General features: G+C 64.7%; 1 long non-coding RNA gene across 2 annotated transcripts; it reads left to right on the forward strand.

The window, feature by feature from the left end:
- Window positions 1-20,577: 20,577 nt before the first annotated feature.
- LOC136304750 (uncharacterized) lies at window positions 20,578-22,756 on the forward strand. 2 transcript variants are annotated; one of them, XR_010724785.1, is made up of 4 exons: window positions 20,578-20,879; window positions 21,014-21,165; window positions 21,280-21,872; window positions 22,688-22,756. It is a non-coding gene; the product is annotated as an uncharacterized lncRNA (long non-coding RNA). The 2 variants fall into 2 exon arrangements; XR_010724786.1 differs by having other exon boundaries at window positions 21,737-21,872.
- Window positions 22,757-66,646: the final 43,890 nt, after the last annotated feature.

The raw sequence follows: 66,646 nt of genomic DNA on the forward strand, positions 1-66,646 counted from the left end.
AGGTGTCCCTGGGGTGCCGTGGCTGTCCCCTTGGTGTCCCTAGGGGTGACCTGCCTGTCCCCTAGGTCTCCCTGGAGGTGCCCTGCCTGTCCCCTTGGTGTCCCTGGGGGTGCCCTGGCTGTCCCATAGGTGTCCCTGGAGGTGCCCTGGCTGTCCCCTTGGTGTCCCTGGGGGTGCCCTGGGTGTCCCTGGGGTGCCCTGGCTGTCCCCGAGGTGTCCCTGGGGATGCCCTGAGTGTCCCTGTGGGTGCCCTGGCTGTCCCCTAGGTGTCCCTGGGCTGCCCTGGCTGTCCTTTAGGTGTCCCTGGGGGTGCCCTGGCTGTCCCCTAGGTGTCCCTGCCTCGCTCGTATCCTCGACTCCGCCTCCGGCGCCATGGTGACACCCCTCCCAGTCTGGACCAGTGTGGCCACACCCCCTCCCCTGGGGCCATTAGACCCATCCCAGTACAGACCAGTAAGGCACCGTGTGCCCACCATCGACCCCCACACGCCTGCCAGTTCGTCCCAGTCCACTCCCCGTCCATCCCAGTTCTCTCTGATCACCCTCCCAGTGCTCCCAGTCCATCCCAGTCCCGCAGGTGCTGGTGCTTGTGGCTTGATCAGCTGGTGCCTGTCCGCAACGTGGAGCGGGTCAAATGAGGCCTCAGGGGGAGGGGGGGGCGGATTTTGGGGGGTCCTGGGGGTCCCGAGTTGTCCTGGAGGGGTTTGGGGGGTCTGCGGGGAGTCCTGGGGGCTGCTGTGGGTGTTTTTCGGGGATCTTCGGGAGGTTTGGGCGGCCCATTTGAGGCATCAAAGGAACCTGAGGAGGGTTTTGCGGGCTCCTGGAGGTCGGGGGGGCCCTGGGGGTGGTTTGGGGGGCACTGGGGGGTTCCAGCCCGTGACCCCCCCCCGTTTTTAACCCCCCCCCCCCCGAGGTTTTTCGGTCTCATCGACGCCCTCCTGAAGCCCAAGGGGGGGTGGGCGCTGGGCCCCCCCCGCTGCCCCCTCCCCCTGCCACCCCCGCGACGCCCTGCAGGTGAGGGACCCCCAAAAACCCCTCCCCAGACCCCAAATTCACCCCTGGGACCCCAAAAAACCCCCAAAACCTCTCCCCGGACCCCAAATTCACCCCTGAGGCCCCAAAAAACCCCCAAACCCCTCCTCATGAACCCCAAATCCACCCCTGGGACCCCCCAAAACCTCCCCAGGACCCCAGATCCACCCCGGGACCCCCAAATCCATCCCTTGGACCCCCAAAAACCCCCAAATCCATCCCTGGGACCCCCCAAAACCTCCCTTCAAACCCCAAATTCACCCCTCGGACCTCCAGAATCCTTCCACAGGACCCCTCAGGGGTCGTTCCCCACGAAAAAGTGCGGGAAACGTGAGGGGAGAAAAAGGGCGGGAAACGTGAGGGGAGAAAAAGGGCGGGATCAAGTGGAGGGGATCAATGGAATTTTGGGGGGGGTCAGCGACGCTGAGGAAGGATCAATGGAATATTGGGGGGGCATCAATGACATTGGGGGGGTCAGTGACACTCGGGTGGGGATCAATGATGCTGTGGGGGGGTCGATATCAGCTCGGGGGGCGGCCATGGGTTTTTGGGGGGCCGCAACGCAGGCATCCGTGCTGGGTTTGGAGCGGGGGGCCCCTTCAACCTCTGGGGGGGCCCTGGCTGTCCCCTGGCTGTACCTGGGGGTGCCCTGCCTGTCCCCTAGGTGTCCCTGGGGTGCCCTGGCTTTCCCTGGGGTGCCCTGCCTGTCCCCTAGGTGTCCCTGGGGTGCCCTGGCTGTCCCCTTTGTGTCCCTGGATGTGCCCTGGCTATCCCCTTGGTGTCCCTGGGGGTGCCCTGGCTTTCCCCTAGGTGTCCCTAGGGTGCCCAGGCTGTCCCCTAGCTGTCCCTGGGGGTGCCCTGGGTGTCCCTGGGGTGCCCTGGCTGTTCCCTAGGTGTCCCTGGGGGTGCCCTGGCTGTCCCTGGTGCGCCCTGGCTGTCCCCTAGGTGTCCCTGGGGGTACCCTGGCTGTCCCCTATGTGTCCCTGGAGGCGCCCTGGCTGTCCCTGGGGTGCCCTGGCTGTCCCTTAGGTGTCCCTGGGGTGCCGTGGCTGTCCCCTTGGTGTCCGTGGGGGTGCCCTGGCTGTCCCCTAGGTGTCCTTGGGGGTGCCCTGGGTGTCCCCGGGATTCCCAGGCTGTCCCCTAGGTGTCCCTGGGGGTGCCCTGGCTGTCCCCTTGGTGTCCCTGGAGTACCCTGGCTGTCTCTTATGTGTCCCTGGCTTTCCCCTAGGTGTTCCTGGGGGTGTCCTGGCTGTCCCTGGGGTGCTCTGGCTGTCCCTGGGGGTGCCCTGGCTGTCCCCTTCGTGTCCCTGGGGGTGCCCTGGGTGTCCCTGGGGTGCCCTAGGGGTGCCCCGGCTGTCCCTGGGGCTGCCCAGGCTGTCCCCTAGGTGTCCCTGGGGGTACCCTGGCTGTCCCCTATGTGTCCCTGGGGTGCCCTGGCTGTCCCTGGGGTGCCCTGCCTGTACCCTAGGTGTCCCTGGGGGTGCCCTGGCTGTCCCCTAGGTGTCCCTGGAGGTGCCCTGGCTGTCCCCTTGGTGCCCCTGGGGGTGCCCTGGCATTCCCTGGGGTGCCCTGGCTGTCCCCTAGGTGTCCCTGGGGGTGCCCTGGCTGTCCCCTTGGTGTCCCTGTGGGTACCCTGGGTGGCCCTGGGCATGGCCTGTCTGTCCCCTAGGTGTCCCTACCTGTCCCCTAGGTGTCCCTGGGGTGCCGTGGCTGTCCCGGAGGTGTCCCTGGGGTTGCCTTGGCTGTCCCCTAGGTGTCCCTGGGGGTGCCCTGGCTGTCCCCTAGGTGTCCCTGGGGGTGCCTTGCCTGTCCCCGAGGTGTCCCTGGGGGTGCCCTGGCTGTCCTTGGGGTGCTCTGGCTGTCCCCTAGGTGTCCCTGGAGTGCCCTGACTGTCCCCTAGGTGTCCCTGGGGGTGCCCTGGCTGTCCCCAAGGCGTCCCTGGGGTGCCCTGGCTGTCCCTGGGGGTCCCTGGCTGTCCCATAGGTGTCCCTAGGGGTGCCTTGTCTGTCCCTGGGGGGGCCCTGGGTGTACCCTGGTGTCCCTGGGAGGGCCCTGGCTGTCCCCTAAGTGTCCCTGGGGGTGCTCTGGTGTCCCTGGGGATGCCCTGGCTGTCCCCTAGCTGTCCCTGGGGGTGCCCTGGGTGTCCCTGGGGTGCCCTGGCTGTCCCCTAGGTGTCCCTGGGGGTGCCCTGGCTGTCCCTGGTGTGCCCTAGCTGTCCCCTACATGTCCCTGGGGGTGCCCTGGGTGTCCCTGAGGTGCTCTAGGAGTGCCCTGGCTGTCCCTGGGGGTGCCCAGGCTGTCCCCTAGGGGTCCCTGGGGGTACCCTGGCTGTCCCTGGGGTGCCCTGGCTGTCCCCTAGGTGTCCCTGGGGTGCCGTGGCTGTCCCCTTGGTGTCCCTAGGGGTGACCTGCCTTTCCCCTAGGTGTCCCTGGAGGTGCCCTGCCTGTCCCCTTGGTGTCCCTGGGGGTGCCCTGGCTGTCCCATAGGTGTCCCTGGAGGTGCCCTGGCTGTCCCCTTGGTGTCCCTGGGCGTGCCCTGGGTGTCCCTGGGGTGCCCTGGCTGTCCCCGAGGTGTCCCTGGGGATGCCCTGAGTGTCCCTGTGGGTGCCCTGGCTGTCCCCTAGGTGTCCCTGGGCTGCCCTGGCTGTCCTTTAGGTGTCCCTGGGGGTGCCCTGGCTGTCCCCTAGGTGTCCCTGCCTCGCTGGTATCCTCGACTCCGCCTCCGGCGCCATGGTGACACCCCTCCCAGTCTGGACCAGTGTGGCCACACCCCCTCCCCTGGGGCCATTAGACCCATCCCAGTACAGACCAGTAAGGCACCGTGTGCCCACCATCGACCCCCACACGCCTGCCAGTTCGTCCCAGTCCACTCCCCGTCCATCCCAGTTCTCTCTGATCACCCTCCCAGTGCTCCCAGTCCATCCCAGTCCCGCAGGTGCTGGTGCTTGTGGCTTGATCAGCTGGTGCCTGTCCGCAACGTGGAGCGGGTCAAATGAGGCCTCAGGGGGAGGGGGGGGGCGGATTTTGGGGGGTCCTGGGGGTCCCGAGTTGTCCTGGAGGGGTTTGGGGGGTCTGCGGGGAGTCCTGGGGGCTGCTGTGGGTGTTTTTCGGGGATCTTCGGGAGGTTTGGGCGGCCCATTTGAGGCATCAAAGGAACCTGAGGAGGGTTTTGCGGGCTCCTGGAGGTCGGGGGGGCCCTGGGGGTGGTTTGGGGGGCACTGGGGGGTTCCAGCCCGTGACCCCCCCCCGTTTTTGACCCCCCCCCCGAGCTGTTTCGGTCTCATCGACGCCCTCCTGAAGCCCAAGGGGGGGTGGGCGCTGGGCCCCCCCCGCTGCCCCCTCCCCCTGCCACCCCCCGCGACGCCCTGCAGGTGAGGGACCCCCAAAAACCCCTCCCCGGACCCCAAATTCACCCCTGGGACCCCAAAAAACCCCCAAAACCTCTCCCCGGACCCCAAATTCACCCCTGAGGCCCCAAAAAACCCCCAAACCCCTCCTCATGAACCCCAAATCCACCCCTGGGACCCCCCAAAACCTCCCCAGGACCCCAGATCCACCCCGGGACCCCCAAATCCATCCCTTGGACCCCCAAAAACCCCCAAATCCATCCCTGGGACCCCCCAAAACCTCCCTTCAAACCCCAAATTCACCCCTCGGACCTCCAGAATCCTTCCACAGGACCCCTCAGGGGTCGTTCCCCACGAAAAAGTGCGGGAAACGTGAGGGGAGAAAAAGGGCGGGAAACGTGAGGGGAGAAAAAGGGCGGGATCAAGTGGAGGGGATCAATGGAATTTTGGGGGGGGTCAGCGACGCTGAGGAAGGATCAATGGAATATTGGGGGGGCATCAATGACATTGGGGGGGTCAGTGACACTCGGGTGGGGATCAATGATGCTGTGGGGGGGTCGATATCAGCTCGAGGGGCGGCCATGGGTTTTTGGGGGGCCGCAACGCAGGCATCCGTGCTGGGTTTGGAGCGGGGGGCCCCTTCAACCTCTGGGGGGGCCCTGGCTGTCCCCTGGCTGTACCTGGGGGTGCCCTGCCTGTCCCCTAGGTGTCCCTGGGGTGCCCTGGCTTTCCCTGGGGTGCCCTGCCTGTCCCCTAGGTGTCCCTGGGGTGCCCTGGCTGTCCCCTTTGTGTCCCTGGATGTGCCCTGGCTATCCCCTTGGTGTCCCTGGGGGTGCCCTGGCTTTCCCCTAGGTGTCCCTAGGGTGCCCAGGCTGTCCCCTAGCTGTCCCTGGGGGTGCCCTGGGTGTCCCTGGGGTGCCCTGGCTGTTCCCTAGGTGTCCCTGGGGGTGCCCTGGCTGTCCCTGGTGCGCCCTGGCTGTCCCCTAGGTGTCCCTGGGGGTACCCTGGCTGTCCCCTATGTGTCCCTGGAGGCGCCCTGGCTGTCCCTGGGGTGCCCTGGCTGTCCCTTAGGTGTCCCTGGGGTGCCGTGGCTGTCCCCTTGGTGTCCGTGGGGGTGCCCTGGCTGTCCCCTAGGTGTCCTTGGGGGTGCCCTGGGTGTCCCCGGGATTCCCAGGCTGTCCCCTAGGTGTCCCTGGGGGTGCCCTGGCTGTCCCCTTGGTGTCCCTGGAGTACCCTGGCTGTCTCTTATGTGTCCCTGGCTTTCCCCTAGGTGTGCCTGGGGGTGCCCTGGCTTTCCCTGGGGTGCTCTGGCTGTCCCTGGGGGTGCCCTGGCTGTCCCCTTCGTGTCCCTGGGGGTGCCCTGGGTGTCCCTGGGGTGCCCTAGGGGTGCCCCGGCTGTCCCTGGGGCTGCCCAGGCTGTCCCCTAGGTGTCCCTGGGGGTACCCTGGCTGTCCCCTATGTGTCCCTGGGGTGCCCTGGCTGTCCCTGGGGTGCCCTGCCTGTACCCTAGGTGTCCCTGGGGGTGCCCTGGCTGTCCCCTAGGTGTCCCTGGAGGTGCCCTGGCTGTCCCCTTGGTGCCCCTGGGGGTGCCCTGGCATTCCCTGGGGTGCCCTGGCTGTCCCCTAGGTGTCCCTGGGGGTGCCCTGGCTGTCCTTGGGGTGCTCTGGCTGTCCCGTTGGTGTCCCTGGGGGGTGCCATGGCTGTCCCCTAGGTGTCCCTGGGGGTGCCCTGGGTGTCCCTGTGGGTGCCCTGGCTGTCCCTGGGGGTGCCCTGGCTATCGCCTAGGTGTCCCTGGGGGTGCCCTGGCTGTCCCCTAGGTGTCCCTGTCTCGCTCGTATCCTCGACTCCGCCTCCGGCGCCATGGTGACACCCCTCCCAGTCTGGACCAGTGTGGCCACACCCCCTCCCCTGGGGCCATTGGACCCATCCCAGTATAGACCAGTAAGGCACCGTGTGCCCACCATGGACCCCCACACGCCTGCCAGTTCATCCCAGTCCACTCACCGTCCATCCCAATTCTCTCTGATCACCCTCCCAGTGCTCCCAGTCCATCCCAGTCCCGCAGGTGCTGGTGCTTGTGGCTTGATCAGCTGGTGCCTGTCCGCAACGTGGAGCGGGTCAAACGAGGCCTCAGGGGGAGGGGGGGGGGCGGATTTTGGGGGGTCCTGGGGGTCCCGAGTTGTCCTGGAGGGGTTTGGGGGGTCTGGGGGGAGTCCTGGGGGCTGCTTTGGGTGTTTTTGGGGGATCTTCGGGAGGTTTGGGCGGCCCATTTGAGGCATCAAAGGAACCTGAGGAGGGTTTTGCGGGCTCCTGGAGGTCGGGGGGGCCCTGGGGGTGGTTTGGGGGGCACTGGGGGGTTCCAGCCCGTGACCCCCCCCGTTTTTGACCCCCCCCCCCCGAGCTGTTTCGGTCTCATCGACGCCCTCCTGAAGCCCAAGGGGGGGTGGGCGCTGGGCCCCCCCCGCTGCCCCCTCCCCCTGCCACCCCCGCGACGCCCTGCAGGTGAGGGACCCCCAAAAACCCCTCCCCAGACCCCAAATTCACCCCTGGGACCCCAAAAAACCCCCAAAACCTCTCCCCGGACCCCAAATTCACCCCTGAGGCCCCAAAAAACCCCCAATCCCCTCCCCATGAAACCCAAATCCACCCTTGGGACCCCCCAAAACCTCCCCAGGACCCCAGATCCACCCCGGGACCCCCAAATCCATCCCTTGGACCCCCAAAAACCCCCAAATCCATCCCTGGGACCCCCCAAAACCTCCCTCCAAACCCCAAATTCACCCCTCGGACCTCCAGAATCCCTCCACAGGACCCCTCAGGGGTCGTTCCCCACGAAAAAGTGCGGGAAACGTGAGGGGAGAAAAAGGGCGGGAAACGTGAGGGGAGAAAAAGGGCGGGATCAAGTGGGGAGATCAGTGGAATATTGGGGGGGCATCAATGACATTGGGGGGGTCAGTGACACTCGGGTGGGGATCAATGATGCTGTGGGGGGGTCGATATCAGAGGTTATCAGAGGAAATCGCCGCCGCCGTCCTCCCGTGCCCAGAGCCCCGGCAGGACCCCAGCGCAGCTCCGGCTGCTGGCGGAGCAGGAGCGGCTCCTGCCGCCCGCAGCGATCCCGGTCCCGATCCCGACCGCAACGCCAGCTTGGGCCTCAGGCCCCGAGACCCACAGCCCGCCCGCCGGGGGGGGCCGCACCGCTCGGGAGCCGCAGCCGACACTGACAGGACCCGAACCAGAACGCCCGCTCCCATTCCCGGCCCCGCCTGGCTCCGCGCAGGGCCGCGAGCAACCTCGGCTCGGCTCGGCTCGGCTCAGCTGCGAGGGGCGGGGCGCGGCCGCGGGCGATGGTCCCGCCCCCAAGCCGGGGCGTGCTCGGGGCGGAGCCGGGGCGGGCTTTGGGCGGATCCGGGGCGGGCTCGGGGCGGATCCGGGGCGGGCTCGGGGCGGAGCCGGGGCGGGCTCTGGGCGGAGCCGGGGCGGGCTCGGGGCGGAGCCGGGGCGGGCTCTGGGCGGAGCCGGGGCGGAGCCGGGGCGGAGCCGGGGCGGAGCCGGGGCGGAGCCGGGGCAGGCTCGGGGTGGGCTCGGGGCGGAGCAGGGGCAGAGCCGGGGCGGGCTCGGGGCGGGGCCGGGGCGGAGCCGGGGCTCTGTGAGGCGGGGCCGGAGGCAGCCGGGGCCGGGCAGTACCGGGGGCGCGGCTTCAGGGGCGCGGGGCGGGTCCCAAGTGCACGGCGCCGGGACCCCACCGGGGCGTTCCTCACCGAGCCCATAGAGCAGCAGCTACTTCCGCCACCCTTTTGAATCCCCGCGATTGGCGGGCTCGCTGAGGCATCGGCAGTGCTGATTGGACAGCGGGCCCCGGGAACCGCCCCCGCCCCCCGGCCCGCGCTGAGGGCCCGGGGCCTCCGCCCTCAGACCGGCTCCGGCTCCAACCCGGCCCGGGCTCTGCTCCGGTCCCCCCGGCCCGCCCTGAGGGCCCGGGGGCTCTGCCCCGTGACCGGCCTTGCCCCTCCCCGCCTCGCCCTGTAGTAGATTTCTGTTTGGTTTGTGGGAAGAAACAGGTGTGAGAAGTGAGATTTGTGCTGGAGAGGTGCTGCTGGGAAGAAAGGATGGAGTAAATCTGCTCCAAGGATGTGCGATGAAGAATTCAGGGTCAGAGGTGGGCAGTATTTATAAACTGTCTCCATATTTCCCTGTATCTCTGGGTGTTTGGATTGAGCCTGGGATTGTCAGCTATGTTATAAACAAGCCAACCCGGCTACTGAACTCCCAATGAACGTTTGGAAACCCTTGCACAGAAAGACAAGGTAGTAATGATTCCAAAGGAGAAAATGTAAATGAAGGGTAACGATTGCTGGGAAATTTCCTTAGGAATTGTGAACCTCACACAAACGGAATTTAGGAGGTGGAATCCCAGTTTCAGCCTTGGGCACGTGCAGGAGAAGAGGGATCCTTATTCACAGCAAGGAAAGCCCGGTGCCCCAGCGTGTCAGTGCACACAGTGCAATGTCCAGGAAATGAGCAGCAGGGACTGGCAGCAGCTGCAGGTGAGAGCTGTCACAGGCTGATTGAGGGGACAGAGCAGCCCCAGCTGAGAGCTGTCACACTGATGAGGGGACAGAGCAGCCCCAGGTGAGAGCTGTCACACTGATGAGGGGACAGGTGGAAGCTGTAAAGGATAACGAGGGGGCGGGTCCTGCCAGCACTGCTTTAAGAGGGGAGCCCGAGCTCAGTTTGGCACGGAGCTGCGGGAGGAGAGGGGTTTATGCTGGGCTCCCAGGTGAGGCTCATGGAAGGATGGTGAGTTCATCTCACAGGGGCTGGGGGAGGCCTTGGGCGTGGAACATTACTTCAGGAGGTGCTGAGGGACAAACCTTTGTGCCGAGCAGCAGCAGCACAAAAGGTTGAAATAAGTTTTGGTTTGGCATGTAGTGATGGGATTGGCGTCTATGGTGTGCTAGTGTTATCTAAAGGTTTAAACTTTAATGTTTATTTTTAAAGCTTTAAGTTATTGAATTAATATAGGTTGCAAGACATGGGCTTTTTCCTTTTTATTTGGCTAGCGGGAGGTCTTTAACTTTGGGGGCGCTCTGGGTATATGTTCTGGAGTATTATTGAGGGGATTGGACGTGGGGTTGTTTTTATTATATTCAGTAGTTTGACTGGGGGTGATAAGAGTTGGCTTTTTTTGCTGGAATTTTTTTGGGGTTGTCTGTTTGAAAATTTATGTATTTATGCAGTTAAGTGTAGTGGTGTTTCCGGTGTAACTCTTCAGCTTATGTTATTGTTTGTGTGTTTGAGGTGGTCCACTTGTCTTACGCCCTGACCGATTGGCCAACAGATCTGCTGAGATCATACATCGATGTTTGTTTTATTTCTTGTAGCCGAATAAGAGACAGCAGCCCGGTGACAGCAGGAAATTCCCAGAGGGCGAGGCGGCCTTCTGTGGCACCCGACATGGATTCTCATCCCCAGACGTCCAAGAGATAAGTGGAGGGTTCAGAGCCACAGAGGGGATGAAAGTGGAGTGCTGGGTCAGGACTTGTCAGGAGGGGTTTTTGAGTCAGGTTTGGAGATAGGGATGTCCAAGATGTGCCAATTGAGAGTACAGGTGTACCAGCCCGACCCAAACCCGAAGGAGTAGCCCTAAAGACATGCCCGTTTCCCTGAGTGCGGGTACAGGCAGGAGCCCTTATGCAGGACAATGCCAGAAGGCCTGGCTGCGAGGTGTAGGGCTCTAAAGAAGTTGGGTTTAGAAGGGGGGAGGTGTAGCCACACACACAGAGGCTGAGGTAAAGGACTCAAGGACTAGAGGACACACGGTGAAAACCAGGGGAACAGGCTAGGATACAAGTCAGAGTACAGGTGTAGCGGCCCTCACAGCACTGCTACCAGCACACTTCCCCTGAGAGCAGGTGCAGGCAGCAGCCCTAGTGCAGGAACACACCAGAAGCTCTGACCTGTGCAGACACTGTCAGGCTAGGGCCAGGCAGGAAGCGATAGTGGGGAGCAGGATCCAACAGGGCTGGGGATAACGGGGGTTTCCCGCCCCACCCACCCTGGGATTCCCTGTCTCTCCGCAGCCGGTGGAAGTGCTCCTGATTTCCCTCTCGAGGCGGCGGTTGGTAAGGCTTCGTGCCTTTTGCCACCGCAAAGAGTTCAGCTCTGTCAGCCTCTGCCCTGTCTCAGGGCCACGTTTCTTAGGGTAGGCAGGGAGCAACTGTGGATGTACCTGTCCTGCGTGCGGGACAGCTCTTGGGACCCTAACGGTGCAGAGCGTCCCCGGCTGCAAGGTCTAGGGCTCAAAAGAAGCAGGGTTCAGAAGGGGGGAGGTTACAGTGATACACACAGAGGCTGAGGTAAAGGACTGAAGGACTAGAGAACACACAGTGAAAATCAGGGGTACAGCCTAGGATACAAGTCAGAGTACAGGCATCCCGGTCCTCACAGTGCTGCTTCCAACACTGTTTCCCTGAGAGCAGGTGCAGGCAGCAATCCTAATGGCAAGGCAATGCCAGAAGTCCTGAGAGGTGCAGGCAGTAACCCTAAGCTAGGGCCAGGCAGGAAGTGACAGTGGTGGGGCAGAGTCCACAGGGTTGAGGTTCACCGGGGATGTCCACCCTGCGTTCCTGTCCTGCTCTGACCGGGGATGCTCACAGCCCTAATGGAGGCCATGGTGGGTGGGCTCAGTGCCAGTAATGCCTCTAAGGCTTTGGCGCTGCGAGCGTCGGCCTCCGAGCTCAGCTGAAGCACGCACGGGGCCCGAGGACCCGGTCCTGCTTAAGAGACGGTGAGTAGCAGAGCTGCTGGTTTTTGGCTGATGTGCAGCTAAGATTATGCTTTGATGTTTGGTTTTCTTTATTGTAGCTGACTAGGAGACAGCAGGCAAGTGACAGGAGGAATTTCCCAGAGGCATAGGCGGCCTTCTTTGGGACCCAGCGTGGATTCACCTCCCCAGACATCTGAGAGATAAGTGGAGGGCTCGGAACTAGGGAGAGGATGAAAGCGGGGTGCCAGGGCAGGGGTCAGCGGGAGGGATTTTTTGAGTCGGGTTTGGAGATGGGGATGTCCCAGATGTGACCCCTTAGGCTACAATAAGGGAGAGTCTCATTCTGGATCACAGTGCTGAGGTGTGCAGGGCAGAGCAGTCCCAGGGTGTGTTGTGTCTGTTGTGCACTCTGTGTCTTTTCGGTGTCTTGTGTTTTCCTTTAGTCTTTTCAGGCGCCTGTCAAAACCTCTGGCATCAGTCTTAGCATTTCTGATCTCTGTGCTCCTCAGCCAGGTGCCTTTGTCTCAGCTGCTCGGACACTCATCAGAATCCATCTCTCTTCACAAGCATCCAGTCCGATGCCTTTTCAGGTCTTGTTCTGAGCTGTACTGACAGCCGTGCACCGCCCCGATCCATTCCGGCAGGTTAGGTCTTGTGAGAATGCAAAGACAGGTCGAGGATTCTGACCGTAGGGTTCTCGGGCATCCATCTCTGCATTTCTTGGGATAAGTCATCCCGATGGCATCTTGTTCCTGCAGGGTTCTCTGAGCCTGGCCAGCTCACCTTCCTTCTCACCTCGGTCATCTCATTCCGAGTTCTCTGGACCCTCAGGGTCATTCTTCTTGCCCAGAGTTTTCTGTCCCTGTTGCGTCCCCTCGTTTGTCCTGTGCTGTGTCACGGGTGTTGGTGTGTGTTTGGCCGGGAGCTGCTCTGCCTTGATGCTCAGTCTGGGTGTAGGGGTACGAGGGTAATAGTGCCGGGGACTTGAAATTTGTGATGTGGGGTGTAGTTAGACTGTCGAGGGTATTCCTAGATTTCCACAAGATGTGTGGAGCTGTCAAGGTATCCTGCAGCACTCTGACTTTTGTCCGAACTTTCTTTCAGATGCAGAGGGATGAAATCTGTGGCAGAGCCCCCCATCCTGGGTGAGGGGCTCCCCTGAGAAGGTCAGTCACTGTTTGTGTTTGCAGGGGAGGTGTAAATGATGGCTGTGTTACATCTCTGTTCTTTGTCTTTATTTTTAGGTGGTAAAGCCAGATCTCAGCAGTCAAGCTGACGTGGGCGAGGTGAGCAGCGATGGGTGGACAGAAGCAGTTGCTATTGTTCAAGCCTCACTCGCTGGTGCAACTCTAAGCCTCCGTTATTGTGTGTTTTAGGGAGTCCACTCGCAGGAGGCCGAGCTCCCCTCTCACCAACCGGACGACAGACCCGGGTCACCTCACCCGTGAGCCCTCCGGGAGCATTCCAGGAGTCTGTGATGGAGCCTTGATCTTCTCCTTGTGAAGGCCCCCATCCAGGTAGTCTTGGATAACGGGCGAGGAGTTGAGGTGAGTCAGGGAGGAGAAGGAGGGATGGTCCCCTCAAGTTCCAGCGCTGCCACGTCACCTTGTCTGCTCTTTACCCAGGCAGACCCTGCGACGCCGGCGTTGGCCTCTGAGCGCAGCTGAAGCACGGGGCCGAGGACACGGGCAAGCTTAGGAGACAGTGAGTAGCAGAATTGTCGGGTTTTGGGTGATGGGCTGCCAAGATTATGCTTTGATGTTTGGTTTTCTTTATTGTAGCTGTGTAGGAGACAACAGCCCAGCAACAGCAGGAATTTCCCTGAGGGAGAGGCGGCCTTCTTTGCCACCCAGCGTGGATTCACCTCCCTAGACGTCCGAGAGATAAGTGGAGGGCTCGGAGCCAGGGAGGGCTTGAAAGTGGGGTGTGGGATCAGGGGCCACCGGGAGGGATTTTTTGAGTCATTTTTGGTGACAGGGATGTCCAAGAAGTGACCGCTTAGGCTACAGAAAGTCTCATTCTGGATCAGAGTGCCGAGGTGTGCCGGGCAGAGCAGTGCTGGTGTGTGTTGTGTCACTTGTCTGTTGTGCACTCTGTCTGTTTGGTGTCTTGTCTTTTCCTTTTGTCCTTTGAGGGGCCTATCAAAACCCCTGGCATCAGTCTTAGCATTTCTGATCTCTGTGCTCCTCAGCCAGGTGCCTTTGTCTCAGCTGCTCGGACACTCATCAGAATCCATCTCTCTTCACAAGCATCCAGTCCGATGCCTTTTCAGGTCTTGTTCTGAGCTGTACTGACAGCCGTGCACCGCCCCGATCCATTCCGGCGGGTTAGGTCTTGTGAGAATGCAAAGGCAGGTAGAGGATTCTGACCGTAGGATTCTCGGGCATCCATCTCTGCATTTCTTGGGATAAGTCATCCCGATGGCATCTTGTTCCTGCAGGGTTCTCTGAGCCTGGCCAGCTCACCTTCAGTCTCACCTCGGTCATCTCATTCCGAGTTCTCTGGACCCTCAGGGTCATTCTTCTTGCCCAGAGTTTTCTGTCCCTGTTGTGTCCCCTCGTTTGTCCTGTGCTGTGTCACGGGTGTTGGTGTGTGTTTGGCCCGGAGCTGCTCTGCCTTGATGCTCAGTCTGGGTGTAGGGGTAATAGGATAATAGTGCTGGGGGCTTGAAATTTGTGATGTGGAGTGTAGCAGGGCTGTCGAGGGTATTCCTAGATTTCCACAAGATGTGTGGAGCTGTCAAGGTATCCTGCAGCACTCTGACTGTTGTTCTGACTTTCTTTCAGATGCAGGTGGATGAAATCTGTGGCAGAGCCCCCCATCCTGGGTGAGGGGGCTCCCCTGAGAAGGTCGGTCACTGTTTTGATTTGCAGGGGAGGTGTAAATGGTGGCCGTGTTACAGCTCTGTTCTTTGTCTTTATTTTTAGACCAGACCCTGCGACGCCGGCGTTGGCCTCTGAGCGCAGCTGAAGCACAGGGCCGAGGACACAGGCAAGCTTAGGAGACTGTGAGTAGCAGAATTGCTGGTTTCTGGCTGATGTGCTGCTAAGAGCACAGGGTCACGTTTAGTTCTCTTTATTGTAGCTGACGAGGAGACACCAGCCTGGTCACAGCAGGAATTTCCCCGAGGGAGAGGCAGCCTTCTTTGGGACCCGGCGTGGATGCACCTCCCCAGACATCTGAGAGATAAGTGGAGAGCTCAGAGCCGTAGAGGGCATGAAAGAAGAGTGTGGGGTCACTAGCAAGGTTTTTTGAGTCAGGTTTGAAGACAGGGATGTCTAAGCTGTGACCCCTTAAGTTTCATCCAGGGAGAGTCTCATTCTGGATCACAGTGCCGAGGTGTGCAGGGCAGAGCAGTCCTGGTGTGTGTTGTGTCTGTTGTGCACTCTGTGTCTTGGGTGTCTTGTGTGTGCTGTCTTTTCCCTTAGCGCTTCAGGGGCCTGTCAAAACCTCTGGCATCAGTCTTAGCATTTCTGATCTCTGTGCTCCTCAGCCAGGTGCCTTTGTCTCAGCTGCTCGGACACTCATCAGAATCCATCTCTCTTCACAAGCATCCAGTCCGATGCCTTTTCAGGTCTTGTTCTGAGCTGTACTGACAGCCGTGCACCGCCCTGATCCATTCCGGCGGGTTAGGTCTTGTGAGAATGCAAAGACAGGTCGAGGATTCTGACCGTAGGGTTCTCGGGCATCCATCTCTGCATTTCTTGGGATAAGTCATCCCGATGGCATCTTGTTCCTGCAGGGTTCTCTGAGCCTGGCCAGCTCACCTTCAGTCTCACCTCGGTCATCTCATTCCGAGTTCTCTGGACCCTCAGGGTCATTCTTCTTGCCCAGAGTTTTCTGTCCCTGTTGTGTCCCCTCGTTTGTCCTGTGCTGTGTCACGGGTGTTGGTGTGTGTTTGGCTGGGAGCTGCTCTGCCTTGCTGCTCAGTCTGGGTGTGGGGGTAATAGGATAATAGTGCTGGGGGCTTGAAATTTGTGATGTGGAGTGTAGCAGGGCTGTCGAGGGTATTCCTAGATTTCCACAAGATATGTGGAGCTGTCAAGGTATCCTGCAGCACTCTGACTTTTGTCCCAACTTTCTTTCAGATGCAGAGGGATGAAATCCGTGGCAGAGCCCCCCATCCTGGGTGAGGGGCTCCCCTGAGAAGATCGATCGCTATTCAAGGTGAGAGTCACATATTTCACATTTTTTGGCACTCCAGTGCAGGCCACCTGCATTTACAGCTTGAAACAGGTGAGTCCCTTGGTAACCCCCCTGGGCAGCAGCTGGAGCCTGCTCCGGGCTGGGCTGAGGGAGCAAACACTTGTGGCTGACACAGCTCCACACTGGGGGTACTTGGGAAAACACCTGCCTTGTCCTGGATTGGTTTTTTTTTTGAGCTTTTGACAAGGTTTTAGTCATCACCTTGGTAAAAATAAATGGTAAGGACTGAAAACATGAGAGGCTGGCAGGTTATATGCACGAAAGACAACTTTTTTTTCCTTAAATATTTGTGCAACCTGTATCTTAATTTTGAGACTCTTTTTTGGTCAACTTTATTGTAAAACCCCCTTATTTTCAAGTTAGCTGCTTCAATAATGAATTTGTTTTACAAATACCCGCTAATGTCCGAAGGTTAAAGCACTAACACCAACATCCCACCTCTTTTATTTTTGCAGCAAAATTTTATCTTTACTAAACTTGAAACTTGATGTTTTTGCAGGTAGTAAGTTAAAGAAGGTGTTTATCTGCCCATCACTGATAGTCAGGGTCATGAAGAAATTGCTCTAGTGTTCTAAAATAAATGCAGATTTTTAGGCCTCTCCCATTCTCTCTGACTAGCAGCATGTGAATTGATTTTTGATCTCCTTTCTGTTGGTGTCTGTGGGTTTTAAGCTGCATGGAGAAGGTGTCTGTGGACATGGCACCCAGGGAATGGTGCTGGGAAGGGCAGGATGGAAAGGAGCTGCTCAGGAATCCAGAGCAGCAGTGGAGTGGGAGCTGGTGCTGCTGCCTCAGTCACACCCTCCTGGACAGTCTGTGCAGTGATAATATTCCTACTTTCCCTCCTGAACCTGGGGTTGGAGGAGAACATGAGTCTTGGCATTGTTGGAAAGGGGAACTCCAGGGAAAAACTGCTGTTTGTGTCCTCAGAGAGCAGTGGGAAGAGCCTGGGAGAAATCCTGGCTGGCTGAGGGATCCTTGTGTCCCCTCAGGAATAAATCCCTGCGTCTCCTCAGACCTGCTGGTTTGCAGTAGAGTTTGGGCACCTTTCGCTGCAGCTGTGGTTCTTAATAACTGGAAGTCCATGGATTGCTGGGCGATTCCCATAAGTTCTCCTATTTTGTAGGAGCTGCACGGTGAGGTCAGCATTCTGAGGGAGGCCCTGGCACAGCTGCCAAGGGCAAGGAACGTGGAGCATCCCGGGGCTTCTCCCACCCGAGTTTCTCCCGGAGCGTGCTGCGTGTCGTGCCGGATGTTTAACCCGGGTTTGGGGTGTTCTCCTGCAGTCCCAGCTCTGACTGCTGCCCCCGAGCCCTGGCCTTGCTCTGTCCCAGCACTGAACCTGGCAGGTGGGTGTGCTTTTCCAGCCCTTTAATCCCACGGGCAATCCCAGATTCCCGGAGCTCCCCGAGGCACAGCCTGGCCTCCCTCCCTGGGAGCTGCATTTCAGTCTGCCTGGACCAAGGCCATCCTGTTTGAGACTTTATTCCTGTTGCTTTTCCTCTTCCAGGTTGTGGGCAAAAAGGAGAGAGCCAGTAGGAAGTGAAGCCACTGGAAGGCCTTATCCCAGTCCAAGGTTGGATAGGAGTAACTGGACCTGTTGAATTCCCACTTCCCTTTAAATTAGAGCAGAGGAAGCAGATTTTAAATCATCATTCCATGAACTTTCACCAACTTCATGACTCTTGCAAAAGTTTTCAATGTTAGAAATTCCTGAGCTTGTTTTCCAGGCAAGCTTGGATTTAGATGTTATTCCTTCCTTTTATTTGAAGGAATAACTCTGATTTTCTCTCTGATTTTAGTAAGGGAATATTTATTTATTCCAATTTTCCATCCTAATTGGAATTTTTGCACCTTGTAGAGCACATTTCCAAGGAAATTTACCCAATTAATGTTGGTAAATCAGGAATTGTCCAGCACCATCTCCACAAAATTCTGTGAATTCCCAAGAAAACGTTGAAGTATTTATTTGCCATGATTCATCTCTTTGTAAAGTTCAATTTACTGCATTTTTAATTACATAAATGCCATTAAAACCTGAATCCAGGCCTAGCTGCTGTTCCTTGGACACAGGGGGCTGGTTCTTTCCTACCTTGGCACATTTGGGTGTTTGTCCAAAATGAGCTTCCCACTAAAATAGAATTTGTTTCCAAGCAAAAGTGGGAATTGTCTAGAAAACCTTCTGTTCTGGGGGGCACTGGGTTTGTTTCCCTTATTGCTGCATAATTGAGGAAAGCCATGGTGCTTTTTTAGGCAGTGGCAGGAGGTGAAAGCTGCATTTATTTAATTTTGTATTTTATTTCTTGTTATTTTTGTATTTTTATGCTCTTTTGTTGTGGTTTCTCATGTTGCGTTTTGTGGTTTTTCAAAGACTTTTTCTTCCGTTTTTTAATTTTTATATTTTTTTCTTTAGCTATTTATTTACTTGTTAAAACTACTTTTAGTTTTTTATTTTAATTTTTTGTTTAAATTTTTTTTCCACTTTTTTGTTACTTTGAAATTTTTTTCTTTTGGTATTTTAATTTTATTTATTATTTTCTATAGTTTTGGTTTATTTTTTCATGTTTTCTTTGTTCCTTTTTTTTTTCCCCATACTCTTTCTTCCCCCGGGCGCCTGGGGGTTTGGCTGTTGGCAAGAAAGATGAGAAATGACCTCGGTGCCCGCTGGACGTCGGGATGTCATAGAGAGCGCAGTTGGCAAAAGCTCTGTATTTTCTGCTCAATAAAACTCCTGAAGGGAGAAAGCTGTGACCACCGTGGTGCCGTTTTTTCCTTCCCAGCCCCGACCAGGTCTCCTCCTACCCGTGCACAGTGTTACCAGCAGCAGCCTGCTGTCCAGGCTGTCGAGGCGTATTTCAGAGGGGGCAATAAAAACAAAGTAGACGTTTTATTTTGTAACTCTCCGACCCTGCTTGTTTATTAGCAAAGAACTCCAAAACAAAGCGAACAAAAAAAGAAAACCCACAAACTAAACTCCCCCGCAACCCACCAAAAAAAAACCATAGAGAAAGAGAAAACATGCCCATATTATTTGAATAAAGATTAAAACTTTACCCCTTAGAAAACCAGGCTCATTTAATTCAAATTAATGGTGTTTCTGATGTGTTAGGTTAATGAATTCATCTAGTGTAAAATATCGTTTAAAATATAAACAAACGAATTAAAAAATAATGAAAAAGAAAAATAACAAAAAGTATAGGATATGAAAAATAATATAAATAATAAATACACAATATATTATTACATACTACACGTTTTATAAATATATATAATATACATAATATAAACATCTATAATGTACATAATCATGATATTTAAATGAAATGTATTATTATTTATAACATTACATAATAAATAATAAATTATTTTATATATAACTTTCTATATTTAATATATATAATAAATATAATAGTATAATAAACATAATACATGATGTATAATGTACATAATATAAAAGCTGAATTGTAATGATTAATGTAAATATCAGAATCACAAAGATAAAAAATATTGAAATAGAGCCTGAACGAAAGGCTTTTTTGTTTCGGTCTGGTTGCTGGCAGGGTTCTCGCAGGTGTGCTCGGGGGTCTTTTGGGCCATTTATTCCGGAGGCTGTTCGGAAGGGCGTTTCTGGGCACGTTCGTTTATGGCTCCGCTCCGCGCCGCCGCGCGGCAGTGCTGCCACCCTGTGGGCAGAGAGCGGTAGTGCAGCTTCCCCCCCGTCCGATCTGTGCGGCAATGCTGCCACCGTGTGGGCAAACAGCGGTAGTGCAGCTGTCCCTCCCGCCCGTCCCGCCTGATCTGTGCGGCAATGCTGCCATCGTGTGGGCAAAGAGCGGTAGTGCAGCTGCCCTCCCGCCCGTCCCGCCTGATCTGTGCGGCAATGCTGCCACCCTGTGGGCAAAGAGCGGTAGTGCAGCTGTCCCCCCCGCCCGTCCCCGACGCGCGTGGCAGCCCCGCATTGTGAGCTCGGGGGCGGCGCTGCCGCCCGCCCGCCCGCAGCTCGGGGCCGAAAGGGAGGGAAAAAGGCAAGGAGCCCGGGCGCGTGGCAGCCGGCTGCCTGCGCGCGCCACCCGGACCCCGGAGCCGTCCGGGCGCGATTTTCCGCGGCGTCTGCGGGTGTGCGGACACGGGATGGGGGCGCAGCGGCGCCGCGGGCGGCAGTCCATTGAGTCAGGCGCTTGTGTGAGCGGCCGAGGGGGCATTTTAGTGGGTTCCACTACCAAGATGGCGGCGAGACGCGAGGCGCCTGACCTTCTAAAAAGGGCGGCCAAAAAAGCGGGAAAAATAAGGACCCTATAGGTGTTTATGCAGCTGCCTGCACAAAACCCTGACTACGGCGCCGCCCGGGGGCAATTTTCCGCGGCGTTTCCAGGTGTGGGGACACGGGGCGTGTGCTCAGTCGCGCCGCGTCCGCGTTCAGATTCGTTGATTTAGTCAGGCGTCTGCGTAAACACCTGGCGGAGGCCTATGCCGAGCCGCAAAGAACATGGCGGCCGGGACGGAAGTGGCCTCAGGAGCAACCAAGACGGCGGCAAGGGAAAGCGGAAGTCACGCGTCGCCCCTCACAAAATGGCGCCGAAGCGCGAGGCGCCCGACCTTCCAAAAAAGGCGGCCAAAAGGGCGGGAAAAAATAAGGACCCTATAGGCATTTAGCCAGACGCCTGCACAAAAACCCCGACTACGGCGCTGCCCGGACGCAATTTTCCGCGGCGTTTCCAGGTGTGCCGACACGGGCCGTGTGCTCAGTCGCGACGCGCTTGCGTTCGGATTCGTGGATTTAGTCAGGCGTCTGTGTAAACACCTGGCGGAGGCCTATGCCGAGCCACAAAGAACATGGCGGCCGGGACGGAAGTGGCCTCAGGAGCAACCAAGATGGCGGCAAGGAAAAGCGGAAGTCACGCGTCGCCCCTCACAAAATGGCGCCGAGGCGCGAGGCGCCCGACCTTCCAAAAAGGGCGGCCAAAAGGGCGGGAAAAAATAAGGACCCTATAGGCGTTTACGCAGATGCCTGCACAAAAACCCCGACTACAGCGCCGCCCGGGCGCAATTTTCCGCGGCGTTTCCAGGTGTGCAGACACCGGCCATGTGCTCATCCGCGCCGCCTCCGGGTTCGGATTCGTGGATTTAGTCAGGCGTCTGTGTAAACACCTGCCGGGGGCCTTAGCGGTGCCGCAAAAAAGATGCCGGCGGGACCGGAAGTGGCCTCAGACGCAAGCAAGATGGCGGCAAGGAAGGGCGGAATGCTCGTGGGGCTCATCGCGGCCGAAAATCACCGAGTGCAGCTCACACCCTGCAATGGCAAAAGCTGTTTTATTAAAACTCAGCCGAGAATTTTCCTCTTATTTCCAGGTCACAGGATATACTGAGCCTGAGAGGGATCCTAAAATCTGACTCTCAAGCAGACGGACCGTTTGAGAATCGAACTCAGCACCTTGGCATTACCCGGACTCTGCTCCAAGCAGCTGAACCAATCTCTGCATTATGGGGATGGACCTCCATAGGATGGCAACGCTTGGCCCCACTAAGGTAAGTGCAGTGCCGCCTTCTCTGCCAAAGCTGCTTCACACAGCAGCCCCTGGAATGGCTCGAGGGCAGAACTGGCTGGCAGGTCACGACAGCACAAAGCTCTTCCAGTGACGCTGATTTCCTGTCCTTTCCAGGATTTACTCAACAGCTGCCGTAAAAGTACTTACACAAAGTCTCTTTCTGGGCGGAAAGGAGCAGGACAAGTCCTGAGGCTTCCCTTCTTCCACGGCCAAAGTTCTGGAGAGAGGCAGGGCCGGTCCCACCCGCACAGGGGCGTTTCCTGCAGGTGAGTGTTGCCGGGCCAAACTGATGGCAGCTGCTGAGGCCGGGGCTGCTTTTCTGGCCGGAGGCCTCGGTGCCCCCCCGTGCCGCCTGCAGTGTCCCTCGGTGTTTCCTGCAGGTGTCCCGGGTGCCCGGAGGCGCAGGGAGGAAGGAGGCCGGCAGCCCCAGCGGGGCCAGCAGCCCTGGGATGATGTGCAGGGGAGGAGCTGTGCCTGCGGGGCCCCGCCCGTGGCAGCGGCGGCCAAACGCAGGGCCCGGGGCCGGGCTCGGGGCTGGCACGGACACGGCCCCGGGGCTGCCGCGGCTCCTCGGCCAGGGGCTGCTCCCGCCGGGCACGGGGAGATGCTGCAGCCCGGACAGAGGCACCCACAGCCCAAGAGCTCCCCAGGGAACAGCTGGCATTGCCCGGGAACGGCGGCTCGGGCTGTCTGCAGAGGGGCTCAGACAGCAATTCCCACCTCCCGGAGCTCCCACACAGTTGCCAGGGATGTCCTGGCCACCCCAAATCCCCTCCCTTTCAGCCTGAGGACATCACCCATCGGCAGCATTAAAGCCAAGGCGCTCCTCCCTCACAGAAATTAAATCCAGAGCAACGGCCCTCGGAGATGCCTCAAAATCAAAGGTTTGAGTGGGATGGAGTTTCGTTTGGATGAAGTCTGGACTTTTCCAGGGAGCCAGCCGGAGTGCAGAAGTGATGGAAAGCTTTTGCAGGTGGGTCCCACTGGAGGTGTGCTGAAGGCAGGGATGGGCATCCCTTGCCTGAGGGAAAGGCACTTGCAGAGGCCACTGCTGGGGCTCGGAAAGGAGCTGAGCTCCTGCAGGGAGCTGTGTCCTCCCGAGGGCACAGGGGCTGCCTCAGCACAGGCCGGCCAGTGCCTTCTCCTGCTCTGAAACATCACCTGGAGCCCGAGCTCAGGGGGTGGCTGAATTCCAGGGAAATCTGACAGGTGACCCCCAGGGGATGAGGGTTAGAATTAACCAAATCTATGGAATAGAAACCTATCCTGTCCCTATCCTGCTGAGCTTCCTTGGAAGCTCTGCTAGTTCCTGACACATCTGGCATTCAAGCAGCAGCTCTGCGTGGGAATATCCATGCTCTGTGAGGCACTGTGAGGTTATTGCAGCAGGAACTGAGCAGGGAATTCGGGGCCGTGGGTATAATTCATCTAAAGTAGCAAAGGTGACAGTGAACCCCAAATCTGGGCACCACACAGAGAACAATCTTTGTGCTGCCCTGTCAGCTCAAGCCCCTGGGCTGGGAAGTTTTGGGAGTCAAACATATGGAATGATAAAAGTCACAGCAACTGGTGTCACCCCGAGGGACAGTCCAAGTCCCAGACAATTCCTCTGCAGTCCCCTGGGGGGGAAAACACCCTCTGTCTGCCAGGAGCCCTGACTCTGTTTCTCCTATCAGCTGTGTTGGGCTTTAAGAACTTGAAATAACTTTGAAGCCAAAGAAATCACCTTTTCCTTCTGGTTTGATTTTGTTTTTTTGTTGTTTTTTTTTTTTTTTTTTTTTCTTTCAGGTGCTGGACTTGCTTCTGTGGATGTGTGCTGAGCTCTGGCTGCAGGGGACTGTCAGGCCTGAATGGCTGTGAGTCTGTGTTCTTCTCGCTGGGGAAGCAGAAATAATTATTAATTAGACTGCAGAAATGTTTTCAGAAACCTTTCCCCTTTCCTGCCCTTTGCTGGTGGATCTTCTCTTTCTGCCTTTGACTTTACAAAGCTGTTCCCTGATGTCAATTCCCCTGCCTGAATTCCTTGCAGCTCCTAGCTGGGAAAAACTGGGATGATGTCCTAGGGATGTTCTTAGGGGAGGACAGAGGTGAGATTTTTGCCTGTATTTTTCTAATATTTTCTAAAATTTCAGGGAGCTGCTCCTGCTCCTGCCCCTAATCCTGCTGCTGCTGCACAAGTGGAGCCTTGTCAGCGAAGACCTGCATCTGCAGGAGGCCCCGCAGGCCCTGGCTGGCAAGTGCCAAAACAAGGAAGTGATCAGTAAGTGCTGAACTGCTTCCAGGAGGGCGTATTTTGTTGCAGCCGTTACAGACCAACCGTGTGGTGCTGGTGACTTTGTGTGAGTTGCTTTATTAAAGCCAATCGTTGGTAAGGGTTTTGAGCCTGCCTTGGAGAGCACTTGGAGCTCTGGGTGCCCTGGCTTTCCCCTAGGTGGCCCTGGGGGCGCCCCGGCTGTCCCCTAGGTGTCCCTGGGGTGCTCTGGCTGTCCCTGGGGTTGCCCTGGCTGTCCCCTAGGTGTCCCTGGAGTGCCCTGGCTGTCCCCTAGGTGTCCCTGGGGGTGCCCTGGCTGTCCCCTAGTTGTCCCTGGGGTGCCCTGGCTGTCTCTTAGGTGTCCCTGGGGGTGCCCTGGCTGTCCCCTAGGTGTCCCAGGACTGCCCTGGCTGTCTTTTAGGTGTCCCTGGGGGTGCCCTGACTGTCCCCTAGGTGTCCTTGGGCTGCCTTGCTGTCCCCAAGGCGTCCCTGGGGTGCCCTGGCTGTCCCTGGGGGTCCCTGGGGTTGCCTTCCCTGTCCCCTAGGTGTCCCTGGGGTGCCCTGGCTGTCCCCTCGGTGTCCCTGGGGGTGCCCTGGGTGTCCCCTAGGTGTCCCTGGGGGTGCCCTGGGTGTCCCTGGGGTGCCCTGGGGGTGCCCTGGCTGTTCCTTAGGTGTCCCTGGGGGTGCCCTGGCTGTCCCTTAGGTGTCCCTGGGGGTTCCCTGGCTATCTGTGGGGTGCCGTGGCTGCCTCTGGGGTGCCCTTGATGTCCCCTAGGTGTCCCTGGGGTGCCCTGAGTGTCCCTGTGGGTGCCCTGGCTGTCCCCTAGGTGTCCCTGGGGTGCCCTGGCTGTCCTTTCGGTGTCCCTGGGGGTGCCCTGGCTGTCCCCTAGGTGTCCCTGCCTCGCTCGTATCCTCGACTCCGCCTCCGGCGCCATGGTGACACCCCTCCCAGTCTGGACCAGTGTGGCCACACCCCCTCCCCTGGGGCCATTAGACCCATCCCAGTACAGACCAGTAAGGCACCGTGTGCCCACCATCGACCCCCACACGCCTGCCAGTTCGTCCCAGTCCACTCCCCGTCCATCCCAGTTCTCTCTGATCACCCTCCCAGTGCTCCCAGTCCATCCCAGTCCCGCAGGTGCTGGTGCTTGTGGCTTGATCAGCTGGTGCCTGTCCGCAACGTGGAGCGGGTCAAATGAGGCCTCAGGGGGAGGGGGGGGGCGGATTTTGGGGGGTCCTGGGGGTCCCGAGTTGTCCTGGAGGGGTTTGGGGGGTCTGCGGGGAGTCTCAAGGGGCTGCTGTGGGTGTTTTTCGGGGATCTTCGGGAGGTTTGGGCGGCCCATTTGAGGCATCAAAGGAACCTGAGGAGGGTTTTGCGGGCTCCTGGAGGTCGGGGGGGCCCTGGGGGTGGTTTGGGGGGCACTGGGGGGTTCCAGCCCGTGACCCCCCCCCCGTTTTTGACCCCCCCCCCCCCCGAGCTGTTTCGGTCTCATCGACGCCCTCCTGAAGCCCAAGGGGGGGTGGGCGCTGGGCCCCCCCCCGCTGCCCCCTCCCCCTGCCACCCCCGCGACGCCCTGCAGGTGAGGGACCCCCAAAAACCCCTCCCCAGACCCCAAATTCACCCCTGGGACCCCAAAAAACCCCCAAAACCTCTCCCCGGACCCCAAATTCACCCCTGAGGCCCCAAAAAACCCCCAAACCCCTCCCCATGAACCCCAAATCCACCCCTGGGACCCCCCAAAACCTCCCCAGGACCCCAGATCCACCCCGGGACCCCCGAAATCCATCCCTTGGACCCCCAAAAACCCCCAAATCCATCCCTGGGACCCCCCAAAACCTCCCTTCAAACCCCAAATTCACCCCTCGGACCTCCAGAATCCTTCCACAGGACCCCTCAGGGGTCGTTCCCCACGAAAAAGTGCGGGAAACGTGAGGGGAGAAAAAGGGCGGGAAACGTGAGGGGAGAAAAAGGGCGGGAAACGTGAGGGGAGAAAAAGGGCGGGAAACGTGAGGGGAGAAAAAGGGCGGGATCAAGTGGAGGGGATCAATGGAATTTTGGGGGGGGTCAGCGACGCTGAGGAAGGATCAATGGAATATTGGGGGGGCATCAATGACATTGGGGGGGTCAGTGACATTCGGGTGGGGATCAATGATGCTGTGGGGGGGTCGATATCAGCTCGGGGGGCGGCCATGGGTTTTTGGGAGGCCGCAACGCAGGCATCCGTGCTGGGTTTGGAGCGGGGGGGCCCCTTCAACCTCTGGGGGGGCCCTGGCTGTCCCCTGGCTGTACCTGGGGGTGCCCTGGCTGTCCCCTAGGTGTCCCTGGGGGTGCCCTGGAGTCCCTGGGGGTGCCCTGGCTGTCCCTGGGGGTCCCTGGCTGTCCCCTAGGTGTCCCTGGGGCTGCCCTGGCTGTCCCTGGGGGTCCCTGGCTGTCCCATAGGTGTCCCTAGGGGTGCCTTGTCTGTCCCTGGGGGGGCCCTGGGGGTACCCTGGTGTCCCTGGGAGGGCCCTGGCTGTCCCCTAAGTGTCCCTGGGGGTGCTCTGGTGTCCCTGGGGATGCCCTGGCTGTCCCCTACCTGTCCCTGGGGTGCCCTGGGTGTCCCTGGGGTGCCCTGGCTTTCCCCTAGGTGTCCCTGGGGGTGCCCTGGCTGTCCCTGGTGTGCCCTAGCTGTCCCCTACGTGTCCCTGGGGGTGCCCCGGCTGTCCCTGGGGGTGCCCAGGCTGTCCCCTAGGGGTCCATGGGGGTACCCTGGCTGTCCCCTATGTGTCCCTGGGGGTGCCCTGGCTGTCCCTGGGGTGCCCTGGCTGTCTCCTAGGAGTCCCTGGGGTGCCGTGGCTGTCCCCCTGGTGTCCCTGGGGGTGCCCTGGCTGTCCCATAGGTGTCCCTGGAGGTGCCCTGGCTGTCCCCTTGGTGTCCCCGGGGATGCCCTGGCTATCCCTGGGGGGGCCCTGGCTGTCCCTGGGGTGCCCTAGCTGTCCCCTAGGTGTCCCTGGGGGTGCCCTGGCTGTCCCCTTGGTGTCCCTGGGGTACCCTGGCTGTCCCTTAGATGTCCCTGGGGGTGCCCTGGCTCTCCTTGGGGTGCCCAGGCTGTCCCTTATGTGTCCCTGGGGGTGCCATGGTGTCCCTGGGGGTGCCCTGCCTATCCCCTAGGTGTCCCTGGGGTTTCCTTTGCTGTCCCCTAGGTGTCCCTGGGTGTGCCCTGGTGTCCTTGGGGTGCTCTGGCTGTCCCCTAGGTGTCCCCGGAGTGCCCTGACTGTCCCCTAGGTGTCCCTGGGGGTTCCCTGGCTGTCCCCTAGTTGTCCCTGGGGGAGCCCTGGCTGTCCCTAGGGTGCCCTGCCTGTCCCCTAGGTGTCCCTGGGAGTGCCCTGGCTGTCCCCTAGGTGTCCCTGGGGGTGCCCTGGCTGTCCCCTAGGTCTCCCTTGGGGTGTCCTGGCTGTCCCCTAGGTGTCCCTGGGGGTGCCCTGGGTGTCCCTTGGGTGCCCTGGCTGTCCCCTAGGTATCCCGGGGGGTGCCCTGGCTGTCCCCTTGGTGTCTCTGGGGGTGCCCTGGGTGTCTTTGGGGTGCCCTGGGGTTGCCCTGGGTGTCCCTGTGGGTGCCCTGGCTGTCCACTAGGTGTCCCTGGAGGTACCCTGGCTGTCCCCTTGGTGTCCCTGTGGGTGCCCTGGTTGGTCCTGGGGCGCCCTGGGCGTGCCATTCCTGGCCCTGTGGGTGCCCTGAGTGTCCCTGGGGTGCCCTGGCTGTCCCCTCGGTGTCCCTGGGGTGCCCTGGCTTTCCCTGGGGTGCCCTGGCTGTCCCCTAGGTGTCCTTGGGGATGCCCTGGTGTCCCTGGGGGTGCCCTGTCTGTCCCCTAGGTGTCCCTGGGGGTGCCCTGGGTGTCCTTGTCAGGGCCCTGGCTGTCCCTTATGTGTCCCTAGGGGTACCTTGTCTGTCCCTGGGGGGGCCCTGGCTGTCCCTGTGGGGGCCCTGGCTGTCCCCTAGGTGTCCCTGGGGTGCCCTGGCTGTGCCTGGGGGTCCCTGGCTGTCCCCTAGGTGTCCCTGGGGTGCCCTGGCTGTCCCTGGGGGTCCCTGGCTGTCCCCTTGGTGTCCCTGCGGGTGCCCTGGGTGTCTTTCGGGTGCCCTGGGGGTGCCCTGGCTGTCCCTGGGGGTGCCCTGGCTGTCCCCTAGGTGTCCCTGGGGGTGCCCTGGCTGTCCCTGAAGTGCCCTGGCTGTCCCCTAGGTGTCCCTGGGGGTACCCTGGCTGTCCCCTTGGTGTCCCTGTGGGTACCCTGGGTGGCCCTGGGCATGGCCTGTCTGTCCCCTAGGTGTCCCTACCTGTCCCCTAGGTGTCCCTGGGGCGCCCTGGGGGTGCCCTTTCTGGCCCTCTGGGTGCCCTGCCTGTCCCTGGGGTGCCCTGGCTGTCCCCTCGGTGTCCCTGAGGGTGCCCTGGCTGTCCCCTAGGTCTCTCTGGGGGTGACCTGGCTGTCCCTGGAGTGCCCTGGCTGTCCCTGTGGGTGCCCTGCCTGTCCCCTTGGTGTCCTTGGGGGTGCCCTAGGTGTCCCAAGGGGTGCCCTGGCTGTCCCTGGGGTGCCCTGGCTGTCCCCTAGGTGTCCCTGAGGGTGCCCTGGCTGTCCCCTAGGTCTCTCTGGGGGTGACCTGGCTGTCCCTGGGGGTGCCCTGGCTATCCCCTAGGTGTCCCTAGGGTGCCCAGGCTGTCCCCTAGCTGTCCCTGGGGGTGCCCTGGGTGTCCCTGGGGTGCCCTGGCTGTCCCCTAGGTGTCCCTGGGGGTGCCCTGGCTGTCCCTGGTGTGCCCTGGCTGTCCCCTACGTGTCCCTGGGGGTGCCCTGGCTGTCCCTGGGGGTGCCCCGGCTGTCCCCTAGGGGTCCATGGGGGTACCCTGGCTGTCCCCTATGTGTCCCTGGGGACGCCCTGGCTGTCCCTGGGGTGCCCTGGCTGTCCCCTAGTTTTCCCTGGGGTGCCCTGGCTGTCTCTTAGGTGTCCCTGGGGGTGCCCTGGGTGTCCCTGGGGTGCCCTGGCTGTCCCCTAGCTGTCTTTGGGGGTGCCCTGGGTGTCCCTGGGGTGCCCAGGCTGTCCCCTAGGGGTCCCTGGGGGTACCCTGGCTGTCCCCTATGCGTCCCTGGGGGCGCCCTGGCTGTCCCTGGGGTGCCCTGGCTGTCCCCTAGGTGTCCCTGGAGGTGCCCTGGCTGTCCCCTTGGTGTCCCTGTGGGTGCCCTGGCTGTCCCCTAGGTGTCCCTGGAGGTGCCCTGGCTGTCCCCTTGGTGTCCCTGGGGGTGCCCTGGCTGTCCCCTAGGTGTCCCTGGGGTGCCTTGCTGTCCCCTAGGTGTCCCTGGGGGTGCCCTGCCTGTCCCCTAGGTGTCCTTGGGGTGCCTTGCTGTCCCCAAGGCGTCCCTGGGGTGCCCTGGCTGTCCCTGGGGGTCCCTGGCTGTCCCATAGGTGTCCCTAGGGGTGCCTTGTCTGTCCCTGGGGGGGCCCTGGCTGTACCCTGGTGTCCCTGGGAGGGCCCTGGCTGTCCCCTAAGTGTCCCTGGGGGTGCTCTGGTGTCCCTGGGGATGCCCTGGCTGTCCCCTAGCTGTCCCTGGGGGTGCCCTGGGTGTCCCTGGGGTGCCCTGGCTGTCCCCTAGGTGTCCCTGGGGGTGCCCTGGCTGTCTCTGGTGTGCCCTGGCTGTCCCCTACGTGTTCCTGGGGGTGCCCTGGGTGTCCCTGGGGTGCCCTAGGGGTGCCCCGGCTGTCCCTGGGGGTGCCGTGGGTGTCCCTGGGGGTGCCCTGGCTGTCCCTGGGGTGCCCTGGCTGTCCCCTAGGTGTCCCTTGGGGTGCCGTGGCTGTTCCCTAGGTGTCCCTGGGGGTGCCCTGGCTGTCCCTAGGGTGCGCTGGCTGTGCGCTAGGTGTCCCTGGGGTGCCCTGCCTGTCCCCTAGGTATCCCTGGGGGTGCCCTGGCTGTCTCTGGAGTGCCCTGGCTGTCCCCTAGGTGTCCCTGGGGTGCCCTGGCTGTCCCCTATGTGTCCCTGGATGTGCCCTGGCTATCCCCTTGGTGTCCCTGGGGGTGCCCTGGCTATCCCCTAGGTGTCCCTAGGGTGCCCAGGCTGTCCCCTAGCTGTCCCTGGGGGTGCCCTGGGTGTCCCTGGTGTGCCCTGGCTGTCCGCTACGTGTCCCTGGGGGTGCCCTGGGTGTCCCTGGGGTGCCCTGGCTGTCCCCTAGGTGTCCCTGGGGTGCCCTGGCTGTCCCCTACGTGTCCCTGCCTCGCTCGTATCCTCGACTCCGCCTCCGGCGCCATGGTGACACCCCTCCCAGTCTGGACCAGTGTGGCCACACCCCCTCCCCTGGGGCCATTAGACCCATCCCAGTACAGACCAGTAAGGCACCGTGTGCCCACCATCGACCCCCACACGCCTGCCAGTTCGTCCCAGTCCACTCCCCGTCCATCCCAGTTCTCTCTGATCACCCTCCCAGTGCTCCCAGTCCATCCCAGTCCCGCAGGTGCTGGTGCTTGTGGCTTGATCAGCTGGTGCCTGTCCGCAACGTGGAGCGGGTCAAATGAGGCCTCAGGGGGAGGGGGGGGGGGATTTTGGGTGTACTGGGGGTCCCGAGTTGTCCTGGAGGGGTTTGGGGGGTTTTGGGGGGTCTGCGGGGAGTCTCAAGGGGCTGCTGTGGGTGTTTTTGGGGGGGCTTCGGGAGGTTTGGGCGGCCCATTTGAGGCATCAAAGGAACCTGAGGAGGGTTTTGCGGGCTCCTGGAGGTCGGGGGGGGCCCTGGGGGTGGTTTGGGGGGCACTGGGGGGTTCCAGCCCGTGACCCCCCCCGTTTTTGACCCCCCCCCCGAGCTGTTTCGGTCTCATCAACGCCCTCCTGAAGCCCAAGGGGGGGTGGGCGCTGGGCCCCCCCCGCTGCCCCCTCCCCCTGCCACCCCCGCGACGCCCTGCAGGTGAGGGACCCCCAAAAACCCCTCCCCGGACCCCAAATTCACCCCTGGGACCCCAAAAAACCCCCAAAACCTCTCCCCGGACCCCAAATTCACCCCTGAGGCCCCAAAAAACCCCCAAAAACCCCTCCCCATGAACCCCAAATCCACCCCTGGGACCCCCCAAAACCTCCCCAGGACCCCAGATCCACCCCGGGACCCCCAAATCCATCCCTTGGACCCCCAAAAACCCCCAAATCCATCCCTGGGACCCCCCAAAACCTCCCTCCAAACCCCAAATTCACCCCTCGGACCTCCAGAATCCTTCCACAGGACCCCTCAGGGGTCGTTCCCCACGAAAAAGTGCGGGAAACGTGAGGGGAGAAAAAGGGCGGGAAACGTGAGGGGAGAAAAAGGGCGGGAAACGTGAGGGGAGAAAAAGGGCGGGAAACGTGAGGGGAGAAAAAGGGCGGGATCAAGTGGAGGGGATCAATGGAATTTTGGGGGGGGTCAGCGACGCTGAGGAAGGATCAATGGAATATTGGGGGGGCATCAATGACATTGGGGGGGTCAGTGACATTCGGGTGGGGATCAATGATGCTGTGGGGGGGTCGATATCAGCTCGAGGGGCGGCCATGGGTTTTTGGGGGGCCGCAACGCAGGCATCCGTGCTGGGTTTGGAGCGGGGGGGCCCCTTCAACCTCTGGGGGGGCCCTGCCTGTCCCCTGGCTGTACCTGGGGGTGCCCTGCCTGTCCCCTAGGTGTCCCTGGGGGTGCCCTGGAGTCCCTGGGGGTGCCCTGGCTGTCCCTGGGGGTCCCTGGCTGTCCCCTAGGTGTCCCTGGGGCTGCCCTGGCTGTCCCTGGGGGTCCCTGGCTGTCCCATAGGTGTCCCTAGGGGTGCCTTGTCTGTCCCTGGGGGGGCCCTGGGGGTACCCTGGTGTCCCTGGAAGGGCCCTGGCTGTCCCCTAAGTGTCCCTGGGGGTGCTCTGGTGTCCCTGGGGATGCCCTGGCTGTCCCCTACCTGTCCCTGGGGTGCCCTGGGTGTCCCTGGGGTGCCCTGGCTGTCCCCTAGGTGTCCCTGGGGGTGCCCTGGCTGTCCCTGGTGTGCCCTAGCTGTCCCCTACGTGTCCCTGGGGGTGCCCCGGCTGTCCCTGGGGGTGCCCAGGCTGTCCCCTAGGGGTCCATGGGGGTACCCTGGCTGTCCCCTATGTGTCCCTGGGGGAGCCCTGGCTGTCCCTGGGGTGCCCTGGCTGTCTCCTAGGAGTCCCTGGGGTGCCGTGGCTGTCCCCTTGGTGTCCCTGGGGGTGCCCTGGCTGTCCCATAGGTGTCCCTGGAGGTGCCCTGGCTGTCCCCTTGGTGTCCCCGGGGATGCCCTGGCTATCCCTGGGTGTGCCCTGGTGTCCTTGGGGTGCTCTGGCTGTCCCCTAGGTGTCCCCGGAGTGCCCTGACTGTCCCCTAGGTGTCCCTGGGGGTTCCCTGGCTGTCCCCTAGTTGTCCCTGGGGGAGCCCTGGCTGTCCCTAGGGTGCCCTGCCTGTCCCCTAGGTGTCCCTGGGAGTGCCCTGGCTGTCCCCTAGGTGTCCCTGGGGGTGCCCTGGCTGTCCCCTAGGTCTCCCTTGGGGTGTCCTGGCTGTCCCCTAGGTGTCCCTGGGGGTGCCCTGGGTGTCCCTTGGGTGCCCTGGCTGTCCCCTAGGTATCCCGGGGGGTGCCCTGGCTGTCCCCTTGGTGTCTCTGGGGGTGCCCTGGGTGTCTTTGGGGTGCCCTGGGGTTGCCCTGGGTGTCCCTGTGGGTGCCCTGGCTGTCCCCTAGGTGTCCCTGGGGGTGCCCGGGTTGTCCCTGAAGTGCCCTGGCTGTCCACTAGGTGTCCCTGGGGGTACCCTGGCTGTCCCCTTGGTGTCCCTGTGGGTGCCCTGGGTGGTCCTGGGGCGCCCTGGGCGTGCCATTCCTGGCCCTGTGGGTGCCCTGAGTGTCCCTGGGGTGCCCTGGCTGTCCCCTCGGTGTCCCTGGGGTGCCCTGGCTTTCCCTGGGGTGCCCTGGCTGTCCCCTAGGTGTCCTTGGAGATGCCCTGGTGTCCCTGGGGGTGCCCTGTCTGTCCCCTAGGTGTCCCTGGGGGTGCCCTGGGTGTCCCTGTCAGGGCCCTGGCTGTCCCTTATGTGTCCCTAGGGGTACCTTGTCTGTCCCTGGGGGGGCCCTGGCTGTCCCTGTGGGGGCCCTGGCTGTCCCCTAGGTGTCCCTGGGGTGCCCTGGCTGTGCCTGGGGGTCCCTGGCTGTCCCCTAGGTGTCCCTGGGGTGCCCTGGCTGTCCCTGGGGGTCCCTGGCTGTCCCCTTGGTGTCCCTGCGGGTGCCCTGGGTGTATTTCGGGTGCCCTGGGGGTGCCCTGGCTGTCCCTGGGGGTGCCCTGGCTGTCCCCTAGGTGTCCCTGGGGGTGCCCTGGCTGTCCCTGAAGTGCCCTGGCTGTCCCCTAGGTGTCCCTGGGGGTACCCTGGCTGTCCCCTTGGTGTCCCTGTGGGTACCCTGGGTGGCCCTGGGCATGGCCTGTCTGTCCCCTAGGTGTCCCTACCTGTCCCCTAGGTGTCCCTGGGGCGCCCTGGGGGTGCCCTTTCTGGCCCTCTGGGTGCCCTGCCTGTCCCTGGGGTGCCCTGGCTGTCCCCTCGGTGTCCCTGAGGGTGCCCTGGCTGTCCCCTAGGTCTCTCTGGGGGTGACCTGGCTGTCCCTGGAGTGCCCTGGCTGTCCCTGTGGGTGCCCTGCCTGTCCCCTTGGTGTCCTTGGGGGTGCCCTAGGTGTCCCAAGGGGTGCCCTGGCTGTCCCTGGGGTGCCCTGGCTGTCCCCTAGGTGTCCCTGGGGTGCCGTGGCTGTCCCCTAGGTGTCCCTGGGGTTGCCTTGGCTGTCCCCTAGGTGTCCCTGGGGGTGCCCTGGCTGTCCCCTAGGTGTCCCTGGGGGTGCCCTGCCTGTCCCCGAGGTGTCCCTGGGGGTGCCCTGGCTGTCCTTGGGGTGCTCTGGCTGTCCCCTAGGTGTCCCTGGAGTGCCCTGACTGTCCCCTAGGTGTCCCTGGGGGTCCCTGGCTGTCCCCTAGTTGTCCCTGGGGGAGCCCTGGCTGTCCCTAGGGTGCCCTGCCTGTCCCCTAGGTGTCCCTTGGGGTGTCCTGGCTGTCTCCTAGGTGTCCCTGGGGGTGCCCTGGGTGTCCCTGTGGGTGCCCTGGCTGTCCCCTAGCTGTCCCTGGCGGTGCCCTGGGTGTCCCTGGGGTGCCCTGGCTGTCCCTGGGGTACCCAGGCTTTCCTTTAGGTGTCCGTAGGGGTGCCCTGGCTTTCCCGTAGTTGTCCCTGGGGTGCCCTGGCTGCCCCTTTGGTGTCCCTGGAGGTGCCCTTGCTGTCCCTTGGGGGGCCCTGGCTGTCCCTGAGGGGGCCCTGGTTGTCTTCTAGGTGTCCCTGGGGGGCCCTGGCTGTCCCCTTGGTGTCCCTGGGGGTGCCCTGGCTGTCCCCTAGGTGTCTTTGGCGGTGCCCTGGGTGTCCCTGGGGTGCTCTGGCTGTCCCATGTGTCCCTGGGGGTGCCCTGGGTGTCCCTGTGGGTGCCCTGGCTGTCCCCTAGCTGTCCCTGGGGGTGCCCTGGGTGTCCCTGGGAGTGCCCTGGCTGTCCCCTAGGTGTCCCTGGGGGTACCCTGGCTGTCCCCTATGTGTTCCTGGGGTGCCCTGGCTGTCCCCTAGGTGTCCCTGGAGGTGCCCTGGCTGTCCCCTTGGTGTCCCTGGGGGTGCCCTGGCATTCCCTGGGGTGCCCTGGCTGTCCCCTTGGTGTCCCTGGGGGTGCCCTGGCTTTCCCCTAGGTGTCCCTAGGATGCCCAGGCTGTCCCCTAGCTGTCCCTGGGGGTGCCCTGGCTGTCCCTGGTGTGCCCTGGCTGTCCCCTACGTGTTCCTGGGGGTGCCCTGGGTGTCCCTGGGGTGCCGTAGGGGTGCCCCGGCTGTCCCTGGGGGTGCCGTGGGTGTCCCTGGGGGCGCCCTGGCTGTCCCTGGGGTGCCCTGGCTGTCCCCTAGGTGTCCCTTGGGGTGCCGTGGCTGTGCGCTAGGTGTCCCTGGGGTGCCCTGCCTGTCCCCTAGGTATCCCTGGGGGTGCCCTGGCTGTCTCTGGAGTGCCCTGGCTGTCCCCTAGGTGTCCCTGGGGTGCCCTGGCTGTCCCCTATGTGTCCCTGGATGTGCCCTGGCTATCCCCTTGGTGTCCCTGGGGGTGCCCTGGCTATCCCCTAGGTGTCCCTAGGGTGCCCAGGCTGTCCCCTAGCTGTCCCTGGGGGTGCCCTGGGTGTCCCTGGGGTGCCCTGGCTGTCCCCTAGGTGTCCCTGGGGGTGCCCTGGCTGTCCCTGGTGTGCCCTGGCTGTCCCCTACGTGTCCCTGGGGGTGCCCTGGCTGTCCCTGGGGGTGCCCCGGCTGTCCCCTAGGGGTCCATGGGGGTACCCTGGCTGTCCCCTATGTGTCCCTGGGGACGCCCTGGCTGTCCCTGGGGTGCCCCGGCTGTCCCCTAGTTTTCCCTGGGGTGCCCAAGCTGTCCCCTAGGGGTCCCGGGGGGTACCCTGGCTGTCCCCTATGTGTCCCTGGGGGCGCCCTGGCTGTCCCTGGGGTGCCCTGGCTGTCCCCTAGGTGTCCCTGGAGGTGCCCTGGCTGTCCCCTTGGTGTCCCTGTGGGTGCCCTGGCTGTCCCCTAGGTGTCCCTGGAGGTGCCCTGGCTGTCCCCTTGGTGTCCCTGGGGGTGCCCTGGCTGTCCCCTAGGTGTCCCTGGGGTGCCTTGCTGTCCCCTAGGTGTCCCTGGGGGTGCCCTGCCTGTCCCCTAGGTGTCCCTGGGGTGCCCTGGCTTTCCCTGGGGGTCCCTGGCTGTCCCATAGGTGTCCCTAGGGGTGCCTTGTCTGTCCCTGGGGGGGCCCTGGGTGTACCCTGGTGTCCCTGGGAGGGCCCTGGCTGTCCCCTAAGTGTCCCTGGGGGTGCTCTGGTGTCCCTGGGGATGCCCTGGCTGTCCCCTAGCTGTCCCTGGGGGTGCCCTGGGTGTCCCTGGGGTGCCCTGGCTGTCCCCTAGGTGTCCCTGGGGGTGCCCTGGCTGTCCCTGGTGTGCCCTGGCTGTCCCCTACGTGTTCCTGGGGGTGCCCTGGGGTGCCCTAGGGGTGCCCCGGCTGTCCCTGGGGGTGCCGTGGGTGTCCCTGGGGGTGCCCTGGCTGTCCCTGGGGTGCCCTGGCTGTCCCCTAGGTGTCCCTTGGGGTGCCGTGGCTGTTCCCTAGGTGTCCCTGGGGGTGCCCTGGCTGTCCCTAGGGTGCGCTGGCTGTGCGCTAGGTGTCCCTGGGGTGCCCTGCCTGTCCCCTAGGTATCCCTGGGGGTGCCCTGGCTGTCTCTGGAGTGCCCTGGCTGTCCCCTAGGTGTCCCTGGGGTGCCCTGGCTGTCCCCTATGTGTCCCTGGATGTGCCCTGGCTATCCCCTTGGTGTCCCTGGGGGTGCCCTGGCTATCCCCTAGGTGTCCCTAGGGTGCCCAGGCTGTCCCCTAGCTGTCCCTGGGGGTGCCCTGGGTGTCCCTGGTGTGCCCTGGCTGTCCGCTACGTGTCCCTGGGGGTGCCCTGGGTGTCCCTGGGGTGCCCTGGCTGTCCCCTAGGTGTCCCTGGGGTGCCCTGGCTGTCCCCTACGTGTCCCTGCCTCGCTCGTATCCTCGACTCCGCCTCCGGCGCCATGGTGACACCCCTCCCAGTCTGGACCAGTGTGGCCACACCCCCTCCCCTGGGGCCATTAGACCCATCCCAGTACAGACCAGTAAGGCACCGTGTGCCCACCATCGACCCCCACACGCCTGCCAGTTCGTCCCAGTCCACTCCCCGTCCATCCCAGTTCTCTCTGATCACCCTCCCAGTGCTCCCAGTCCATCCCAGTCCCGCAGGTGCTGGTGCTTGTGGCTTGATCAGCTGGTGCCTGTCCGCAACGTGGAGCGGGTCAAATGAGGCCTCAGGGGGAGGGGGGGGGGGGATTTTGGGTGTACTGGGGGTCCCGAGTTGTCCTGGAGGGGTTTGGGGGGTTTTGGGGGGTCTGCGGGGAGTCTCAAGGGGCTGCTGTGGGTGTTTTTGGGGGGGCTTCGGGAGGTTTGGGCGGCCCATTTGAGGCATCAAAGGAACCTGAGGAGGGTTTTGCGGGCTCCTGGAGGTCGGGGGGGCCCTGGGGGTGGTTTGGGGGGCACTGGGGGGTTCCAGCCCGTGACCCCCCCCCGTTTTTGACCCCCCCCCCGAGCTGTTTCGGTCTCATCGACGCCCTCCTGAAGCCCAAGGGGGGGTGGGCGCTGGGCCCCCCCCGCTGCCCCCTCCCCCTGCCACCCCCGCGACGCCCTGCAGGTGAGGGACCCCCAAAAACCCCTCCCCGGACCCCAAATTCACCCCTGGGACCCCAAAAAACCCCCAAAACCTCTCCCCGGACCCCAAATTCACCCCTGAGGCCCCAAAAAACCCCCAAAAACCCCTCCCCATGAACCCCAAATCCACCCCTGGGACCCCCCAAAACCTCCCCAGGACCCCAGATCCACCCCGGGACCCCCAAATCCATCCCTTGGACCCCCAAAAACCCCCAAATCCATCCCTGGGACCCCCCAAAACCTCCCTCCAAACCCCAAATTCACCCCTCGGACCTCCAGAATCCTTCCACAGGACCCCTCAGGGGTCGTTCCCCACGAAAAAGTGCGGGAAACGTGAGGGGAGAAAAAGGGCGGGAAACGTGAGGGGAGAAAAAGGGCGGGAAACGTGAGGGGAGAAAAAGGGCGGGAAACGTGAGGGGAGAAAAAGGGCGGGATCAAGTGGAGGGGATCAATGGAATTTTGGGGGGGGTCAGCGACGCTGAGGAAGGATCAATGGAATATTGGGGGGGCATCAATGACATTGGGGGGTCAGTGACATTCGGGTGGGGATCAATGATGCTGTGGGGGGGTCGATATCAGCTCGAGGGGCGGCCATGGGTTTTTGGGGGGCCGCAACGCAGGCATCCGTGCTGGGTTTGGAGCGGGGGGGCCCCTTCAACCTCTGGGGGGGCCCTGGCTGTCCCCTGGCTGTACCTGGGGGTGCCCTGGCTGTCCCCTAGGTGTCCCTGGGGGTGCCCTGGAGTCCCTGGGGGTGCCCTGGCTGTCCCTGGGGGTCCCTGGCTGTCCCCTAGGTGTCCCTGGGGCTGCCCTGGCTGTCCCTGGGGGTCCCTGGCTGTCCCATAGGTGTCCCTAGGGGTGCCTTGTCTGTCCCTGGGGGGGCCCTGGGGGTACCCTGGTGTCCCTGGGAGGGCCCTGGCTGTCCCCTACCTGTCCCTGGGGTGCCCTGGGTGTCCCTGGGGTGCCCTGGCTGTCCCCTAGGTGTCCCTGGGGGTGCCCTGGCTGTCCCTGGTGTGCCTTAGCTGTCCCCTACGTGTCCCTGGGGGTGCCCAGGCTGTCCCCTAGGGGTCCATGGGGGTACCCTGGCTGTCCCCTATGTGTCCCTGGGGGAGCCCTGGCTGTCCCTGGGGTGCCCTGGCTGTCTCCTAGGAGTCCCTGGGGTGCCGTGGCTGTCCCCTTGGTGTCCCTGGGGGTGCCCTGGCTGTCCCATAGGTGTCCCTGGAGGTGCCCTGGCTGTCCCCTTGGTGTCCCCGGGGATGCGCTGGCTATCCCTGGGTGTGCCCTGGTGTCCTTGGGGTGCTCTGGCTGTCCCCTAGGTGTCCCCGGAGTGCCCTGACTGTCCCCTAGGTGTCCCTGGGGGTTCCCTGGCTGTCCCCTAGTTGTCCCTGGGGGAGCCCTGGCTGTCCCTAGGGTGCCCTGCCTGTCCCCTAGGTGTCCCTGGGAGTGCCCTGGCTGTCCCCTAGGTGTCCCTGGGGGTGCCCTGGCTGTCCCCTAGGTCTCCCTTGGGGTGTCCTGGCTGTCCCCTAGGTGTCCCTGGGGGTGCCCTGGGTGTCCCTTGGGTGCCCTGGCTGTCCCCTAGGTATCCCGGGGGGTGCCCTGGCTGTCCCCTTGGTGTCTCTGGGGGTGCCCTGGGTGTCTTTGGGGTGCCCTGGGGTTGCCCTGGGTGTCCCTGTGGGTGCCCTGGCTGTCCCCTAGGTGTCCCTGGGGGTGCCCGGGTTGTCCCTGAAGTGCCCTGGCTGTCCACTAGGTGTCCCTGGGGGTACCCTGGCTGTCCCCTTGGTGTCCCTGTGGGTGCCCTGGGTTGTCCTGGGGCGCCCTGGGCGTGCCATTCCTGGCCCTGTGGGTGCCCTGAGTGTCCCTGGGGTGCCCTGGCTGTCCCCTCGGTGTCCCTGGGGTGCCCTGGCTTTCCCTGGGGTGCCCTGGCTGTCCCCTAGGTGTCCTTGGGGATGCCCTGGTGTCCCTGGGGGTGCCCTGTCTGTCCCCTAGGTGTCCCTGGGGGTGCCCTGGGTGTCCCTGTCAGGGCCCTGGCTGTCCCTTATGTGTCCCTAGGGGTACCTTGTCTGTCCCTGGGGGGGCCCTGGCTGTCCCTGTGGGGGCCCTGGCTGTCCCCTAGGTGTCCCTGGGGTGCCCTGGCTGTGCCTGGGGGTTTCTGGCTGTCCCCTAGGTGTCCCTGGGGTGCCCTGGCTGTCCCTGGGGGTCCCTGGCTGTCCCCTTGGTGTCCCTGCGGGTGCCCTGGGTGTCTTTCGGGTGCCCTGGGGGTGCCCTGGCTGTCCCTGGGGGTGCCCTGGCTGTCCCCTAGGTGTCCCTGGGGGTGCCCTGGCTGTCCCTGAAGTGCCCTGGCTGTCCCCTAGGTGTCCCTGGGGGTACCCTGGCTGTCCCCTTGGTGTCCCTGTGGGTACCCTGGGTGGCCCTGGGCATGGCCTGTCTGTCCCCTAGGTGTCCCTACCTGTCCCCTAGGTGTCCCTGGGGCGCCCTGGGGGTGCCCTTTCTGGCCCTCTGGGTGCCCTGCCTGTCCCTGGGGTGCCCTGGCTGTCCCCTCGGTGTCCCTGAGGGTGCCCTGGCTGTCCCCTAGGTCTCTCTGGGGGTGACCTGGCTGTCCCTGGAGTGCCCTGGCTGTCCCTGTGGGTGCCCTGCCTGTCCCCTTGGTGTCCTTGGGGGTGCCCTAGGTGTCCCAAGGGGTGCCCTGGCTGTCCCTGGGGTGCCCTGGCTGTCCCCTAGGTGTCCCTGGGGTGCCGTGGCTCTCCCCTAGGTGTCCCTGGGGTTGCCTTGGCTGTCCCCTAGGTGTCCCTGGGGGTGCCCTGGCTGTCCCCTAGGTGTCCCTGGGGGTGCCCTGCCTGTCCCCGAGGTGTCCCTGGGGGTGCCCTCGCTGTCCTTGGGGTGCTCTGGCTGTCCCCTAGGTGTCCCTGGAGTGCCCTGACTGTCCCCTAGGTGTCCCTGGGGGTCCCTGGCTGTCCCCTAGTTGTCCCTGGGGGAGCCCTGGCTGTCCCTAGGGTGCCCTGCCTGTCCCCTAGGTGTCCCTTGGGGTGTCCTGGCTGTCTCCTAGGTGTCCCTGGGGGTGCCCTGGGTGTCCCTGTGGGTGCCCTGGCTGTCCCCTAGCTGTCCCTGGCGGTGCCCTGGCTGTCCCTGGGGTACCCAGGCTTTCCTTTAGGTGTCCGTAGGGGTGCCCTGGCTTTCCCGTAGTTGTCCCTGGGGTGCCCTGGCTGCCCCTTTGGTGTCCCTGGAGGTGCCCTTGCTGTCCCTTGGGGGGCCCTGGCTGTCCCTGAGGGGGCCCTGGCTGTCCCCTTGGTGTCCCTGGGGGTGCCCTGGCTGTCCCCTAGGTGTCTTTGGCGGTGCCCTGGGTGTCCCTGGGGTGCTCTGGCTGTCCCCTAGCTGTCCCTGGGGGTGCCCTGGGTGTCCCTGGGAGTGCCCTGGCTGTCCCCTAGGTGTCCCTGGGGGTACCCTGGCTGTCCCCTATGTGTTCCTGGGGTGCCCTGGCTGTCCCCTAGGTGTCCCTGGAGGTGCCCTGGCTGTCCCCTTGGTGTCCCTGGGGGTGCCCTGGCATTCCCTGGGGTGCCCTGGCTGTCCCCTTGGTGTCCCTGGGGGTGCCCTGGCTTTCCCCTAGGTGTCCCTAGGATGCCCAGGCTGTCCCCTAGCTGTCCCTGGGGGTGCCCTGGCTGTCCCTGGTGTGCCCTGGCTGTCCCCTACGTGTTCCTGGGGGTGCCCTGGGTGTCCCTGGGGTGCCGTAGGGGTGCCCCGGCTGTCCCTGGGGGTGCCGTGGGTGTCCCAAGGGGCGCCCTGGCTGTCCCTGGGGTGCCCTGGCTGTCCCCTAGGTGTCCCTTGGGGTGCCGTGGCTGTGCGCTAGGTGTCCCTGGGGTGCCCTGCCTGTCCCCTAGGTATCCCTGGGGGTGCCCTGGCTGTCTCTGGAGTGCCCTGGCTGTCCCCTAGGTGTCCCTGGGGTGCCCTGGCTGTCCCCTATGTGTCCCTGGATGTGCCCTGGCTATCCCCTTGGTGTCCCTGGGGGTGCCCTGGCTATCCCCTAGGTGTCCCTAGGGTGCCCAGGCTGTCCCCTAGCTGTCCCTGGGGGTGCCCTGGGTGTCCCTGGGGTGCCCTGGCTGTCCCCTAGGTGTCCCTGGGGGTGCCCTGGCTGTCCCTGGTGTGCCCTGGCTGTCCCCTACGTGTCCCTGGGGGTGCCCTGGCTGTCCCTGGGGGTGCCCCGGCTGTCCCCTAGGGGTCCATGGGGGTACCCTGGCTGTCCCCTATGTGTCCCTGGGGACGCCCTGGCTGTCCCGGGGGGTACCCTGGCTGTCCCCTATGTGTCCCTGGGGGCGCCCTGGCTGTCCCTGGGGTGCCCTGGCTGTCCCCTAGGTGTCCCTGGAGGTGCCCTGGCTGTCCCCTTGGTGTCCATGTGGGTGCCCTGGCTGTCCCCTAGGTGTCCCTGGAGGTGCCCTGGCTGTCCCCTTGGTGTCCCTGGGGGTGCCCTGGCTGTCCCCTAGGTGTCCCTGGGGTGCCTTGCTGTCCCCTAGGTGTCCCTGGGGGTGCCCTGCCTGTCCCCTAGGTGTCCCTGGGGTGCCCTGGCTTTCCCTGGGGTGCCCTGGCTGTCCCCTAGGTGTCCTTGGGGTGCCTTGCTGTCCCCAAGGCGTCCCTGGGGTGCCCTGGCTGTCCCTGGGGGTCCCTGGCTGTCCCATAGGTGTCCCTAGGGGTGCCTTGTCTGTCCCTGGGGGGGCCCTGGGTGTACCCTGGTGTCCCTGGGAGGGCCCTGGCTGTCCCCTAAGTGTCCCTGGGGGTGCTCTGGTGTCCCTGGGGATGCCCTGGCTGTCCCCTACGTGTTCCTGGGGGTGCCCTGGGTGTCCCTGGGGTGCCCTGGCTGTCCCCTAGGTGTCCCTGGGGGTGCCCTGGCTGTCCCTGGTGTGCCCTGGCTGTCCCCTACGTGTTCCTGGGGGTGCCCTGGGGTGCCCTAGGGGTGCCCCGGCTGTCCCTGGGGGTGCCGTGGGTGTCCCTGGGGGTGCCCTGGCTGTCCCTGGGGTGCCCTGGCTGTCCCCTAGGTGTCCCTTGGGGTGCCGTGGCTGTTCCCTAGGTGTCCCTGGGGGTGCCCTGGCTGTCCCTAGGGTGCGCTGGCTGTGCGCTAGGTGTCCCTGGGGTGCCCTGCCTGTCCCCTAGGTATCCCTGGGGGTGCCCTGGCTGTCTCTGGAGTGCCCTGGCTGTCCCCTAGGTGTCCCTGGGGTGCCCTGGCTGTCCCCTATGTGTCCCTGGATGTGCCCTGGCTATCCCCTTGGTGTCCCTGGGGGTGCCCTGGCTATCCCCTAGGTGTCCCTAGGGTGCCCAGGCTGTCCCCTAGCTGTCCCTGGGGGTGCCCTGGGTGTCCCTGGGGTGCCCTGGCTGTCCCCTAGGTGTCCCTGGGGGTGCCCTGGCTGTCCCCTACGTGTCCCTGCCTCGCTCGTATCCTCGACTCCGCCTCCGGCGCCATGGTGACACCCCTCCCAGTCTGGACCAGTGTGGCCACACCCCCTCCCCTGGGGCCATTAGACCCATCCCAGTACAGACCAGTAAGGCACCGTGTGCCCACCATCGACCCCCACACGCCTGCCAGTTCGTCCCAGTCCACTCCCCGTCCATCCCAGTTCTCTCTGATCACCCTCCCAGTGCTCCCAGTCCATCCCAGTCCCGCAGGTGCTGGTGCTTGTGGCTTGATCAGCTGGTGCCTGTCCGCAACGTGGAGCGGGTCAAATGAGGCCTCAGGGGGAGGGGGGGGGGGATTTTGGGTGTACTGGGGGTCCCGAGTTGTCCTGGAGGGGTTTGGGGGGTTTTGGGGGGTCTGCGGGGAGTCTCAAGGGGCTGCTGTGGGTGTTTTTGGGGGGGCTTCGGGAGGTTTGGGCGGCCCATTTGAGGCATCAAAGGAACCTGAGGAGGGTTTTGCGGGCTCCTGGAGGTCGGGGGGGCCCTGGGGGTGGTTTGGGGGGCACTGGGGGGTTCCAGCCCGTGACCCCCCCCCGTTTTTGACCCCCCCCCCGAGCTGTTTCGGTCTCATCGACGCCCTCCTGAAGCCCAAGGGGGGGTGGGCGCTGGGCCCCCCCCGCTGCCCCCTCCCCCTGCCACCCCCGCGACGCCCTGCAGGTGAGGGACCCCCAAAAACCCCTCCCCGGACCCCAAATTCACCCCTGGGACCCCAAAAAACCCCCAAAACCTCTCCCCGGACCCCAAATTCACCCCTGAGGCCCCAAAAAACCCCCAAAAACCCCTCCCCATGAACCCCAAATCCACCCCTGGGACCCCCCAAAACCTCCCCAGGACCCCAGATCCACCCCGGGACCCCCAAATCCATCCCTTGGACCCCCAAAAACCTCCCTCCAAACCCCAAATTCACCCCTCGGACCTCCAGAATCCTTCCACAGGACCCCTCAGGGGTCGTTCCCCACGAAAAAGTGCGGGAAACGTGAGGGGAGAAAAAGGGCGGGAAACGTGAGGGGAGAAAAAGGGCGGGAAACGTGAGGGGAGAAAAAGGGCGGGAAACGTGAGGGGAGAAAAAGGGCGGGATCAAGTGGAGGGGATCAATGGAATTTTGGGGGGGGTCAGCGACGCTGAGGAAGGATCAATGGAATATTGGGGGGGCATCAATGACATTGGGGGGTCAGTGACATTCGGGTGGGGATCAATGATGCTGTGGGGGGGTCGATATCAGCTCGAGGGGCGGCCATGGGTTTTTGGGGGGCCGCAACGCAGGCATCCGTGCTGGGTTTGGAGCGGGGGGGCCCCTTCAACCTCTGGGGGGGCCCTGGCTGTCCCCTGGCTGTACCTGGGGGTGCCCTGGCTGTCCCCTAGGTGTCCCTGGGGGTGCCCTGGAGTCCCTGGGGGTGCCCTGGCTGTCCCTGGGGGTCCCTGGCTGTCCCCTAGGTGTCCCTGGGGCTGCCCTGGCTGTCCCTGGGGGTCCCTGGCTGTCCCATAGGTGTCCCTAGGGGTGCCTTGTCTGTCCCTGGGGGGGCCCTGGGGGTACCCTGGTGTCCCTGGGAGGGCCCTGGCTGTCCCCTACCTGTCCCTGGGGTGCCCTGGGTGTCCCTGGGGTGCCCTGGCTGTCCCCTAGGTGTCCCTGGGGGTGCCCTGGCTGTCCCTGGTGTGCCTTAGCTGTCCCCTACGTGTCCCTGGGGGTGCCCAGGCTGTCCCCTAGGGGTCCATGGGGGTACCCTGGCTGTCCCCTATGTGTCCCTGGGGGAGCCCTGGCTGTCCCTGGGGTGCCCTGGCTGTCTCCTAGGAGTCCCTGGGGTGCCGTGGCTGTCCCCTTGGTGTCCCTGGGGGTGCCCTGGCTGTCCCATAGGTGTCCCTGGAGGTGCCCTGGCTGTCCCCTTGGTGTCCCCGGGGATGCGCTGGCTATCCCTGGGTGTGCCCTGGTGTCCTTGGGGTGCTCTGGCTGTCCCCTAGGTGTCCCCGGAGTGCCCTGACTGTCCCCTAGGTGTCCCTGGGGGTTCCCTGGCTGTCCCCTAGTTGTCCCTGGGGGAGCCCTGGCTGTCCCTAGGGTGCCCTGCCTGTCCCCTAGGTGTCCCTGGGAGTGCCCTGGCTGTCCCCTAGGTGTCCCTGGGGGTGCCCTGGCTGTCCCCTAGGTCTCCCTTGGGGTGTCCTGGCTGTCCCCTAGGTGTCCCTGGGGGTGCCCTGGGTGTCCCTTGGGTGCCCTGGCTGTCCCCTAGGTATCCCGGGGGGTGCCCTGGCTGTCCCCTTGGTGTCTCTGGGGGTGCCCTGGGTGTCTTTGGGGTGCCCTGGGGTTGCCCTGGGTGTCCCTGTGGGTGCCCTGGCTGTCCCCTAGGTGTCCCTGGGGGTGCCCGGGTTGTCCCTGAAGTGCCCTGGCTGTCCACTAGGTGTCCCTGGGGGTACCCTGGCTGTCCCCTTGGTGTCCCTGTGGGTGCCCTGGGTTGTCCTGGGGCGCCCTGGGCGTGCCATTCCTGGCCCTGTGGGTGCCCTGAGTGTCCCTGGGGTGCCCTGGCTGTCCCCTCGGTGTCCCTGGGGTGCCCTGGCTTTCCCTGGGGTGCCCTGGCTGTCCCCTAGGTGTCCTTGGGGATGCCCTGGTGTCCCTGGGGGTGCCCTGTCTGTCCCCTAGGTGTCCCTGGGGGTGCCCTGGGTGTCCCTGTCAGGGCCCTGGCTGTCCCTTATGTGTCCCTAGGGGTACCTTGTCTGTCCCTGGGGGGGCCCTGGCTGTCCCTGTGGGGGCCCTGGCTGTCCCCTAGGTGTCCCTGGGGTGCCCTGGCTGTGCCTGGGGGTCCCTGGCTGTCCCCTAGGTGTCCCTGGGGTGCCCTGGCTGTCCCTGGGGGTCCCTGGCTGTCCCCTTGGTGTCCCTGCGGGTGCCCTGGGTGTCTTTCGGGTGCCCTGGGGGTGCCCTGGCTGTCCCTGGGGGTGCCCTGGCTGTCCCCTAGGTGTCCCTGGGGGTGCCCTGGCTGTCCCTGAAGTGCCCTGGCTGTCCCCTAGGTGTCCCTGGGGGTACCCTGGCTGTCCCCTTGGTGTCCCTGTGGGTACCCTGGGTGGCCCTGGGCATGGCCTGTCTGTCCCCTAGGTGTCCCTACCTGTCCCCTAGGTGTCCCTGGGGCGCCCTGGGGGTGCCCTTTCTGGCCCTCTGGGTGCCCTGCCTGTCCCTGGGGTGCCCTGGCTGTCCCCTCGGTGTCCCTGAGGGTGCCCTGGCTGTCCCCTAGGTCTCTCTGGGGGTGACCTGGCTGTCCCTGGAGTGCCCTGGCTGTCCCTGTGGGTGCCCTGCCTGTCCCCTTGGTGTCCTTGGGGGTGCCCTAGGTGTCCCAAGGGGTGCCCTGGCTGTCCCTGGGGTGCCCTGGCTGTCCCCTAGGTGTCCCTGGGGTGCCGTGGCTGTCCCCTAGGTGTCCCTGGGGTTGCCTTGGCTGTCCCCTAGGTGTCCCTGGGGGTGCCCTGGCTGTCCCCTAGGTGTCCCTGGGGGTGCCCTGCCTGTCCCCGAGGTGTCCCTGGGGGTGCCCTCGCTGTCCTTGGGGTGCTCTGGCTGTCCCCTAGGTGTCCCTGGAGTGCCCTGACTGTCCCCTAGGTGTCCCTGGGGGTCCCTGGCTGTCCCCTAGTTGTCCCTGGGGGAGCCCTGGCTGTCCCTAGGGTGCCCTGCCTGTCCCCTAGGTGTCCCTTGGGGTGTCCTGGCTGTCTCCTAGGTGTCCCTGGGGGTGCCCTGGGTGTCCCTGTGGGTGCCCTGGCTGTCCCCTAGCTGTCCCTGGCGGTGCCCTGGCTGTCCCTGGGGTACCCAGGCTTTCCTTTAGGTGTCCGTAGGGGTGCCCTGGCTTTCCCGTAGTTGTCCCTGGGGTGCCCTGGCTGCCCCTTTGGTGTCCCTGGAGGTGCCCTTGCTGTCCCTTGGGGGGCCCTGGCTGTCCCTGAGGGGGCCCTGGCTGTCCCCTTGGTGTCCCTGGGGGTGCCCTGGCTGTCCCCTAGGTGTCTTTGGCGGTGCCCTGGGTGTCCCTGGGGTGCTCTGGCTGTCCCCTAGCTGTCCCTGGGGGTGCCCTGGGTGTCCCTGGGAGTGCCCTGGCTGTCCCCTAGGTGTCCCTGGGGGTACCCTGGCTGTCCCCTATGTGTTCCTGGGGTGCCCTGGCTGTCCCCTAGGTGTCCCTGGAGGTGCCCTGGCTGTCCCCTTGGTGTCCCTGGGGGTGCCCTGGCATTCCCTGGGGTGCCCTGGCTGTCCCCTTGGTGTCCCTGGGGGTGCCCTGGCTTTCCCCTAGGTGTCCCTAGGATGCCCAGGCTGTCCCCTAGCTGTCCCTGGGGGTGCCCTGGCTGTCCCTGGTGTGCCCTGGCTGTCCCCTACGTGTTCCTGGGGGTGCCCTGGGTGTCCCTGGGGTGCCGTAGGGGTGCCCCGGCTGTCCCTGGGGGTGCCGTGGGTGTCCCAAGGGGCGCCCTGGCTGTCCCTGGGGTGCCCTGGCTGTCCCCTAGGTGTCCCTTGGGGTGCCGTGGCTGTGCGCTAGGTGTCCCTGGGGTGCCCTGCCTGTCCCCTAGGTATCCCTGGGGGTGCCCTGGCTGTCTCTGGAGTGCCCTGGCTGTCCCCTAGGTGTCCCTGGGGTGCCCTGGCTGTCCCCTATGTGTCCCTGGATGTGCCCTGGCTATCCCCTTGGTGTCCCTGGGGGTGCCCTGGCTATCCCCTAGGTGTCCCTAGGGTGCCCAGGCTGTCCCCTAGCTGTCCCTGGGGGTGCCCTGGGTGTCCCTGGGGTGCCCTGGCTGTCCCCTAGGTGTCCCTGGGGGTGCCCTGGCTGTCCCTGGTGTGCCCTGGCTGTCCCCTACGTGTCCCTGGGGGTGCCCTGGCTGTCCCTGGGGGTGCCCCGGCTGTCCCCTAGGGGTCCATGGGGGTACCCTGGCTGTCCCCTATGTGTCCCTGGGGACGCCCTGGCTGTCCCGGGGGGTACCCTGGCTGTCCCCTATGTGTCCCTGGGGGCGCCCTGGCTGTCCCTGGGGTGCCCTGGCTGTCCCCTAGGTGTCCCTGGAGGTGCCCTGGCTGTCCCCTTGGTGTCCATGTGGGTGCCCTGGCTGTCCCCTAGGTGTCCCTGGAGGTGCCCTGGCTGTCCCCTTGGTGTCCCTGGGGGTGCCCTGGCTGTCCCCTAGGTGTCCCTGGGGTGCCTTGCTGTCCCCTAGGTGTCCCTGGGGGTGCCCTGCCTGTCCCCTAGGTGTCCCTGGGGTGCCCTGGCTTTCCCTGGGGTGCCCTGGCTGTCCCCTAGGTGTCCTTGGGGTGCCTTGCTGTCCCCAAGGCGTCCCTGGGGTGCCCTGGCTGTCCCTGGGGGTCCCTGGCTGTCCCATAGGTGTCCCTAGGGGTGCCTTGTCTGTCCCTGGGGGGGCCCTGGGTGTACCCTGGTGTCCCTGGGAGGGCCCTGGCTGTCCCCTAAGTGTCCCTGGGGGTGCTCTGGTGTCCCTGGGGATGCCCTGGCTGTCCCCTAGCTGTCCCTGGGGGTGCCCTGGGTGTCCCTGGGGTGCCCTGGCTGTCCCCTAGGTGTCCCTGGGGGTGCCCTGGCTGTCCCTGGTGTGCCCTGGCTGTCCCCTACGTGTTCCTGGGGGTGCCCTGGGGTGCCCTAGGGGTGCCCCGGCTGTCCCTGGGGGTGCCGTGGGTGTCCCTGGGGGTGCCCTGGCTGTCCCTGGGGTGCCCTGGCTGTCCCCTAGGTGTCCCTTGGGGTGCCGTGGCTGTTCCCTAGGTGTCCCTGGGGGTGCCCTGGCTGTCCCTAGGGTGCGCTGGCTGTGCGCTAGGTGTCCCTGGGGTGCCCTGCCTGTCCCCTAGGTATCCCTGGGGGTGCCCTGGCTGTCTCTGGAGTGCCCTGGCTGTCCCCTAGGTGTCCCTGGGGTGCCCTGGCTGTCCCCTATGTGTCCCTGGATGTGCCCTGGCTATCCCCTTGGTGTCCCTGGGGGTGCCCTGGCTATCCCCTAGGTGTCCCTAGGGTGCCCAGGCTGTCCCCTAGCTGTCCCTGGGGGTGCCCTGGGTGTCCCTGGGGTGCCCTGGCTGTCCCCTAGGTGTCCCTGGGGGTGCCCTGGCTGTCCCCTACGTGTCCCTGCCTCGCTCGTATCCTCGACTCCGCCTCCGGCGCCATGGTGACACCCCTCCCAGTCTGGACCAGTGTGGCCACACCCCCTCCCCTGGGGCCATTAGACCCATCCCAGTACAGACCAGTAAGGCACCGTGTGCCCACCATCGACCCCCACACGCCTGCCAGTTCGTCCCAGTCCACTCCCCGTCCATCCCAGTTCTCTCTGATCACCCTCCCAGTGCTCCCAGTCCATCCCAGTCCCGCAGGTGCTGGTGCTTGTGGCTTGATCAGCTGGTGCCTGTCCGCAACGTGGAGCGGGTCAAATGAGGCCTCAGGGGGAGGGGGGGGGGGATTTTGGGTGTACTGGGGGTCCCGAGTTGTCCTGGAGGGGTTTGGGGGGTTTTGGGGGGTCTGCGGGGAGTCTCAAGGGGCTGCTGTGGGTGTTTTTGGGGGGGCTTCGGGAGGTTTGGGCGGCCCATTTGAGGCATCAAAGGAACCTGAGGAGGGTTTTGCGGGCTCCTGGAGGTCGGGGGGGCCCTGGGGGTGGTTTGGGGGGCACTGGGGGGTTCCAGCCCGTGACCCCCCCCCGTTTTTGACCCCCCCCCCCGAGCTGTTTCGGTCTCATCGACGCCCTCCTGAAGCCCAAGGGGGGGTGGGCGCTGGGCCCCCCCCGCTGCCCCCCTCCCCCTGCCACCCCCGCGACGCCCTGCAGGTGAGGGACCCCCAAAAACCCCTCCCCGGACCCCAAATTCACCCCTGGGACCCCAAAAAACCCCCAAAACCTCTCCCCGGACCCCAAATTCACCCCTGAGGCCCCAAAAAACCCCCAAAAACCCCTCCCCATGAACCCCAAATCCACCCCTGGGACCCCCCAAAACCTCCCCAGGACCCCAGATCCACCCCGGGACCCCCAAATCCATCCCTTGGACCCCCAAAAACCTCCCTCCAAACCCCAAATTCACCCCTCGGACCTCCAGAATCCTTCCACAGGACCCCTCAGGGGTCGTTCCCCACGAAAAAGTGCGGGAAACGTGAGGGGAGAAAAAGGGCGGGAAACGTGAGGGGAGAAAAAGGGCGGGAAACGTGAGGGGAGAAAAAGGGCGGGAAACGTGAGGGGAGAAAAAGGGCGGGATCAAGTGGAGGGGATCAATGGAATTTTGGGGGGGGTCAGCGACGCTGAGGAAGGATCAATGGAATATTGGGGGGGCATCAATGACATTGGGGGGTCAGTGACATTCGGGTGGGGATCAATGATGCTGTGGGGGGGTCGATATCAGCTCGAGGGGCGGCCATGGGTTTTTGGGGGGCCGCAACGCAGGCATCCGTGCTGGGTTTGGAGCGGGGGGGCCCCTTCAACCTCTGGGGGGGCCCTGGCTGTCCCCTGGCTGTACCTGGGGGTGCCCTGGCTGTCCCCTAGGTGTCCCTGGGGGTGCCCTGGAGTCCCTGGGGGTGCCCTGGCTGTCCCTGGGGGTCCCTGGCTGTCCCCTAGGTGTCCCTGGGGCTGCCCTGGCTGTCCCTGGGGGTCCCTGGCTGTCCCATAGGTGTCCCTAGGGGTGCCTTGTCTGTCCCTGGGGGGGCCCTGGGGGTACCCTGGTGTCCCTGGGAGGGCCCTGGCTGTCCCCTACCTGTCCCTGGGGTGCCCTGGGTGTCCCTGGGGTGCCCTGGCTGTCCCCTAGGTGTCCCTGGGGGTGCCCTGGCTGTCCCTGGTGTGCCTTAGCTGTCCCCTACGTGTCCCTGGGGGTGCCCAGGCTGTCCCCTAGGGGTCCATGGGGGTACCCTGGCTGTCCCCTATGTGTCCCTGGGGGAGCCCTGGCTGTCCCTGGGGTGCCCTGGCTGTCTCCTAGGAGTCCCTGGGGTGCCGTGGCTGTCCCCTTGGTGTCCCTGGGGGTGCCCTGGCTGTCCCATAGGTGTCCCTGGAGGTGCCCTGGCTGTCCCCTTGGTGTCCCCGGGGATGCGCTGGCTATCCCTGGGTGTGCCCTGGTGTCCTTGGGGTGCTCTGGCTGTCCCCTAGGTGTCCCCGGAGTGCCCTGACTGTCCCCTAGGTGTCCCTGGGGGTTCCCTGGCTGTCCCCTAGTTGTCCCTGGGGGAGCCCTGGCTGTCCCTAGGGTGCCCTGCCTGTCCCCTAGGTGTCCCTGGGAGTGCCCTGGCTGTCCCCTAGGTGTCCCTGGGGGTGCCCTGGCTGTCCCCTAGGTCTCCCTTGGGGTGTCCTGGCTGTCCCCTAGGTGTCCCTGGGGGTGCCCTGGGTGTCCCTTGGGTGCCCTGGCTGTCCCCTAGGTATCCCGGGGGGTGCCCTGGCTGTCCCCTAGGTGTCCCTGGGGGTGCCCGGGTTGTCCCTGAAGTGCCCTGGCTGTCCACTAGGTGTCCCTGGGGGTACCCTGGCTGTCCCCTTGGTGTCCCTGTGGGTGCCCTGGGTTGTCCTGGGGCGCCCTGGGCGTGCCATTCCTGGCCCTGTGGGTGCCCTGAGTGTCCCTGGGGTGCCCTGGCTGTCCCCTCGGTGTCCCTGGGGTGCCCTGGCTTTCCCTGGGGTGCCCTGGCTGTCCCCTAGGTGTCCTTGGGGATGCCCTGGTGTCCCTGGGGGTGCCCTGTCTGTCCCCTAGGTGTCCCTGGGGGTGCCCTGGGTGTCCCTGTCAGGGCCCTGGCTGTCCCTTATGTGTCCCTAGGGGTACCTTGTCTGTCCCTGGGGGGGCCCTGGCTGTCCCTGTGGGGGCCCTGGCTGTCCCCTAGGTGTCCCTGGGGTGCCCTGGCTGTGCCTGGGGGTCCCTGGCTGTCCCCTAGGTGTCCCTGGGGTGCCCTGGCTGTCCCTGGGGGTCCCTGGCTGTCCCCTTGGTGTCCCTGCGGGTGCCCTGGGTGTCTTTCGGGTGCCCTGGGGGTGCCCTGGCTGTCCCTGGGGGTGCCCTGGCTGTCCCCTAGGTGTCCCTGGGGGTTCCCTGGCTGTCCCTGAAGTGCCCTGGCTGTCCCCTAGGTGTCCCTGGGGGTACCCTGGCTGTCCCCTTGGTGTCCCTGTGGGTACCCTGGGTGGCCCTGGGCATGGCCTGTCTGTCCCCTAGGTGTCCCTACCTGTCCCCTAGGTGTCCCTGGGGCGCCCTGGGGGTGCCCTTTCTGGCCCTCTGGGTGCCCTGCCTGTCCCTGGGGTGCCCTGGCTGTCCCCTCGGTGTCCCTGAGGGTGCCCTGGCTGTCCCCTAGGTCTCTCTGGGGGTGACCTGGCTGTCCCTGGAGTGCCCTGGCTGTCCCTGTGGGTGCCCTGCCTGTCCCCTTGGTGTCCTTGGGGGTGCCCTAGGTGTCCCAAGGGGTGCCCTGGCTGTCCCTGGGGTGCCCTGGCTGTCCCCTAGGTGTCCCTGGGGTGCCGTGGCTGTCCCCTAGGTGTCCCTGGGGTTGCCTTGGCTGTCCCCTAGGTGTCCCTGGGGGTGCCCTGGCTGTCCCCTAGGTGTCCCTGGGGGTGCCCTGCCTGTCCCCGAGGTGTCCCTGGGGGTGCCCTCGCTGTCCTTGGGGTGCTCTGGCTGTCCCCTAGGTGTCCCTGGAGTGCCCTGACTGTCCCCTAGGTGTCCCTGGGGGTCCCTGGCTGTCCCCTAGTTGTCCCTGGGGGAGCCCTGGCTGTCCCTAGGGTGCCCTGCCTGTCCCCTAGGTGTCCCTTGGGGTGTCCTGGCTGTCTCCTAGGTGTCCCTGGGGGTGCCCTGGGTGTCCCTGTGGGTGCCCTGGCTGTCCCCTAGCTGTCCCTGGCGGTGCCCTGGCTGTCCCTGGGGTACCCAGGCTTTCCTTTAGGTGTCCGTAGGGGTGCCCTGGCTTTCCCGTAGTTGTCCCTGGGGTGCCCTGGCTGCCCCTTTGGTGTCCCTGGAGGTGCCCTTGCTGTCCCTTGGGGGGCCCTGGCTGTCCCTGAGGGGGCCCTGGCTGTCCCCTTGGTGTCCCTGGGGGTGCCCTGGCTGTCCCCTAGGTGTCTTTGGCGGTGCCCTGGGTGTCCCTGGGGTGCTCTGGCTGTCCCATGTGTCCCTGTGGGTGCCCTGGCTGTCCCCTAGCTGTCCCTGGGGGTGCCCTGGGTGTCCCTGGGAGTGCCCTGGCTGTCCCCTAGGTGTCCCTGGGGGTACCCTGGCTGTCCCCTATGTGTTCCTGGGGTGCCCTGGCTGTCCCCTAGGTGTCCCTGGAGGTGCCCTGGCTGTCCCCTTGGTGTCCCTGGGGGTGCCCTGGCATTCCCTGGGGTGCCCTGGCTGTCCCCTTGGTGTCCCTGGGGGTGCCCTGGCTTTCCCCTAGGTGTCCCTAGGATGCCCAGGCTGTCCCCTAGCTGTCCCTGGGGGTGCCCTGGCTGTCCCTGGTGTGCCCTGGCTGTCCCCTACGTGTTCCTGGGGGTGCCCTGGGTGTCCCTGGGGTGCCGTAGGGGTGCCCCGGCTGTCCCTGGGGGTGCCGTGGGTGTCCCAAGGGGCGCCCTGGCTGTCCCTGGGGTGCCCTGGCTGTCCCCTAGGTGTCCCTTGGGGTGCCGTGGCTGTGCGCTAGGTGTCCCTGGGGTGCCCTGCCTGTCCCCTAGGTATCCCTGGGGGTGCCCTGGCTGTCTCTGGAGTGCCCTGGCTGTCCCCTAGGTGTCCCTGGGGTGCCCTGGCTGTCCCCTATGTGTCCCTGGATGTGCCCTGGCTATCCCCTTGGTGTCCCTGGGGGTGCCCTGGCTATCCCCTAGGTGTCCCTAGGGTGCCCAGGCTGTCCCCTAGCTGTCCCTGGGGGTGCCCTGGGTGTCCCTGGGGTGCCCTGGCTGTCCCCTAGGTGTCCCTGGGGGTGCCCTGGCTGTCCCCTACGTGTCCCTGCCTCGCTCGTATCCTCGACTCCGCCTCCGGCGCCATGGTGACACCCCTCCCAGTCTGGACCAGTGTGGCCACACCCCCTCCCCTGGGGCCATTAGACCCATCCCAGTACAGACCAGTAAGGCACCGTGTGCCCACCATCGACCCCCACACGCCTGCCAGTTCGTCCCAGTCCACTCCCCGTCCATCCCAGTTCTCTCTGATCACCCTCCCAGTGCTCCCAGTCCATCCCAGTCCCGCAGGTGCTGGTGCTTGTGGCTTGATCAGCTGGTGCCTGTCCGCAACGTGGAGCGGGTCAAATGAGGCCTCAGGGGGAGGGGGGGGGGATTTTGGGTGTACTGGGGGTCCCGAGTTGTCCTGGAGGGGTTTGGGGGGTTTTGGGGGGTCTGCGGGGAGTCTCAAGGGGCTGCTGTGGGTGTTTTTGGGGGGGCTTCGGGAGGTTTGGGCGGCCCATTTGAGGCATCAAAGGAACCTGAGGAGGGTTTTGCGGGCTCCTGGAGGTCGGGGGGGCCCTGGGGGTGGTTTGGGGGGCACTGGGGGGTTCCAGCCCGTGACCCCCCCCCGTTTTTGACCCCCCCCCCCCCCGAGCTGTTTCGGTCTCATCGACGCCCTCCTGAAGCCCAAGGGGGGGTGGGCGCTGGGCCCCCCCCGCTGCCCCCTCCCCCTGCCACCCCCGCGACGCCCTGCAGGTGAGGGACCCCCAAAAACCCCTCCCCGGACCCCAAATTCACCCCTGGGACCCCAAAAAAACCCCCAAAACCTCTCCCCGGACCCCAAATTCAGCCCTGAGGCCCCAAAAAACCCCCAAAAACCCCTCCCCATGAACCCCAAATCCACCCCTGGGACCCCCCAAAACCTCCCCAGGACCCCAGATCCACCCCGGGACCCCCAAATCCATCCCTTGGACCCCCAAAAACCCCCAAATCCATCCCTGGGACCCCCCAAAACCTCCCTCCAAACCCCAAATTCACCCCTCGGACCTCCAGAATCCTTCCACAGGACCCCTCAGGGGTCGTTCCCCACGAAAAAGTGCGGGAAACGTGAGGGGAGAAAAAGGGCGGGAAACGTGAGGGGAGAAAAAGGGCGGGATCAAGTGGAGGGGATCAATGGAATTTTGGGGGGGGTCAGCGACGCTGAGGAAGGATCAATGGAATATTGGGGGGGCATCAATGACATTGGGGGGGTCAGTGACATTCGGGTGGGGATCAATGATGCTGTGGGGGGGTCGATATCAGCTCGGGGGGCGGCCATGGGTTTTTGGGGGGCCGCAACGCAGGCATCCGTGCTGGGTTTGGAGCGGGGGGGCCCCTTCAACCTCTGGGGGGGCCCTGGCTGTCCCCTGGCTGTACCTGGGGGTGCCCTGGCTGTCCCCTAGGTGTCCCTGGGGGTGCCCTGGAGTCCCTGGGGGTGCCCTGGCTGTCCCTGGGGGTCCCTGGCTGTCCCCTAGGTGTCCCTGGGGCTGCCCTGGCTGTCCCTGGGGGTCCCTGGCTGTCCCATAGGTGTCCCTAGGGGTGCCTTGTCTGTCCCTGGGGGGGCCCTGGGGGTACCCTGGTGTCCCTGGGGTGCCCTGGCTGTCCCCTAGGTGTCCCTTGGGGTGCCGTGGCTGTGCGCTAGGTGTCCCTGGGGTGCCCTGCCTGTCCCCTAGGTGTCCCTGGGGTGCCCTGGCTATCCCCTTGGTGTCCCTGGGGGTGCCCTGGCTATCCCCTAGGTGTCCCTAGGGTGCCCAGGCTGTCCCCTAGCTGTCCCTGGGGGTGCCCTGGGTGTCCCTGGGGTGCCCTGGCTGTCCCCTAGGTGTCCCTGGGGGTGCCCTGGCTGTCCCTGGTGTGCCCTGGCTGTCCCCTACGTGTCCCTGGGGGTGCCCTGGCTGTCCCTGGGGGTGCCCCGGCTGTCCCCTAGGGGTCCATGGGGGTACCCTGGCTGTCCCCTATGTGTCCCTGGGGACGCCCTGGCTGTCCCGGGGGGTACCCTGGCTGTCCCCTATGTGTCCCTGGGGGCGCCCTGGCTGTCCCTGGGGTGCCCTGGCTGTCCCCTAGGTGTCCCTGGAGGTGCCCTGGCTGTCCCCTTGGTGTCCATGTGGGTGCCCTGGCTGTCCCCTAGGTGTCCCTGGAGGTGCCCTGGCTGTCCCCTTGGTGTCCCTGGGGGTGCCCTGGCTGTCCCCTAGGTGTCCCTGGGGTGCCTTGCTGTCCCCTAGGTGTCCCTGGGGGTGCCCTGCCTGTCCCCTAGGTGTCCCTGGGGTGCCCTGGCTTTCCCTGGGGTGCCCTGGCTGTCCCCTAGGTGTCCTTGGGGTGCCTTGCTGTCCCCAAGGCGTCCCTGGGGTGCCCTGGCTGTCCCTGGGGGTCCCTGGCTGTCCCATAGGTGTCCCTAGGGGTGCCTTGTCTGTCCCTGGGGGGGCCCTGGGTGTACCCTGGTGTCCCTGGGAGGGCCCTGGCTGTCCCCTAAGTGTCCCTGGGGGTGCTCTGGTGTCCCTGGGGATGCCCTGGCTGTCCCCTAGCTGTCCCTGGGGGTGCCCTGGGTGTCCCTGGGGTGCCCTGGCTGTCCCCTAGGTGTCCCTGGGGGTGCCCTGGCTGTCCCTGGTGTGCCCTGGCTGTCCCCTACGTGTTCCTGGGGGTGCCCTGGGGTGCCCTAGGGGTGCCCCGGCTGTCCCTGGGGGTGCCGTGGGTGTCCCTGGGGGTGCCCTGGCTGTCCCTGGGGTGCCCTGGCTGTCCCCTAGGTGTCCCTTGGGGTGCCGTGGCTGTTCCCTAGGTGTCCCTGGGGGTGCCCTGGCTGTCCCTAGGGTGCGCTGGCTGTGCGCTAGGTGTCCCTGGGGTGCCCTGCCTGTCCCCTAGGTATCCCTGGGGGTGCCCTGGCTGTCTCTGGAGTGCCCTGGCTGTCCCCTAGGTGTCCCTGGGGTGCCCTGGCTGTCCCCTATGTGTCCCTGGATGTGCCCTGGCTATCCCCTTGGTGTCCCTGGGGGTGCCCTGGCTATCCCCTAGGTGTCCCTAGGGTGCCCAGGCTGTCCCCTAGCTGTCCCTGGGGGTGCCCTGGGTGTCCCTGGGGTGCCCTGGCTGTCCCCTAGGTGTCCCTGGGGGTGCCCTGGCTGTCCCCTACGTGTCCCTGCCTCGCTCGTATCCTCGACTCCGCCTCCGGCGCCATGGTGACACCCCTCCCAGTCTGGACCAGTGTGGCCACACCCCCTCCCCTGGGGCCATTAGACCCATCCCAGTACAGACCAGTAAGGCACCGTGTGCCCACCATCGACCCCCACACGCCTGCCAGTTCGTCCCAGTCCACTCCCCGTCCATCCCAGTTCTCTCTGATCACCCTCCCAGTGCTCCCAGTCCATCCCAGTCCCGCAGGTGCTGGTGCTTGTGGCTTGATCAGCTGGTGCCTGTCCGCAACGTGGAGCGGGTCAAATGAGGCCTCAGGGGGAGGGGGGGGGGATTTTGGGTGTACTGGGGGTCCCGAGTTGTCCTGGAGGGGTTTGGGGGGTTTTGGGGGGTCTGCGGGGAGTCTCAAGGGGCTGCTGTGGGTGTTTTTGGGGGGGCTTCGGGAGGTTTGGGCGGCCCATTTGAGGCATCAAAGGAACCTGAGGAGGGTTTTGCGGGCTCCTGGAGGTCGGGGGGGCCCTGGGGGTGGTTTGGGGGGCACTGGGGGGTTCCAGCCCGTGACCCCCCCCCGTTTTTGACCCCCCCCCCCCCGAGCTGTTTCGGTCTCATCGACGCCCTCCTGAAGCCCAAGGGGGGGTGGGCGCTGGGCCCCCCCCGCTGCCCCCTCCCCCTGCCACCCCCGCGACGCCCTGCAGGTGAGGGACCCCCAAAAACCCCTCCCCGGACCCCAAATTCACCCCTGGGACCCCAAAAAACCCCCAAAACCTCTCCCCGGACCCCAAATTCAGCCCTGAGGCCCCAAAAAACCCCCAAAAACCCCTCCCCATGAACCCCAAATCCACCCCTGGGACCCCCCAAAACCTCCCCAGGACCCCAGATCCACCCCGGGACCCCCAAATCCATCCCTTGGACCCCCAAAAACCCCCAAATCCATCCCTGGGACCCCCCAAAACCTCCCTCCAAACCCCAAATTCACCCCTCGGACCTCCAGAATCCTTCCACAGGACCCCTCAGGGGTCGTTCCCCACGAAAAAGTGCGGGAAACGTGAGGGGAGAAAAAGGGCGGGAAACGTGAGGGGAGAAAAAGGGCGGGATCAAGTGGAGGGGATCAATGGAATTTTGGGGGGGGTCAGCGACGCTGAGGAAGGATCAATGGAATATTGGGGGGGCATCAATGACATTGGGGGGGTCAGTGACATTCGGGTGGGGATCAATGATGCTGTGGGGGGGTCGATATCAGCTCGGGGGGCGGCCATGGGTTTTTGGGGGGCCGCAACGCAGGCATCCGTGCTGGGTTTGGAGCGGGGGGGCCCCTTCAACCTCTGGGGGGGCCCTGGCTGTCCCCTGGCTGTACCTGGGGGTGCCCTGGCTGTCCCCTAGGTGTCCCTGGGGGTGCCCTGGAGTCCCTGGGGGTGCCCTGGCTGTCCCTGGGGGTCCCTGGCTGTCCCCTAGGTGTCCCTGGGGCTGCCCTGGCTGTCCCTGGGGGTCCCTGGCTGTCCCATAGGTGTCCCTAGGGGTGCCTTGTCTGTCCCTGGGGGGGCCCTGGGGGTACCCTGGTGTCCCTGGGAGGGCCCTGGCTGTCCCCTAAGTGTCCCTGGGGGTGCTCTGGTGTCCCTGGGGATGCCCTGGCTGTCCCCTACCTGTCCCTGGGGTGCCCTGGGTGTCCCTGGGGTGCCCTGGCTTTCCCCTAGGTGTCCCTGGGGGTGCCCTGGCTGTCCCTGGTGTGCCCTAGCTGTCCCCTACGTGTCCCTGGGGGTGCCCCGGCTGTCCCTGGGGGTGCCCAGGCTGTCCCCTAGGGGTCCATGGGGGTACCCTGGCTGTCCCCTATGTGTCCCTGGGGGTGCCCTGGCTGTCCCTGGGGTGCCCTGGCTGTCTCCTAGGAGTCCCTGGGGTGCCGTGGCTGTCCCCTTGGTGTCCCTGGGGGTGCCCTGGCTGTCCCATAGGTGTCCCTGGAGGTGCCCTGGCTGTCCCCTTGGTGTCCCCGGGGATGCCCTGGCTATCCCTGGGGGGGCCCTGGCTGTCCCTGGGGTGCCCTAGCTGTCCCCTAGGTGTCCCTGGGGGTGCCCTGGCTGTCCCCTTGGTGTCCCTGGGGTACCCTGGCTGTCCCTTAGATGTCCCTGGGGGTGCCCTGGCTCTCCTTGGGGTGCCCAGGCTGTCCCTTATGTGTCCCTGGGGGTGCCATGGTGTCCCTGGGGGTGCCCTGCCTATCCCCTAGGTGTCCCTGGGGTTTCCTTTGCTGTCCCCTAGGTGTCCCTGGGTGTGCCCTGGTGTCCTTGGGGTGCTCTGGCTGTCCCCTAGGTGTCCCCGGAGTGCCCTGACTGTCCCCTAGGTGTCCCTGGGGGTTCCCTGGCTGTCCCCTAGTTGTCCCTGGGGGAGCCCTGGCTGTCCCTAGGGTGCCCTGCCTGTCCCCTAGGTGTCCCTGGGAGTGCCCTGGCTGTCCCCTAGGTGTCCCTGGGGGTGCCCTGGCTGTCCCCTAGGTCTCCCTTGGGGTGTCCTGGCTGTCCCCTAGGTGTCCCTGGGGGTGCCCTGGGTGTCCCTTGGGTGCCCTGCCTGTCCCCTAGGTATCCCGGGGGGTGCCCTGGCTGTCCCCTTGGTGTCTCTGGGGGTGCCCTGGGTGTCTTTGGGGTGCCCTGGGGTTGCCCTGGGTGTCCCTGTGGGTGCCCTGGCTGTCCCCTAGGTGTCCCTGGGGGTGCCCGGGTTGTCCCTGAAGTGCCCTGGCTGTCCACTAGGTGTCCCTGGAGGTACCCTGGCTGTCCCCTTGGTGTCCCTGTGGGTGCCCTGGGTGGTCCTGGGGCGCCCTGGGCGTGCCATTCCTGGCCCTGTGGGTGCCCTGAGTGTCCCTGGGGTGCCCTGGCTGTCCCCTCGGTGTCCCTGGGGTGCCCTGGCTTTCCCTGGGGTGCCCTGGCTGTCCCCTAGGTGTCCTTGGGGATGCCCTGGTGTCCCTGGGGGTGCCCTGTCTGTCCCCTAGGTGTCCCTGGGGGTGCCCTGGGTGTCCCTGTCAGGGCCCTGGCTGTCCCTTATGTGTCCCTAGGGGTACCTTGTCTGTCCCTGGGGGAGCCCTGGCTGTCCCTGTGGGGGCCCTGGCTGTCCCCTAGGTGTCCCTGGGGTGCCCTGGCTGTGCCTGGGGGTCCCTGGCTGTCCCCTAGGTGTCCCTGGGGTGCCCTGGCTGTCCCTGGGGGTCCCTGGCTGTCCCCTTGGTGTCCCTGCGGGTGCCCTGGGTGTCTTTCGGGTGCCCTGGGGGTGCCCTGGCTGTCCCTGGGGGTGCCCTGGCTGTCCCCTAGGTGTCCCTGGGGGTGCCCTGGCTGTCCCTGAAGTGCCCTGGCTGTCCCCTAGGTGTCCCTGGGGGTACCCTGGCTGTCCCCTTGGTGTCCCTGTGGGTACCCTGGGTGGCCCTGGGCATGGCCTGTCTGTCCCCTAGGTGTCCCTACCTGTCCCCTAGGTGTCCCTGGGGCGCCCTGGGGGTGCCCTTTCTGGCCCTCTGGGTGCCCTGCCTGTCCCTGGGGTGCCCTGGCTGTCCCCTCGGTGTCCCTGAGGGTGCCCTGGCTGTCCCCTAGGTCTCTCTGGGGGTGACCTGGCTGTCCCTGGAGTGCCCTGGCTGTCCCTGTGGGTGCCCTGCCTGTCCCCTTGGTGTCCTTGGGGGTGCCCTAGGTGTCCCAAGGGGTGCCCTGGCTGTCCCTGGGGTGCCCTGGCTGTCCCCTAGGTGTCCCTGAGGGTGCCCTGGCTGTCCCCTAGGTCTCTCTGGGGGTGACCTGGCTGTCCCCTAGCTGTCCCTGGCGGTGCCCTGGCTGTCCCTGGGGTGCCCTGGCTGTCCCTGGGGTACCCAGGCTTTCCTTTAGGTGTCCGTAGGGGTGCCCTGGCTTTCCCGTAGTTGTCCCTGGGGTGCCCTGGCTGTCCCTTTGGTGTCCCTGGAGGTGCCCTGGCTGTCCCCTTGGTGTCCCTGTGGGTGCCCTGGCTGTCCCCTAGCTGTCCCTGGGGGTGCCCTGGGTGTCCCTGGGGTGCCCAGGCTGTCCCCTAGGGGTCCCTGGGGGTACCCTGGCTGTCCCCTATGTGTCCCTGGGGGCGCCCTGGCTGTCCCTGGGGTGCCCTGGCTGTCCCCTAGGTGTCCCTGGAGGTGCCCTGGCTGTCCCCTTGGTGTCCCTGTGGGTGCCCTGGCTGTCCCCTAGGTGTCCCTGGAGGTGCCCTGGCTGTCCCCTTGGTGTCCCTGGGGGTGCCCTGGCTGTCCCCTAGGTGTCCCTGGGGTGCCTTGCTGTCCCCTAGGTGTCCCTGGGGGTGCCCTGCCTGTCCCCTAGGTGTCCTTGGGGTGCCTTGCTGTCCCCAAGGCGTCCCTGGGGTGCCCTGGCTGTCCCTGGGGGTCCCTGGCTGTCCCATAGGTGTCCCTAGGGGTGCCTTGTCTGTCCCTGGGGGGGCCCTGGGTGTACCCTGGTGTCCCTGGGAGGGCCCTGGCTGTCCCCTAAGTGTCCCTGGGGGTGCTCTGGTGTCCCTGGGGATGCCCTGGCTGTCCCCTAGCTGTCCCTGGGGGTGCCCTGGGTGTCCCTGGGGTGCCCTGGCTGTCCCCTAGGTGTCCCTGGGGGTGCCCTGGCTGTCCCTGGTGTGCCCTGGCTGTCCCCTACGTGTTCCTGGGGGTGCCCTGGGTGTCCCTGGGGTGCCCTAGGGGTGCCCCGGCTGTCCCTGGGGGTGCCGTGGGTGTCCCTGGGGGTGCCCTGGCTGTCCCTGGGGTGCCCTGGCTGTCCCCTAGGTGTCCCTTGGGGTGCCGTGGCTGTTCCCTAGGTGTCCCTGGGGGTGCCCTGGCTGTCCCTAGGGTGCGCTGGCTGTGCGCTAGGTGTCCCTGGGGTGCCCTGCCTGTCCCCTAGGTATCCCTGGGGGTGCCCTGGCTGTCTCTGGAGTGCCCTGGCTGTCCCCTAGGTGTCCCTGGGGTGCCCTGGCTGTCCCCTATGTGTCCCTGGATGTGCCCTGGCTATCCCCTTGGTGTCCCTGGGGGTGCCCTGGCTATCCCCTAGGTGTCCCTAGGGTGCCCAGGCTGTCCCCTAGCTGTCCCTGGGGGTGCCCTGGGTGTCCCTGGTGTGCCCTGGCTGTCCGCTACGTGTCCCTGGGGGTGCCCTGGGTGTCCCTGGGGTGCCCTGGCTGTCCCCTAGGTGTCCCTGGGGTGCCCTGGCTGTCCCCTACGTGTCCCTGCCTCGCTCGTATCCTCGACTCCGCCTCCGGCGCCATGGTGACACCCCTCCCAGTCTGGACCAGTGTGGCCACACCCCCTCCCCTGGGGCCATTAGACCCATCCCAGTACAGACCAGTAAGGCACCGTGTGCCCACCATCGACCCCCACACGCCTGCCAGTTCGTCCCAGTCCACTCCCCGTCCATCCCAGTTCTCTCTGATCACCCTCCCAGTGCTCCCAGTCCATCCCAGTCCCGCAGGTGCTGGTGCTTGTGGCTTGATCAGCTGGTGCCTGTCCGCAACGTGGAGCGGGTCAAATGAGGCCTCAGGGGGAGGGGGGGGGGGATTTTGGGTGTACTGGGGGTCCCGAGTTGTCCTGGAGGGGTTTGGGGGGTTTTGGGGGGTCTGCGGAGAGTCTCAAGGGGCTGCTGTGGGTGTTTTTGGGGGGGCTTCGGGAGGTTTGGGCGGCCCATTTGAGGCATCAAAGGAACCTGAGGAGGGTTTTGCGGGCTCCTGGAGGTCGGGGGGGCCCTGGGGGTGGTTTGGGGGGCACTGGGGGGTTCCAGCCCGTGACCCCCCCCCCGTTTTTGACCCCCCCCCCCCCCGAGCTGTTTCGGTCTCATCGACGCCCTCCTGAAGCCCAAGGGGGGGTGGGCGCTGGGCCCCCCCCGCTGCCCCCTCCCCCCTGCCACCCCCCGCGACGCCCTGCAGGTGAGGGACCCCCCAAAAACCCCTCCCCGGACCCCAAATTCACCCCTGGGACCCCAAAAAAACCCCCAAAACCTCTCCCCGGACCCCAAATTCAGCCCTGAGGCCCCAAAAAAACCCCCAAAAACCCCTCCCCATGAACCCCAAATCCACCCCTGGGACCCCCCAAAACCTCCCCAGGACCCCAGATCCACCCCGGGACCCCCAAATCCATCCCTTGGACCCCCAAAAACCCCCAAATCCATCCCTGGGACCCCCCAAAACCTCCCTCCAAACCCCAAATTCACCCCTCGGACCTCCAGAATCCTTCCACAGGACCCCTCAGGGGTCGTTCCCCACGAAAAAGTGCGGGAAACGTGAGGGGAGAAAAAGGGCGGGAAACGTGAGGGGAGAAAAAGGGCGGGAAACGTGAGGGGAGAAAAAGGGCGGGATCAAGTGGAGGGGATCAATGGAATTTTGGGGGGGGTCAGCGACGCTGAGGAAGGATCAATGGAATATTGGGGGGGCATCAATGACATTGGGGGGGTCAGTGACACTCGGGTGGGGATCAATGATGCTGTGGGGGGGTCGATATCAGCTCGAGGGGCGGCCATGGGTTTTTGGGGGGCCGCAACGCAGGCATCCGTGCTGGGTTTGGAGCGGGGGGCCCCTTCAACCTCTGGGGGGGCCCTGGCTGTCCCCTGGCTGTACCTGGGGGTGCCCTGCCTGTCCCCTAGGTGTCCCTGGGGTGCCCTGGCTTTCCCTGGGGTGCCCTGGCTGTCCCGTAGGTGTCCTTGGGGTGCCTTGTCTGTCCCTGGGGGTGCCCTGACTGTCCCCTAAGTGTCCCTGGGGGTGCTCTGGTGTCCCTGGGGATGCCCTGGCTGTCCCCTAGGTGTCCCTGGGGGTGCCCTGGCTGTCCCTGGGGGTGCCCTGGCTGTCCCCTAGGTGTCCCTGGGGGTGCCCTGGCTGTCCCTGAAGTGCCCTGGCTGTCCCCTAGGTGTCCCTGGGGGTACCCTGGCTGTCCCCTTGGTGTCCCTGTGGGTACCCTGGGTGGCCCTGGGCATGGCCTGTCTGTCCCCTAGGTGTCCCTACCTGTCCCCTAGGTGTCCCTGGGGCGCCCTGGGGGTGCCCTTTCTGGCCCTCTGGGTGCCCTGCCTGTCCCTGGGGTGCCCTGGCTGTCCCCTCGGTGTCCCTGAGGGTGCCCTGGCTGTCCCCTAGGTCTCTCTGGGGGTGACCTGGCTGTCCCTGGAGTGCCCTGGCTGTCCCTGTGGGTGCCCTGCCTGTCCCCTTGGTGTCCTTGGGGGTGCCCTAGGTGTCCCAAGGGGTGCCCTGGCTGTCCCTGGGGTGCCCTGGCTGTCCCCTAGGTGTCCCTGGGGTGCCGTGGCTGTCCCCTAGGTGTCCCTGGGGTTGCCTTGGCTGTCCCCTAGGTGTCCCTGGGGGTGCCCTGGCTGTCCCCTAGGTGTCCCTGGGGGTGCCCTGCCTGTCCCCGAGGTGTCCCTGGGGGTGCCCTGGCTGTCCTTGGGGTGCTCTGGCTGTCCCCTAGGTGTCCCTGGAGTGCCCTGACTGTCCCCTAGGTGTCCCTGGGGGTCCCTGGCTGTCCCCTAGTTGTCCCTGGGGGAGCCCTGGCTGTCCCTAGGGTGCCCTGCCTGTCCCCTAGGTGTCCCTTGGGGTGTCCTAGGTGTCCCTGGGGGTGCCCTGGGTGTCCCTGTGGGTGCCCTGGCTGTCCCCTAGCTGTCCCTGGCGGTGCCCTGGGTGTCCCTGGGGTGCCCTGGCTGTCCCTGGGGTACCCAGGCTTTCCTTTAGGTGTCCGTAGGGGTGCCCTGGCTTTCCCGTAGTTGTCCCTGGGGTGCCCTGGCTGCCCCTTTGGTGTCCCTGGAGGTGCCCTTGCTGTCCCTTGGGGGGCCCTGGCTGTCCCTGAGGGGGCCCTGGTTGTCTTCTAGGTGTCCCTGGGGGGCCCTGGCTGTCCCCTTGGTGTCCCTGGGGGTGCCCTGGCTGTCCCCTAGGTGTCTTTGGCGGTGCCCTGGGTGTCCCTGGGGTGCTCTGGCTGTCCCATGTGTCCCTGGGGGTGCCCTGGGTGTCCCTGTGGGTGCCCTGGCTGTCCCCTACCTGTCCCTGGGGGTGCCCTGGGTGTCCCTGGGAGTGCCCTGGCTGTCCCCTAGGTGTCCCTGGGGGTACCCTGGCTGTCCCCTATGTGTTCCTGGGGTGCCCTGGCTGTCCCCTAGGTGTCCCTGGAGGTGCCCTGGCTGTCCCCTTGGTGTCCCTGGGGGTGCCCTGGCATTCCCTGGGGTGCCCTGGCTGTCCCCTTGGTGTCCCTGGGGGTGCCCTGGCTTTCCCCTAGGTGTCCCTAGGATGCCCAGGCTGTCCCCTAGCTGTCCCTGGGGGTGCCCTGGCTGTCCCTGGTGTGCCCTGGCTGTCCCCTACGTGTTCCTGGGGGTGCCCTGGGTGTCTTTGGGGTGCCGTAGGGGTGCCCCGGCTGTCCCTGGGGGTGCCGTGGGTGTCCCTGGGGGCGCCCTGGCTGTCCCTGGGGTGCCCTGGCTGTCCCCTAGGTGTCCCTTGGGGTGCCGTGGCTGTGCGCTAGGTGTCCCTGGGGTGCCCTGCCTGTCCCCTATGTGTCCCTGGATGTGCCCTGGCTATCCCCTTGGTGTCCCTGGGGGTGCCCTGGCTATCCCCTAGGTGTCCCTAGGGTGCCCAGGCTGTCCCCTAGCTGTCCCTGGGGGTGCCCTGGGTGTCCCTGGGGTGCCCTGGCTGTCCCCTAGGTGTCCCTGGGGGTGCCCTGGCTGTCCCTGGTGTGCCCTGGCTGTCCCCTACGTGTCCCTGGGGGTGCCCTGGCTGTCCCTGGGGGTGCCCCGGCTGTCCCCTAGGGGTCCATGGGGGTACCCTGGCTGTCCCCTATGTGTCCCTGGGGACGCCCTGGCTGTCCCTGGGGTGCCCTGGCTGTCCCCTAGTTTTCCCTGGGGTGCCCAAGCTGTCCCCTAGGGGTCCCGGGGGGTACCCTGGCTGTCCCCTATGTGTCCCTGGGGGCGCCCTGGCTGTCCCTGGGGTGCCCTGGCTGTCCCCTAGGTGTCCCTGGAGGTGCCCTGGCTGTCCCCTTGGTGTCCCTGTGGGTGCCCTGGCTGTCCCCTAGGTGTCCCTGGAGGTGCCCTGGCTGTCCCCTTGGTGTCCCTGGGGGTGCCCTGGCTGTCCCCTAGGTGTCCCTGGGGTGCCTTGCTGTCCCCTAGGTGTCCCTGGGGGTGCCCTGCCTGTCCCCTAGGTGTCCCTGGGGTGCCCTGGCTTTCCCTGGGGTGCCCTGGCTGTCCCCTAGGTGTCCTTGGGGTGCCTTGCTGTCCCCAAGGCGTCCCTGGGGTGCCCTGGCTGTCCCTGGGGGTCCCTGGCTGTCCCATAGGTGTCCCTAGGGGTGCCTTGTCTGTCCCTGGGGGGGCCCTGGGTGTACCCTGGTGTCCCTGGGAGGGCCCTGGCTGTCCCCTAAGTGTCCCTGGGGGTGCTCTGGTGTCCCTGGGGATGCCCTGGCTGTCCCCTAGCTGTCCCTGGGGGTGCCCTGGGTGTCCCTGGGGTGCCCTGGCTGTCCCCTAGGTGTCCCTGGGGGTGCCCTGGCTGTCCCTGGTGTGCCCTGGCTGTCCCCTACGTGTTCCTGGGGGTGCCCTGGGTGTCCCTGGGGTGCCCTAGGGGTGCCCCGGCTGTCCCTGGGGGTGCCGTGGGTGTCCCTGGGGGTGCCCTGGCTGTCCCTGGGGTGCCCTGGCTGTCCCCTAGGTGTCCCTTGGGGTGCCGTGGCTGTTCCCTAGGTGTCCCTGGGGGTGCCCTGGCTGTCCCTAGGGTGCGCTGGCTGTGCGCTAGGTGTCCCTGGGGTGCCCTGCCTGTCCCCTAGGTATCCCTGGGGGTGCCCTGGCTGTCTCTGGAGTGCCCTGGCTGTCCCCTAGGTGTCCCTGGGGTGCCCTGGCTGTCCCCTATGTGTCCCTGGATGTGCCCTGGCTATCCCCTTGGTGTCCCTGGGGGTGCCCTGGCTATCCCCTAGGTGTCCCTAGGGTGCCCAGGCTGTCCCCTAGCTGTCCCTGGGGGTGCCCTGGGTGTCCCTGGTGTGCCCTGGCTGTCCGCTACGTGTCCCTGGGGGTGCCCTGGGTGTCCCTGGGGTGCCCTGGCTGTCCCCTAGGTGTCCCTGGGGTGCCCTGGCTGTCCCCTACGTGTCCCTGCCTCGCTCGTATCCTCGACTCCGCCTCCGGCGCCATGGTGACACCCCTCCCAGTCTGGACCAGTGTGGCCACACCCCCTCCCCTGGGGCCATTAGACCCATCCCAGTACAGACCAGTAAGGCACCGTGTGCCCACCATCGACCCCCACACGCCTGCCAGTTCGTCCCAGTCCACTCCCCGTCCATCCCAGTTCTCTCTGATCACCCTCCCAGTGCTCCCAGTCCATCCCAGTCCCGCAGGTGCTGGTGCTTGTGGCTTGATCAGCTGGTGCCTGTCCGCAACGTGGAGCGGGTCAAATGAGGCCTCAGGGGGAGGGGGGGGGGGATTTTGGGTGTACTGGGGGTCCCGAGTTGTCCTGGAGGGGTTTGGGGGGTTTTGGGGGGTCTGCGGAGAGTCTCAAGGGGCTGCTGTGGGTGTTTTTGGGGGGGCTTCGGGAGGTTTGGGCGGCCCATTTGAGGCATCAAAGGAACCTGAGGAGGGTTTTGCGGGCTCCTGGAGGTCGGGGGGGCCCTGGGGGTGGTTTGGGGGGCACTGGGGGGTTCCAGCCCGTGACCCCCCCCCGTTTTTGACCCCCCCCCCCCCCGAGCTGTTTCGGTCTCATCGACGCCCTCCTGAAGCCCAAGGGGGGGTGGGCGCTGGGCCCCCCCCGCTGCCCCCTCCCCCTGCCACCCCCGCGACGCCCTGCAGGTGAGGGACCCCCAAAAACCCCTCCCCGGACCCCAAATTCACCCCTGGGACCCCAAAAAACCCCCAAAACCTCTCCCCGGACCCCAAATTCAGCCCTGAGGCCCCAAAAAACCCCCAAAAACCCCTCCCCATGAACCCCAAATCCACCCCTGGGACCCCCCAAAACCTCCCCAGGACCCCAGATCCACCCCGGGACCCCCAAATCCATCCCTTGGACCCCCAAA

The sequence above is a fragment of the Chamaea fasciata genome, unplaced genomic scaffold (genome assembly GCF_029207755.1).
Source record: "Chamaea fasciata isolate MVZ Bird 193981 ecotype frontalis unplaced genomic scaffold, bChaFas1.0.hap1 SCAF_158, whole genome shotgun sequence".
Taxonomy (NCBI): Eukaryota; Metazoa; Chordata; class Aves; order Passeriformes; family Sylviidae; genus Chamaea; species Chamaea fasciata.